Below are 71,329 nucleotides of genomic sequence, written 5' to 3' on the forward strand. Positions count from 1 at the left end.
AACAGAGGTGGGGAATCAGATATGGGGAATCAGAGGTGGCGAATCAAAGGCGGTGAATCAGAGATGGGGAATCAGAGGCGGGGAATCAGAGGCAGGGAATCAGATGCGGGGAATCAGAGGCGGGGAATCAGAGCTGGCGAATCAGAGGCTGGAAATCAGAGGTGGGCAATCAGAGGCGGGGAATCAGATATGGGGAATCAGAGGCGGGGAATCAGAGGCGGTGAAACAGAGGCGGGGAATCAGATATGGGGAATCGGATACAGGGAATCAGAGGCGGGGAATCAGAGCTGGGGAATCAGAGGCGGGGAATCAGAGTTGGGGCATCACAGGTGGGGAATTAGATATAGGGAAACAGAGGCGGGGAATCAGAGGCGGGGAAACAGAGGCGGGGAATCAGATATGGGGAATCAGAGGTTGGGAATCAGAGGCAGGGAATCAGATGTGCGGAATCAGAGATGGGGAATAAGAGGCAGGGAATCAGTATCAGAAGCGGGGAATCAGAGGCCGGGAATCAGAGGCCGGGAATCAGATGCTGGGAAAAAGAGGCCGGGAATCAGAGGTGGGGAATCAGATATGGGGAATCAGAGGTGGCGAATCAAAGGCGGTGAATCAGAGATGGGGAATCAGAGGCGGGGAATCAGAGGCAGGGAATCAGATGCGGGGAATCAGAGGCGGGGAATCAGAGCTGGCGAATCAGAGGCTGGGAATCAGAGGTGGGCAATCAGAGGCGGGGAATCAGATATGGGGAATCAGAGGCGGGGAATCAGAGGCAGGGAAACAGAGGCGGGGAATCAAATATAGGGAATCAGAGGTGGGGAATCAGAGGTTGTGAATCAGAGATGGGGAATCAAGGCGGGGAATCAGAGGCAGGGAATCAGACGCGGGGAATCAGAGGCGGGGATTCAGAGCTGGGGAATCAGAGGCGGGGAATCAGAGTTGGGGAATCAGAGGCAGGGAATCAGATATGGGGAATCAGAGGCGGGGATTCAGAGGCGGGGAAACAGAGGCAGGGAATCAGATGTGGGGAATCAGAGGTGGGGAATCAGGGGCAGGGAATCAGTGGCAGGGAATCAGAGGCGGGGAATCAGAGGCGGGGAATCAAAGGCAGGGAATCAGACACGGGGAATCAGAGGCGGGGAATCAGAGATGGGGAATCAGAGGCGGGGAATCAGAGGCAGGGAATCGGATGCCGGGAATCAGAGTCGGGGAATCAGAGCTGGGGAATCAGAGGCGGGGAATCAGAGTTGGGGAATCAGAGGCGGGGAATCATATATGGGGAAATAGAGGCGGGGAATCAGATATGGGGAATCAGAGGTGTGGAATCAGAGGTTGGGAATCAGAGGCAGGGAATCAGAGTCGGGGAAACAGAGGCTGGGAATCAGAGGCGGGGAAACAGAGGCGGGGAATCAGATATGGGGAATCGGATGCAGGGAATCTGAGGCGGGGAATCAGAGCTGGGGAATCAGAGGCGGGGAATCAGAGTTGGGGCATCAGAGGTGGGGAATTAGATATAGGGAAACAGAGGCGGGGAATCAGAGGCGGGGAAACAGAGGCGGGGAATCAGATATGGGGAATCAGAGGTGGGGAATCAGTGGCAGGGAATCAGATGTGCGGAATCAGAGATGGGGAATCAGAGGCAGGGAATCAGAAGCGGGGAATCAGAGGCCGGGAATCAGAGGCCGGGAATCAGATGCTGGGAATAAGAGGCCGGGAATCAGAGGAGGGGAATCAGAGTCCAGGAATCAGAGATGGGGATTCAGAGGCGGGGAATGAGATATGGAGAATCAGAGGCGGGGAATCAGAGGCGGGGAAACAGAGGTGGGGAATCAGATATGGGGAATCAGAGGTGGCGAATCAAAGGCGGTGAATCAGAGATGGGGAATCAGAGGCGGGGAATCAGAGGCAGGGAATCAGATGCGGGGAATCAGAGGCGGGGAATCAGAGCTGGCGAATCAGAGGCTGGAAATCAGAGGTGGGCAATCAGAGGCGGGGAATCAGATATGGGGAATCAGAGGCGGGGAATCAGAGGCGGGGAAACAGAGGCGGGGAATCAAATATAGGGAATCAGAGGTGGGGAATCAGAGGTTGTGAATCAGAGATGGGGAATCAAGGCGGGGAATCAGAGGCAGGGAATCAGACACGGGGAATCAGAGGCGGGGATTCAGAGCTGGGGAATCAGAGGCGGGGAATCAGAGGCTTGGAATCAGATGCAGGGTATCAGATGCGGGGAATCAGAGGCGGGGAATCAGAGCTGGGGAATCAGAGGTGGGGAATCAGATTTGGGGAATCAGAGGTGGGGACTTAGATATTGGGAAACAGAGGCGGGGAATCAGAGGTGGGGAAACAGAGGCGGGGAATCAGATATGGGGAATCAGAGGTGGGGAATCAGAGGCAGGGAATCAGATGTGCGGAATCAGAGATGGGGAATCAGAGGCAGGGAATCAGAATCAGAAGAAGGGAATCAGAGGCCGGGAATCAGAGGCCGGAATCAGATGCTGGGAATCAGAGGCCTGGAATCAGAGGCGGGGAATCAGAGGCAGGGAATCAGATGCGGGGAATCAGAGGCTGGGAATCAGAGCTGGGGAATCAGAGGCGGGGTATTAGAGTTGGGGAATCAGAGGCGGGGAATCAGATATGGGGAAACAGAGGTGGGGAATCAGAGGCGGGGAAACAGAGGCAGGGAATCAGATATGGGGAATCAGAGGTGGGGCATCAGAGGTTGTGAATCACAGATGGGGAATCAGAGGCGGGGAATCAGAGGCAGGGAATCAGACGCGGGGAATCAGAGGCGGGGATTCAGAGCTGGGGAATCAGAAGCGGGGAATCAGAGTTGGGGAATCAGAGGCGGGGAATCAGATATGGGGAATCAGAGGCAGGGAATCGGAGGCGGGGAATCAGAGGCAGGGAATCAGACGCGTGGAATCTGAGGCGGGGAATCTGAGCTGGGGTATCAGATATGGGGAATCAGAGGCGGGGAATCAGAGGCGGGGAAACAGAGGCAGGGAATTGGATGTGCGGAATCAGAGAGGGGGAATCAGAGGTGGGGAATCAGAGGCGGTGAATCAGAGATGGGGAATCAGAGGCGGGGAATCAGAGGCAGGAAATCAGGCACGGGGATTCAGAGGCTGGGAATCAGACGGGGGGAATCAAAGGCGGGGAATCAGAGCTGGGGAATCTGAGGCAGGGAATCAGAGTTGGGGATTCAGAGGCGGGGAATCAGATATGGGGAAACAGAGGCGGGGAATCAGAGGCAGGCAAACAGAGGCGGGGAATTAGATATGGGGAATCAGAGGTAGGGAATCAGAGGTGGTGAATCAGTGATGGGGAATCACAGGCGGGGAATCAGAGGCAGGGAATAGAACGCGGGGAATCAGAGGCAGGGAATCAGAGCTGGGGAATCAGAGGAGGGGATTCATAGTTGGGAATCAGAGGCGGGAATCAGATATGGGGAAACAGAGGCGGGGAATCAGAGGCGGTGAAACAGAGGCGGGGAATCAGATATGGGGAATCGGATACAGGGAATCAGAGGCGGGGAATCAGAGCTGGGGAATCAGAGGCGGGGAATCAGAGTTGGGGCATCAGAGGTGGGGAATTAGATATAGGGAAACAGAGGCGGGGAATCAGAGGCGGGGAAACAGAGGCGGGGAATCAGATATGGGGAATCAGAGGTGGGGAATCAGAGGCAGGGAATCAGATGTGCGGAATCAGAGATGGGGAATAAGAGGCAGGGAATCAGTATCAGAAGCGGGGAATCAGAGGCCGGGAATCAGAGGCCGGGAATCAGATGCTGGGAATAAGAGGCCGGGAATCAGAGGTGGGGAATCAGATATGGGGAATCAGAGGTGGCGAATCAAAGGCGGTGAATCAGAGATGGGGAATCAGAGGCGGGGAATCAGAGGCAGGGAATCAGATGCGGGGAATCAGAGGCGGGGAATCAGAGCTGGCGAATCAGAGGCTGGGAATCAGAGGTGGGCAATCAGAGGCGGGGAATCAGATATGGGGAATCAGAGGCGGGGAATCAGAGGCGGGGAAACAGAGGCGGGGAATCAAATATAGGGAATCAGAGGTGGGGAATCAGAGGTTGTGAATCAGAGATGGGGAATCAAGGCGGGGAATCAGAGGCAGGGAATCAGACGCGGGGAATCAGAGGCGGGGATTCAGAGCTGGGGAATCAGAGGCGGGGAATCAGAGTTGGGGAATCAGAGGCAGGGAATCAGATATGGGGAATCAGAGGCGGGGATTCAGAGGCGGGGAAACAGAGGCGGGGAATCAGATGTGGGGAATCAGAGGTGGGGAATCAGGGGCAGGGAATCAGTGGCAGGGAATCAGAGGCGGGGAATCAGAGGCGGGGAATCAAAGGCAGGGAATCAGACACGGGGAATCAGAGGCGGGGAATCAGAGATGGGGAATCAGAGGCGGGGAATCAGAGGCAGGGAATCGGATGCCGGGAATCAGAGTCGGGGAATCAGAGCTGGGGAATCAGAGGCGGGGAATCAGAGTTGGGGAATCAGAGGCGGGGAATCAGATATGGGGAAATAGAGGCGGGGAATCAGATATGGGGAATCAGAGGTGTGGAATCAGAGGTTGGGAATCAGAGGCAGGGAATCAGAGTCGGGGAAACAGAGGCGGGGAATCAGATATGGGGAATCAGAGGTGGCGAATCAAAGGCGGTGAAACAGACATGGGGAATCAGGGCAGGGAATCAGAGGCAGGGAATCAAACACGGGGAATCAGAGCTGGGTAATCAGAGGCGGGGAATCAGAGTTGGGAATCAGAGGCGGGGAATCAGAGGCGGGGAAACAGAGGCGGGGAATCAGATATGGGAAATCAGAGGTGGGGAATCCGAGGTTGGGAATCAGAGGCAGGGAATCAGAGGCGGAAAATCAGAGCCGGGGAATCAGAGGCCGGGAATCAGATATGGGGAAACTGAGGCGGGGAATCCGAGGCGGGGAAACAGAGGCGGGGAATCAGATATGGGGAATCAGAGGTGGGGAATCAGAGTTTGGGAATCAGAGGCAGGGAATCAGAGGCTTGGAATCAGATGCAGGGAATCAGATGCGGGGCATCAGAGGCGGGGAATCAGAGCTGGGGAATCAGAGGTGGGGAATCAGAATTGGGGAATCAGAGGTGGGGACTTAGATATTGGGAAACAGAGGCGGGGAATCAGAGGCGGGGAAACAGAGGCGGGGAATCAGATATGGGGAATCAGAGGTGGGGCATCAGAGGTTGTGAATCACAGAAGGGGAATCAGAGGCGGGGAATCAGAGGCAGGGAATCAGACGCGGGGAATCAGAGGCGGGGATTCAGGGCTGGGGAATCAGAAGCGTGGAATCAGAGTTGGGGAATCAGAGGCGGGGAATCCGAGGCGGGGAAACAGAGGCGGGGAATCAGATATGGGGAATCAGAGGTGGGGAATCAGAGTTTGGGAATCAGAGGCAGGGAATCAGAGGCTTGGAATCAGATGCAGGGAATCAGATGCGGGGCATCAGAGGCGGGGAATCAGAGCTGGGGAATCAGAGGTGGGGAATCAGAATTGGGGAATCAGAGGTGGGGACTTAGATATTGGGAAACAGAGGCGGGGAATCAGAGGCGGGGAAACAGAGGCGGGGAATCAGATATGGGGAATCAGAGGTGGGGCATCAGAGGTTGTGAATCACAGATGGGGAATCAGAGGCGGGGAATCAGAGGCAGGGAATCAGACGCGGGGAATCAGAGGCGGGGATTCAGGGCTGGGGAATCAGAAGCGCGGAATCAGAGTTGGGGAATCAGAGGCTGGGAATCAGAGGCGGGGAATCAGAGCTGGCGAATCAGAGGCTGGGAATCAGAGGTGGGCAATCAGAGGCGGGGAATCAGATATGGGGAATCAGAGGCGGGGAATCAGAGGCGGGGAAACAGAGGCGGGGAATCAAATATAGGGAATCAGAGGTGGGGAATCAGAGGTTGTGAATCAGAGATGGGGAATCAAGGCGGGGAATCAGAGGCAGGGAATCAGACGCGGGGAATCAGAGGCGGGGATTCAGAGCTGGGGAATCAGAGGCGGGGAATCAGAGGCTTGGAATCAGATGCAGGGTATCAGATGCGGGGAATCAGAGGCGGGGAATCAGAGCTGGGGAATCAGAGGTGGGGAATCAGATTTGGGGAATCAGAGGTGGGGACTTAGATATTGGGAAACAGAGGCGGGGAATCAGAGGCGGGGAAACAGAGGCGGGGAATCAGATATGGGGAATCAGAGGTGGGGAATCAGAGGCAGGGAATCAGATGTGCGGAATCAGAGATGGGGAATCAGAGGCAGGGAATCAGAATCAGAAGAAGGGAATCAGAGGCCGGGAATCAGAGGCCGGAATCAGATGCTGGGAATCAGAGGCCTGGAATCAGAGGCGGGGAATCAGAGGCAGGGAATCAGATGCGGGGAATCAGAGGCGGGGAATCAGATCTGGGGAATCAGAGGCGGGGTATTAGAGTTGGGGAATCAGAGGCGGGGAATCAGATATGGGGAAACAGAGGTGGGGAATCAGAGGCGGGGAAACAGAGGCAGGGAATCAGATATGGGGAATCAGAGGTGGGGCATCAGAGGTTGTGAATCACAGATGGGGAATCAGAGGCGGGGAATCAGAGGCAGGGAATCAGACGCGGGGAATCAGAGGCGGGGATTCAGAGCTGGGGAATCAGAAGCGGGGAATCAGTGTTGGGGAATCAGAGGCGGGGAATCAGATATGGGGAATCAGAGGCAGGGAATCGGAGGCGGGGAATCAGAGGCAGGGAATCAGACGCGTGGAATCTGAGGCGGGGAATCTGAGCTGGGGAATCAGAGGTGGGGAATCAGAGTTGGGGAAACAGAGGCAGGGAATTGGATGTGCGGAATCAGAGAGGGGGAATCAGAGGTGGGGAATCAGAGGCGGTGAATCAGAGATGGGGAATCAGAGGCGGGGAATCAGAGGCAGGAAATCAGACACGGGGATTCAGAGGCTGGGAATCAGACGAGGGGAATCAAAGGCGGGGAATCAGAGCTGGGGAATCTGAGGCAGGGAATCAGAGTTGGGGATTCAGAGGCGGGGAATCAGATATGGGGAAACAGAGGCGGGGAATCAGAGGCAGGCAAACAGAGGCGGGGAATTAGATATGGGGAATCAGAGGTAGGGAATCAGAGGTGGTGAATCAGTGATGGGGAATCACAGGCGGGGAATCAGAGGCAGGGAATAGAACGCGGGGAATCAGAGGCAGGGAATCAGAGCTGGGGAATCAGAGGAGGGGATTCATAGTTGGGAATCAGAGGCGGGAATCAGATATGGGGAAACAGAGGCGGGGAATCAGAGGCGGTGAAACAGAGGCGGGGAATCAGATATGGGGAATCGGATACAGGGAATCAGAGGCGGGGAATCAGAGCTGGGGAATCAGAGGCGGGGAATCAGAGTTGGGGCATCAGAGGTGGGGATTTAGATATAGGGAAACAGAGGCGGGGAATCAGAGGCGGGGAAACAGAGGCGGGGAATCAGATATGGGGAATCAGAGGTGGGGAATCAGAGGCAGGGAATCAGATGTGCGGAATCAGAGATGGGGAATCAGAGGCAGGGAATCAGAAGCGGGGAATCAGAGGCCGGGAATCAGAGGCCGGGAATCAGATGCTGGGAATAAGAGGCCGGGAATCAGAGGAGGGGAATCAGAGTCCAGGAATCAGAGATGGGGATTCAGAGGCGGGGAATGAGATATGGAGAATCAGAGGCGGGGAATCAGAGGCGGGGAAACAGAGGTGGGGAATCAGATATGGGGAATCAGAGGTGGCGAATCAAAGGCGGTGAATCAGAGATGGGGAATCAGAGGCGGGGAATCTGAGGCAGGGAATCAGATGCGGGGAATCAGAGGCGGGGAATCAGAGCTGGCGAATCAGAGGCTGGAAATCAGAGGTGGGCAATCAGAGGCGGGGAATCAGATATGGGGAATCAGAGGCGGGGAATCAGAGGCGGGGAAACAGAGGCGGGGAATCAAATATAGGGAATCAGAGGTGGGGAATCAGAGGTTGTGAATCAGAGATGGGGAATCAAGGCGGGGAATCAGAGGCAGGGAATCAGACACGGGGAATCAGAGGCGGGGATTCAGAGCTGGGGAATCAGAGGCGGGGAATCAGAGGCTTGGAATCAGATGCAGGGTATCAGATGCGGGGAATCAGAGGCGGGGAATCAGAGCTGGGGAATCAGAGGTGGGGAATCAGATTTGGGGAATCAGAGGTGGGGACTTAGATATTGGGAAACAGAGGCGGGGAATCAGAGGCGGGGAAACAGAGGCGGGGAATCAGATATGGGGAATCAGAGGTGGGGAATCAGAGGCAGGGAATCAGATGTGCGGAATCAGAGATGGGGAATCAGAGGCAGGGAATCAGAATCAGAAGAAGGGAATCAGAGGCCGGGAATCAGAGGCCGGAATCAGATGCTGGGAATCAGAGGCCTGGAATCAGAGGCGGGGAATCAGAGGCAGGGAATCAGATGCGGGGAATCAGAGGCGGTGAATCAGAGCTGGGGAATCAGAGGCGGGGTATTAGAGTTGGGGAATCAGAGGCGGGGAATCAGATATGGGGAAACAGAGGTGGGGAATCAGAGGCGGGGAAACAGAGGCAGGGAATCAGATATGGGGAATCAGAGGTGGGGCATCAGAGGTTGTGAATCACAGATGGGGAATCAGAGGCGGGGAATCAGAGGCAGGGAATCAGACGCGGGGAATCAGAGGCGGGGATTCAGAGCTGTGGAATCAGAAGCGGGGAATCAGAGTTGGGGAATCAGAGGCGGGGAATCAGATATGGGGAATCAGAGGCAGGGAATCGGAGGCGGGGAATCAGAGGCAGGGAATCAGACGCGTGGAATCTGAGGCGGGGAATCAGAGCTGGGGAATCAGAGGTGGGGAATCAGAGTTGGGGAAACAGAGGCAGGGAATTGGATGTGCGGAATCAGAGAGGGGGAATCAGAGGTGGGAAATCAGAGGCGGTGAATCAGAGATGGGGAATCAGAGGCGGGGAATCAGAGGCAGGAAATCAGACACGGGGATTCAGAGGCTGGGAATCAGACGGGGGGAATCAAAGGCGGGGAATCAGAGCTGGGGAATCTGAGGCAGGGAATCAGAGTTGGGGATTCAGAGGCGGGGAATCAGATATGGGGAAACAGAGGCAGGGAATCAGAGGCGGGCAAACAGAGGCGGGGAATTAGATATGGGGAATCAGAGGTAGGGAATCAGAGGTGGTGAATCAGTGATGGGGAATCACAGGCGGGGAATCAGAGGCAGGGAATAGAACGCGGGGAATCAGAGGCGGGGATTCAGAGCTGGGGAATCAGAGGCGGGGAATCAGAGTTGGGGATCAGAGGCAGGGAATCAGATATGGGGAATCAGAGGCGGGGATTCAGAGGCGGGGAAACAGAGGCGGGGAATCAGATGTGGGGAATCAGAGGTGGGGAATCAGGGGCAGGGAATCAGTGGCAGGGAATCAGAGGCGGGGAATCAGAGGCGGGGAATCAAAGGCAGGGAATCAGACACGGGGAATCAGAGGAGGGGAATCAGAGATGGGGAATCAGAGGCGGGGAATCAGAGGCAGGGAATCGGATGCCGGGAATCAGAGTCGGGGAATCAGAGCTGGGGAATCAGAGGCGGGGAATCAGAGTTGGGGAATCAGAGGCGGGGAATCAGATATGGGGAAACAGAGGCGGGGAATCAGAGGCGGGCAAACAGAGGCGGGGAATTAGATATGGGGAATCAGAGGTAGGTAATCAGAGGTGGTGAATCAGTGATGGGGAATCACAGGCGGGGATTCAGAGGCAGGGAATAGAACGCGGGGAATCAGAGGCAGGGAATCAGAGCTGGGGAATCAGAGGCGGGGAATCAGAGTTGGGGCATCAGAGGTGGGGATTTAGATATAGGGAAACAGAGGCGGGGAATCAGAGGCGGGGAAACAGAGGCGGGGAATCAGATATGGGGAATCAGAGGTGGGGAATCAGAGGCAGGGAATCAGATGTGCGGAATCAGAGATGGGGAATCAGAGGCAGGGAATCAGAAGCGGGGAATCAGAGGCCGGGAATCAGAGGCCGGGAATCAGATGCTGGGAATAAGAGGCCGGGAATCAGAGGAGGGGAATCAGAGTCCAGGAATCAGAGATGGGGATTCAGAGGCGGGGAATGAGATATGGAGAATCAGAGGCGGGGAATCAGAGGCGGGGAAACAGAGGTGGGGAATCAGATATGGGGAATCAGAGGTGGCGAATCAAAGGCGGTGAATCAGAGATGGGGAATCAGAGGCGGGGAATCAGAGGCAGGGAATCAGATGCGGGGAATCAGAGGCGGCGAATCAGAGCTGGCGAATCAGAGGCTGGAAATCAGAGGTGGGCAATCAGAGGCGGGGAATCAGATATGGGGAATCAGAGGCGGGGAATCAGAGGCGGGGAAACAGAGGCGGGGAATCAAATATAGGGAATCAGAGGTGGGGAATCAGAGGTTGTGAATCAGAGATGGGGAATCAAGGCGGGGAATCAGAGGCAGGGAATCAGACACGGGGAATCAGAGGCGGGGATTCAGAGCTGGGGAATCAGAGGTGGGGAATCAGATTTGGGGAATCAGAGGTGGGGACTTAGATATTGGGAAACAGAGGCGGGGAATCAGAGGCGGGGAAACAGAGGCGGGGAATCAGATATGGGGAATCAGAGGTGGGGAATCAGAGGCAGGGAATCAGATGTGCGGAATCAGAGATGGGGAATCAGAGGCAGGGAATCAGAATCAGAAGAAGGGAATCAGAGGCCGGGAATCAGAGGCCGGAATCAGATGCTGGGAATCAGAGGCCTGGAATCAGAGGCGGGGAATCAGAGGCAGGGAATCAGATGCGGGGAATCAGAGGCGGGGAATCAGAGCTGGGGAATCAGAGGCGGGGTATTAGAGTTGGGGAATCAGAGGCGGGGAATCAGATATGGGGAAACAGAGGTGGGGAATCAGAGGCAGGGAAACAGAGGCAGGGAATCAGATATGGGGAATCAGAGGTGGGGCATCAGAGGTTGTGAATCACAGATGGGGAATCAGAGGCGGGGAATCAGAGGCAGGGAATCAGACGCGGGGAATCAGAGGCGGGGATTCAGAGCTGGGGAATCAGAAGCGGGGAATCAGAGTTGGGGAATCAGAGGCGGGGAATCAGATATGGGGAATCAGAGGCAGGGAATCGGAGGCGGGGAATCAGAGGCAGGGAATCAGATGCGTGGAATCTGAGGCGGGGAATCAGAGCTGGGGAATCAGAGGTGGGGAATCAGAGTTGGGGAAACAGAGGCAGGGAATTGGATGTGCGGAATCAGAGAGGGGGAATCAGAGGTGGGGAATCAGAGGCGGTGAATCAGAGATGGGGAATCAGAGGCGGGGAATCAGAGGCAGGAAATCAGACACGGGGATTCAGAGGCTGGGAATCACACGGGGGGAATCAAAGGCGGGGAATCAGAGCTGGGGAATCTGAGGCAGGGAATCAGAGTTGGGGATTCAGAGGCGGGGAATCAGATATGGGGAAACAGAGGCAGGGAATCAGAGGCGGGCAAACAGAGGCGGGGAATTAGATATGGGGAATCAGAGGTAGGGAATCAGAGGTGGTGAATCAGTGATGGGGAATCACAGGCGGGGAATCAGAGGCAGGGAATAGAACGCGGGGAATCAGAGGCAGGGAATCAGAGCTGGGGAATCAGAGGAGGGGATTCATAGTTGGGAATCAGAGGCGGGAATCAGATATGGGGAAACAGAGGCGGGGAATCAGAGGCGGTGAAACAGAGGCGGGGAATCAGATATGCGGAATCGGATACAGGGAATCAGAGGCGGGGAATCAGAGCTGGGGAATCAGAGGCGGGGAATCAGAGTTGGGGCATCAGAGGTGGGGAATTAGATATAGGGAAACAGAGGCGGGGCATCAGAGGCGGGGAAACAGAGGCGGGGAATCAGATATGGGGAATCAGAGGTTGGGAATCAGAGGCAGGGAATCAGATGTGCGGAATCAGAGATGGGGAATAAGAGGCAGGGAATCAGTATCAGAAGCGGGGAATCAGAGGCCGGGAATCAGAGGCCGGGAATCAGATGCTGGGAAAAAGAGGCCGGGAATCAGAGGTGGGGAATCAGATATGGGGAATCAGAGGTGGCGAATCAAAGGCGGTGAATCAGAGATGGGGAATCAGAGGCGGGGAATCAGAGGCAGGGAATCAGATGCGGGGAATCAGAGGCGGGGAATCAGAGCTGGCGAATCAGAGGCTGGGAATCAGAGGTGGGCAATCAGAGGCGGGGAATCAGATATGGGGAATCAGAGGCGGGGAATCAGAGGCGGGGAAACAGAGGCGGGGAATCAAATATAGGGAATCAGAGGTGGGGAATCAGAGGTTGTGAATCAGAGATGGGGAATCAAGGCGGGGAATCAGAGGCAGGGAATCAGACGCGGGGAATCAGAGGCGGGGATTCAGAGCTGGGGAATCAGAGGCGGGGAATCAGAGTTGGGGAATCAGAGGCAGGGAATCAGATATGGGGAATCAGAGGCGGGGATTCAGAGGCGGGGAAACAGAGGCGGGGAATCAGATGTGGGGAATCAGAGGTGGGGAATCAGGGGCAGGGAATCAGTTGCAGGGAATCAGAGGCGGGGAATCAGAGGCGGGGAATCAAAGGCAGGGAATCAGACACGGGGAATCAGAGGCGGGGAATCAGAGATGGGGAATCAGAGGCGGGGAATCAGAGGCAGGGAATCGGATGCCGGGAATCAGAGTCGGGGAATCAGAGCTGGGGAATCAGAGGCGGGGAATCAGAGTTGGGGAATCAGAGGCGGGGAATCAGATATGGGGAAATAGAGGCGGGGAATCAGATATGGGGAATCAGAGGTGTGGAATCAGAGGTTGGGAATCAGAGGCAGGGAATCAGAGTCGGGGAAACAGAGGCTGGGAATCAGAGGCGGGGAAACAGAGGCGGGGAATCAGATATGGGGAATCGGATGCAGGGAATCTGAGGCGGGGAATCAGAGCTGGGGAATCAGAGGCGGGGAATCAGAGTTGGGGCATCAGAGGTGGGGAATTAGATATAGGGAAACAGAGGCGGGGAATCAGAGGCGGGGAAACAGAGGCGGGGAATCAGATATGGGGAATCAGAGGTGGGGAATCAGAGGCAGGGAATCAGATGTGCGGAATCAGAGATGGGGAATCAGAGGCAGGGAATCAGAAGCGGGGAATCAGAGGCCGGGAATCAGAGGCCGGGAATCAGATGCTGGGAATAAGAGGCCGGGAATCAGAGGAGGGGAATCAGAGTCCAGGAATCAGAGATGGGGATTCAGAGGCGGGGAATGAGATATGGAGAATCAGAGGCGGGGAATCAGAGGCGGGGAAACAGAGGTGGGGAATCAGATATGGGGAATCAGAGGTGGCGAATCAAAGGCGGTGAATCAGAGATGGGGAATCAGAGGCGGGGAATCAGAGGCAGGGAATCAGATGCTGGGAATCAGAGGCGGGGAATCAGAGCTGGCGAATCAGAGGCTGGAAATCAGAGGTGGGCAATCAGAGGCGGGGAATCAGATATGGGGAATCAGAGGCGGGGAATCAGAGGCGGGGAAACAGAGGCGGGGAATCAAATATAGGGAATCAGAGGTGGGGAATCAGAGGTTGTGAATCAGAGATGGGGAATCAAGGCGGGGAATCAGAGGCAGGGAATCAGACACGGGGAATCAGAGGCGGGGATTCAGAGCTGGGGAATCAGAGGCGGGGAATCAGAGGCTTGGAATCAGATGCAGGGTATCAGATGCGGGGAATCACAGGCGGGGAATCAGAGCTGGGGAATCAGAGGTGGGGAATCAGATTTGGGGAATCAGAGGTGGGGACTTAGATATTGGGAAACAGAGGCGGGGAATCAGAGGCGGGGAAACAGAGGCGGGGAATCAGATATGGGGAATCAGAGGTGGGGAATCAGAGGCAGGGAATCAGATGTGCGGAATCAGAGATGGGGAATCAGAGGCAGGGAATCAGAATCAGAAGAAGGGAATCAGAGGCCGGGAATCAGAGGCCGGAATCAGATGCTGGGAATCAGAGGCCTGGAATCATAGGCGGGGAATCAGAGGCAGGGAATCAGATGCGGGGAATCAGAGGCGGGGAATCAGAGCTGGGGAATCAGAGGCGGGGTATTAGAGTTGGGGAATCAGAGGCGGGGAATCAGATATGGGGAAACAGAGGTGGGGAATCAGAGGCGGGGAAACAGAGGCAGGGAATCAGATATGGGGAATCAGAGGTGGGGCATCAGAGGTTGTGAATCACAGATGGGGAATCAGAGGCGGGGAATCAGAGGCAGGGAATCAGATGCGGGGAATCAGAGGCGGGGATTCAGAGCTGGGGAATCAGAAGCGGGGAATCAGAGTTGGGGAATCAGAGGCGGGGAATCAGATATGGGGAATCAGAGGCAGGGAATCGGAGGCGGGGAATCAGAGGCAGGGAATCAGACGCGTGGAATCTGAGGCGGGGAATCTGAGCTGGGGAATCAGAGGTGGGGAATCAGAGTTGGGGAAACAGAGGCAGGGAATTGGATGTGCGGAATCAGAGAGGGGGAATCAGAGGTGGGGAATCAGAGGCGGTGAATCAGAGATGGGGAATCAGAGGCGGGGAATCAGAGGCAGGAAATCAGACACGGGGATTCAGAGGCTGGGAATCAGACGGGGGGAATCAAAGGCGGGGAATCAGAGCTGGGGAATCTGAGGCAGGGAATCAGAGTTGGGGATTCAGAGGCGGGGAATCAGATATGGGGAAACAGAGGCGGGGAATCAGAGGCAGGCAAACAGAGGCGGGGAATTAGATATGGGGAATCAGAGGTAGGGAATCAGAGGTGGTGAATCAGTGATGGGGAATCACAGGCGGGGAATCAGAGGCAGGGAATAGAACGCGGGGAATCAGAGGCATGGAATCAGAGCTGGGGAATCAGAGGAGGGGATTCATAGTTGGGAATCAGAGGCGGGAATCAGATATGGAGAAACAGAGGCGGGGAATCAGAGGCGGTGAAACAGAGGCGGGGAATCAGATATGGGGAATCGGATACAGGGAATCAGAGGCGGGGAATCAGAGCTGGGGAATCAGAGGCGGGGAATCAGAGTTGGGGCATCAGAGGTGGGGAATTAGATATAGGGAAACAGAGGCGGGGAATCAGAGGCGGGGAAACAGAGGCGGGGAATCAGATATGGGGAATCAGAGGTGGGGAATCAGAGGCAGGGAATCAGATGTGCGGAATCAGAGATGGGGAATAAGAGGCAGGGAATCAGTATCAGAAGCGGGGAATCAGAGGCCGGGAATCAGAGGCCGGGAATCAGATGCTGGGAATAAGAGGCCGGGAATCAGAGGTGGGGAATCAGATATGGGGAATCAGAGGTGGCGAATCAAAGGCGGTGAATCAGAGATGGGGAATCAGAGGCGGGGAATCAGAGGCAGGGAATCAGATGCGGGGAATCAGAGGCGGGGAATCAGAGCTGGCGAATCAGAGGCTGGGAATCAGAGGTGGGCAATCAGAGGCGGGGAATCAGATATGGGGAATCAGAGGCGGGGAATCAGAGGCGGGGAAACAGAGGCGGGGAATCAAATATAGGGAATCAGAGGTGGGGAATCAGAGGTTGTGAATCAGAGATGGGGAATCAAGGCGGGGAATCAGAGGCAGGGAATCAGACGCGGGGAATCAGAGGCGGGGATTCAGAGCTGGGGAATCAGAGGCGGGGAATCAGAGTTGGGGAATCAGAGGCAGGGAATCAGATATGGGGAATCAGAGGCGGGGATTCAGAGGCGGGGAAACAGAGGCGGGGAATCAGATTTGGGGAATCAGAGGTGGGGAATCAGGGGCAGGGAATCAGTGGCAGGGAATCAGAGGCGGGGAATCAGAGGCGGGGAATCAAAGGCAGGGAATCAGACACGGGGAATCAGAGGCGGGGAATCAGAGATGGGGAATCAGAGGCGGGGAATCAGAGGCAGGGAATCGGATGCCGGGAATCAGAGTCGGGGAATCAGAGCTGGGGAATCAGAGGCGGGGAATCAGAGTTGGGGAATCAGAGGCGGGGAATCAGATATGGGGAAATAGAGGCGGGGAATCAGATATGGGGAATCAGAGGTGTGGAATCAGAGGTTGGGAATCAGAGGCAGGGAATCAGAGTCGGGGAAACAGAGGCGGGGAATCAGATATGGGGAATCAGAGGTGGCGAATCAAAGGCGGTGAAACAGACATGGGGAATCAGGGCAGGGAATCAGAGGCAGGGAATCAAACACGGGGAATCAGAGCTGGGGAATCAGAGGCGGGGAATCAGAGTTGGGAATCAGAGGCGGGGAATCAGAGGCGGGGAAACAGAGGCGGGGAATCAGATATGGGAAATCAGAGGTGGGGAATCCGAGGTTGGGAATCAGAGGCAGGGAATCAGAGGCGGAAAATCAGAGGCGGGGAATCAGAGGAAGGGAATCAGATGTGCGGAATCGGAGATGGGGAATCAGAGGCAGGGAATCAGAGGCGGGGAATCAGAGGCGGGGAATGACATATGGAGAATCAGAGGCGGGAAATCAGAGGCTGGGAAACAGAGGAGGGGAATCAGATATGGGGAATCAGAGGTGGCGAATCAAAGGCGGTGAATCAGAGATGGGGAATCAGAGGCGGGGAATCAGAGGCAGGGAATCAGATGCGGGGAATCAGAGGCGGGGAATCAGAGCTGGCGAATCAGAGGCGGGGAATCAGAGGTGGGCAATCAGAGGCGGGGAATCAGATATGGGGAATCAGAGGCGGGGAATCAGAGGCGGGGAAACAGAGGCGGTGAATCAAATATAGGGAATCAGAGGTGGGGAATCAGAGGTTGTGAATCAGAGATGGGGAATCAAGGCGGGGAATCAGAGGCAGGGAATCAGACACGGGGAATCAGAGGCGGGGATTCAGAGCTGGGGAATCAGAGGCGGGGAATCAGAGTTCGGGAATCAGAGGCAGGGAATCAGATATGGGGAATCAGAGGCGGGGAATTAGAGGCGGGGAAACTGAGGCGGGGAATCAGATATGGGGAATCAGAGGTGGGGAATCAGGGGCAGGGAATCAGTGGCAGGGAATCAGAGGCGGGGAATCAGAGGCGGGGAATCAGAGGCAGGGAATCAGACACGGGGAATCAGAGGCGGGGAATCAGAGATGGGGAATCAGAGGCGGGGAATCAGAGGCAGAGAATCGGACGCCGGGAATCAGAGTCGGGGAATCAGAGCTGGGGAATCAGAGGCGGGGAATCAGAGTTGGGGAATCAGAGGCGGGGATTCAGATATGGGGAAATAGAGGCGGGGAATCAGATATGGGGAATAAGAGGTGTGGAATCAGAGGTTGGGAATCAGAGGAAGGGAATCAGAGTCGGGGAAACAGAGGCGGGGAATCAGATATGTGGAATCAGAGGTGGCGAATCAAAGGCGGTGAAACAGAGATGGGGAATCAGGGCAGGGAATCAGAGGCAGGGAATCAAACACGGGGAATCAGAGCTGGGGAATCAGAGGCGGGGAATCAGAGTTGGGAATCAGAGGCGGGGAATCAGAGGCGGGGAAACAGAGGCGGGGAATCAGATATGGGGAATCAGAGGTGGGGAATCAGAGGTTGGGAATCAGAGGCAGGGAATCAGAGGCGGGGAATCAGAGGCGGGGAATCAGAGGAAGGGAATCAGATGTGCGGAATCGGAGATGGGGAATCAGAGGCAGGGAATCAGAGGCGGGGAATCAGAGGCGGGGAATCAGAGGCCGGGAATCAGATATGGGGAAACTGAGGCGGGGAATCCGAGGCGGGGAAACAGAGGCGGGGAATCAGATATGGGGAATCAGAGGTGGGGAATCAGAGTTTGGGAATCAGAGGCAGGGAATCAGAGGCTTGGAATCAGATGCAGGGAATCAGATGCGGGGCATCAGAGGCGGGGAATCAGAGCTGGGGAATCAGAGGTGGGGAATCAGATTTGGGGAATCAGAGGTGGGGACTTAGATATTGGGAAACAGAGGCGGGGAATCAGAGGCGGGGAAACAGAGGCGGGGAGTCATATATGGGGAATCAGAGGTGGGGAATCAGAGGCAGGGAATCAGATGTGCGGAATCAGAGATGGGGAATCAGAGGCAGGGAATCAGAATCAGAAGCAGGGAATCAGAGGCCGGGAATCAGAGGCCGGAATCAGATGATGGGAATCAGAGGCCTGGAATCAGAGGCGGGGAATCAGAGGCAGGGAATCAGATGCGGGGAATCAGAGGCGGGGAATCAGAGCTGGGGAATCAGAGGCGGGGTATTAGAGTTGGGGAATCAGAGGCGGGGAATCAGATATGGGGAAACAGAGGTAAGGAATCAGAGGCGGGGAAACAGAGGCAGGGAATCAGATATGGGGAATCAGAGGTGGGGAATCAGAGGTGGGGAAACATAGGCAGGGAATCGGATGTGCGGAATCAGAGATGGGGAATCAGAGGCCGGGAATCAGAGGTGGTGAATCAGAGATGGGGAATCAGAGGCGGGGAAACAGAGGCGGGGAATCAGATATGGGGAATCAGAGGTGGGGCATCAGAGGTTGTGAATCACAGATGGGGAATCAGAGGCGGGGAATCAGAGGCAGGGAATCAGACGCAGGGAATCAGAGGCGGGGATTCAGGGCTGGGGAATCAGAAGCGGGGAATCAGAGTTGGGGAATCAGAGGCGGGGAATCAGATATGGGGAATCAGAGGCAGGGAATCAGAGGCGGGGAATCAGAGGCAGGGAATCAGACGCGGGGAATGTGAGGCGGGGAATCAGAGCTGGGGAATCAGAGGTGGGGAATCAGAGTTGGGGAATCAGAGGCAGGGAATTGGATGTGCGGAATCAGAGATGGGGAATCAGAGGTGGGGAATCAGAGGCGGTGAATCAGAGATGGGGAATCAGAGGCGGGGAATCAGAGGCAGGAAATCAGACACGGGGATTCAGAGGCTGGGAATCAGAGTTGGGGATTCAGAGGCGGGGAATCAGATATGGGGAAACAGAGGCGGGGAATCAGAGGCGGGCAAACAGAGGCGGGGAATTAGATATGGGGAATCAGAGGTAGGGAATCAGAGGTGGTGAATCAGTGATGGGGAATCACAGGCGGGGAATCAGAGGCAGGGAATAGAACGCGGGGAATCAGAGGCAGGGAATCAGAGCTGGGGAATCAGAGGCGGGGAATCATAGTTGGGAATCAGAGGCGGGAATCAGATATGGGGAAACAGAGGCTGGGAATCAGAGGCGGGGAAACAGAGGCGGGGAATCAGATATGGGGAATCGGATGCAGGGAATCAGAGGCGGGGAATCAGAGCTGGGGAATCAGAGGCGGGGAATCAGAGTTGGGGCATCAGAGGTGGGGAATTAGATATAGGGAAACAGAGGCGGGGAATCAGAGGCGGGGAAACAGAGGCGGGGAATCAGATATGGGGAATCAGAGGTGGGGAATCAGAGGCAGGGAATCAGATGTGCGGAATCAGAGATGGGGAATCAGAGGCAGGGAATCAGAAGCGGGGAATCAGAGGCCGGGAATCAGAGGCCGGGAATCAGATGCTGGGAATAAGAGGCCGGGAATCAGAGGAGGGGAATCAGAGTCCAGGAATCAGAGATGGGGATTCAGAGGCGGGGAATGAGATATGGAGAATCAGAGGCGGGGAATCAGAGGCGGGGAAACAGAGGTGGGGAATCAGATATGGGGAATCAGAGGTGGCGAATCAAAGGCGGTGAATCAGAGATGGGGAATCAGAGGTGGGGAATCAGAGGCAGGGAATCAGATGCGGGGAATCAGAGGCGGGGAATCAGAGCTGGCGAATCAGAGGCTGGAAATCAGAGGTGGGCAATCAGAGGCGGGGAATCAGATATGGGGAATCAGAGGCGGGGAATCAGAGGCGGGGAAACAGAGGCGGGGAGTCAAATATAGGGAATCAGAGGTTGGGAATCAGAGGTTGTGAATCAGAGATGGGGAATCAAGGCGGGGAATCAGAGGAAGGGAATCAGACACGGGGAATCAGAGGCGGGGATTCAGAGCTGGGGAATCAGAGGCGGGGAATCAGAGTTGGGGAATCAGAGGCAGGGAATCAGATATGGGGAATCAGAGGCGGGGAATCAGAGGCCGGGAATCAGATACGGGGAAACAGAGGCGGGGAATCAGATATGGGGAATCAGAGGTGGGGAATCAGAGGTTGGGAATCAGAGGCAGGGAATCAGAGGCTTGGAATCAGATGCAGGGTATCAGATGCGGGGAATCAGAGGCGGGGAATCAGAGCTGGGGAATCAGAGGTGGGGAATCAGATTTGGGGAATCAGAGGTGGGGACTTAGATATTGGGTAACAGAGGCGGGGAATCAGAGGCGGGGAAACAGAGGCGGGGAATCAGATATGGGGAATCAGAGGTGGGGAATCAGAGGCAGGGAATCAGATGTGCGGAATCAGAGATGGGGAATCAGAGGCAGGGAATCAGAATCAGAAGAAGGGAATCAGAGGCCGGGAATCAGAGGCCGGAATCAGATGCTGGGAATCAGAGGCCTGGAATCAGAGGCGGGGAATCAGAGGCAGGGAATCAGATGCGGGGAATCAGAGGCGGGGAATCAGAGCTGGGGAATCAGAGGCGGGGTATTAGAGTTGGGGAATCAGAGGCGGGGAATCAGATATGGGGAAACAGAGGTGGGGAATCAGAGGCGGGGAAACAGAGGCAGGGAATCAGATATGGGGAATCAGAGGTGGGGCATCAGAGGTTGTGAATCACAGATGGCGAATCAGAGGCGGGGAATCAGAGGCAGGGAATCAGACGCGGGGAATCAGAGGCGGGGATTCAGAGCTGGGGAATCAGAAGCGGGGAATCAGAGTTGGGGAATCAGAGGCGGGGAATCAGATATGGGGAATCAGAGGCAGGGAATCGGAGGCGGGGAATCAGAGGCAGGGAATCAGACGCGTGGAATCTGAGGCGGGGAATCAGAGCTGGGGAATCAGAGGTGGGGAATCAGAGTTGGGGAAACAGAGGCAGGGAATTGGTTGTGCGGAATCAGAGAGGGGGAATCAGAGGTGGGGAATCAGAGGCGGTGAATCAGAGATGGGGAATCAGAGGCGGGGAATCAGAGGCAGGAAATCAGACACGGGGATTCAGAGGCTGGGAATCAGACGGGGGGAATCAAAGGCGGGGAATCAGAGCTGGGGAATCTGAGGCAGGGAATCAGAGTTGGGGATTCAGAGGCGGGGAATCAGATATGGGGAAACAGAGGCGGGGAATCAGAGGCGGGCAAACAGAGGCGGGGAATTAGATATGGGGAATCAGAGGTAAGGAATCAGAGGTGGTGAATCAGTGATGGGGAATCACAGGCGGGGAATCAGAGGCAGGGAATAGAACGCGGGGAATCAGAGGCAGGGAATCAGAGCTGGGGAATCAGAGGAGGGGATTCATAGTTGGGAATCAGAGGCGGGAATCAGATATGGGGAATCGGATGCAGGGAATCAGAGGCGGGGAATCAGAGCTGGGGAATCAGAGGCGGGGAATCAGAGTTGGGGCATCAGAGGTGGGGAATTAGATATAGGGAAACAGAGGCGGGGAATCAGAGGCGGGGAAACAGAGGCGGGGAATCAGATATGGGGAATCAGAGGTGGGAAATCAGAGGCAGGGAATCAGATGTGCGGAATCAGAGATGGGGAATAAGAGGCAGGGAATCAGAATCAGAAGCGGGGAATCAGAGGCCGGGAATCAGAGGCCGGGAATCAGATGCTGGGAATAAGAGGCCGGGAATCAGAGGTGGGGAATCAGATATGGGGAATCAGAGGTGGCGAATCAAAGGCGGTGAATCAGAGATGGGGAATCAGAGGCGAGGAATCAGAGGCAGGGAATCAGATGCGGGGAATCAGAGGCGGGGAATCTGAGCTGGCGAATCAGAGGCTGGGAATCAGAGGTGGGCAATCAGAGGCGGGGAATCAGATATGGGGAATCAGAGGCGGGGAATCAGAGGCGGGGAAACAGAGGCGGGGAATCAAATATAGGGAATCAGAGGTGGGGAATCAGAGGTTGTGAATCAGAGATGGGGAATCAAGGCGGGGAATCAGAGGCAGGGAATCAGACGCGGGGAATCAGAGGCGGGGATTCAGAGCTGGGGAATCAGAGGCGGGGAATCAGAGTTGGGGATCAGAGGCAGGGAATCAGATATGGGGAATCAGAGGCGGGATTCAGAGGCGGGGAAACAGAGGCGGGGAATCAGATGTGGGGAATCAGAGGTGGGGAATCAGGGGCAGGGAATCAGTGGCAGGGAATCAGAGGCGGGGAATCAGAGGCGGGGAATCAAAGGCAGGGAATCAGACACGGGGAATCAGAGGCGGGGAATCAGAGATGGGGAATCAGAGGCGGGGAATCAGAGGCAGGGAATCGGATGCCGGGAATCAGAGTCGGGGAATCAGAGCTGGGGAATCAGAGGCGGGGAATCAGAGTTGGGGAATCAGAGGCGGGGAATCAGATATGGGGAAACAGAGGCGGGGTATCAGAGGCGGGCAAACAGAGGCGGGGAATTAGATATGGGGAATCAGAGGTAGGGAATCAGAGGTGGTGAATCAGTGATGGGGAATCACAGGCGGGGAATCAGAGGCAGGGAATAGAACGCGGGGAATCAGAGGCAGGGAATCAGAGCTGGGGAATCAGAGGCGGGGAATCATAGTTGGGAATCAGAGGCGGGAATCAGATATGGGGAAACAGAGGCTGGGAATCAGAGGCGGGGAAACAGAGGCGGGGAATCAGATATGGGGAATCGGATGCAGGGAATCAGAGGCGGGGAATCAGAGCTGGGGAATCAGAGGCGGGGAATCAGAGTTGGGGCATCAGAGGTGGGGAATTAGATATAGGGAAACAGAGGCGGGGAATCAGAGGCGGGGAAACAGAGGCGGGGAATCAGATATGGGGAATCAGAGGTGGGGAATCAGAGGCAGGGAATCAGATGTGCGGAATCAGAGATGGGGAATCAGAGGCAGGGAATCAGAAGCGGGGAATCAGAGGCCGGGAATCAGAGGCCGGGAATCAGATGCTGGGAATAAGAGGCCGGGAATCAGAGGAGGGGAATCAGAGTCCAGGAATCAGAGATGGGGATTCAGAGGCGGGGAATGAGATATGGAGAATCAGAGGCGGGGAATCAGAGGCGGGGAAACAGAGGTGGGGAATCAGATATGGGGAATCAGAGGTGGCGAATCAAAGGCGGTGAATCAGAGATGGGGAATCAGAGGCGGGGAATCAGAGGCAGGGAATCAGATGCGGGGAATCAGAGGCGGGGAATCAGAGCTGGCGAATCAGAGGCTGGAAATCAGAGGTGGGCAATCAGAGGCGGGGAATCAGATATGGGGAATCAGAGGCGGGGAATCAGAGGCGTGGAAACAGAGGCGGGGAATCAAATATAGGGAATCAGAGGTAGGGAATCAGAGGTTGTGAATCAGAGATGGGGAATCAAGGCGGGGAATCAGAGGCAGGGAATCAGACATGGGGAATCAGAGGCGGGGATTCAGAGCTGGGGAATCAGAGGCGGGGAATCAGAGTTGGGGAATCAGAGGCAGGGAATCAGATATGGGGAATCAGAGGCGGGGAATCAGAGGCCGGGAATCAGATATGGGGAAACAGAGGCGGGGAATCCGAAGCGGGGAAACAGAGGCGGGGAATCAGATATGGGGAATCAGAGGTGGGGAATCAGAAGTTGGGAATCAGAGGCAGGGAATCAGAGGCTTGGAATCAGATGCAGGGTATCAGATGCGGGGAATCAGAGGCGGGGAATCAGAGCTGGGGAATCAGAGGTGGAGAATCAGATTTGGAGAATCAGAGGTGGGGACTTAGATATTGGGAAACAGAGGCGGGGAATCAGAGGCGGGGAAACAGAGGCGGGGAATCAGATATGGGGAATCAGAGGTGGGGAATCAGAGGCAGGGAATCAGATGTGCGGAATCAGAGATGTGGAATCAGAGGCAGGGAATCAGAATCAGAAGAAGGGAATCAGAGGCCGGGAATCAGAGGCCGGAATCAGATGCTGGGAATCAGAGGCCTGGAATCAGAGGCGGGGAATCAGAGGCAGGGAATCAGATGCGGGGAATCAGAGGCGGGGAATCAGAGCTGGGGAATCAGAGGCGGGGTATTAGAGTTGGGGAATCAGAGGCGGGGAATCAGATATGGGGAAACAGAGGTGGGGAATCAGAGGCGGGGAAACAGAGGCAGGGAATCAGATATGGGGAATCAGAGGTGGGGCATCAGAGGTTGTGAATCACAGATGGGGAATCAGAGGCGGGGAATCAGAGGCAGGGAATCAGACGCGGGGAATCAGAGGCGGGGATTCAGAGCTGGGGAATCAGAAGCGGGGAATCAGAGTTGGGGAATCAGAGGCGGGGAATCAGATATGGGGAATCAGAGGCAGGGAATCGGAGGCGGGGAATCAGAGGCAGGGAATCAGACGCGTGGAATCTGAGGCGGGGAATCAGAGCTGGGGAATCAGAGGTGGGGAATCAGAGTTGGGGAAACAGAGGCAGGGAATTGGATGTGCGGAATCAGAGAGGGGGAATCAGAGGTGGGGAATCAGAGGCGGTGAATCAGAGATGGGGAATCAGAGGCGGGGAATCAGAGGCAGGAAATCAGACACGGGGATTCAGAGGCTGGGAATCAGACGGGGGGAATCAAAGGCGGGGAATCAGAGCTGGGGAATCTGAGGCAGGGAATCAGAGTTGGGGATTCAGAGGCGGGGAATCAGATATGGGGAAACAGAGGCGGGGAATCAGAGGCGGGCAAACAGAGGCGGGGAATTAGATATGGGGAATCCGAGGTAGGGAATCAGAGGTGGTGAATCAGTGATGGGGAATCACAGGCGGGGAATCAGAGGCAGGGAATAGAACGCGGGGAATCAGAGGCAGGGAATCAGAGCTGGGGCATCAGAGGAGGGGATTCATAGTTGGGAATCAGAGGCGGGAATCAGATATGGGGAAACAGAGGCGGGGAATCAGAGGCGGTGAAACAGAGGCGGGGAATCAGATATGGGGAATCGGATGCAGGGAATCAGAGGCGGGGAATCAGAGCTGGGGAATCAGAGGCGGGGAATCAGAGTTGGGGCATCAGAGGTGGGGAATTAGATATAGGGAAACAGAGGCGGGGAATCAGAGGCGGGGAAACAGAGGCGGGGAATCAGATATGGGGAATCAGAGGTGGGGAATCAGAGGCAGGGAATCAGATGTGCGGAATCAGAGATGGGGAATAAGAGGCAGGGAATCAGAATCAGAAGCGGGGAATCAGAGGCCGGGATCAGAGGCCGGGAATCAGATGCTGGGAATAAGAGGCCGGGAATCAGAGGTGGGGAATCAGATATGGGGAATCAGAGGTGGCGAATCAAAGGCGGTGAATCAGAGATGGGGAATCAGAGGCGAGGAATCAGAGGCAGGGAATCAGATGCGGGGAATCAGAGGCGGGGAATCAGAGCTGGCGAATCAGAGGCTGGGAATCAGAGGTGGGCAATCAGAGGCGGGGATTCAGATATGGGGAATCAGAGGCGGGGAATCAGAGGCGGGGAAACAGAGGCGGGGAATCAAATATAGGGAATCAGAGGCGGGGAATCAGAGGCGGGGAAACAGAGGCGGGGAATCAGATATGGGGAATCAGAGGTGGGGCATCAGAGGTTGTGAATCACAGATGGGGAATCAGAGGCGGGGAATCAGAGGCAGGGAATCAGACGCGGGGAATCAGAGGCGGGGATTCAGAGCTGGGGAATCAGAAGCGGGGAATCAGAGTTGGGGAATCAGAGGCGGGGAATCAGATATGGGGTATCAGAGGCAGGGAATCGGAGGCGGGGAATCAGAGGCAGGGAATCAGACGCGTGGAATCTGAGGCGGGGAATCAGAGCTGGGGAATCAGAGGTGGGGAATCAGAGTTGGGGAAACAGAGGCAGGGAATTGGATGTGCGGAATCAGAGAGGGGGAATCAGAGGTGGGGAATCAGAGGCGGTGAATCAGAGATGGGGAATCAGAGGCGGGGAATCAGAGGCAGGAAATCAGACACGGGGATTCAGAGGCTGGGAATCAGACGGGGGGAATCAAAGGCGGGGAATCAGAGCTGGGGAATCTGAGGCAGGGAATCAGAGTTGGGGATTCAGAGGCGGGGAATCAGATATGGGGAAACAGAGGCGGGGAATCAGAGGCGGGCAAACAGAGGCGGGGAATTAGATATGGGGAATCCGAGGTAGGGAATCAGAGGTGGTGAATCAGTGATGGGGAATCACAGGCGGGGAATCAGAGGCAGGGAATAGAACGCGGGGAATCAGAGGCAGGGAATCAGAGCTGGGGCATCAGAGGAGGGGATTCATAGTTGGGAATCAGAGGCGGGAATCAGATATGGGGAAACAGAGGCGGGGAATCAGAGGCGGTGAAACAGAGGCGGGGAATCAGATATGGGGAATCGGATGCAGGGAATCAGAGGCGGGGAATCAGAGCTGGGGAATCAGAGGCGGGGAATCAGAGTTGGGGCATCAGAGGTGGGGAATTAGATATAGGGAAACAGAGGCGGGGAATCAGAGGCGGGGAAACAGAGGCGGGGAATCAGATATGGGGAATCAGAGGTGGGGAATCAGAGGCAGGGAATCAGATGTGCGGAATCAGAGATGGGGAATAAGAGGCAGGGAATCAGAATCAGAAGCGGGGAATCAGAGGCCGGGATCAGAGGCCGGGAATCAGATGCTGGGAATAAGAGGCCGGGAATCAGAGGTGGGGAATCAGATATGGGGAATCAGAGGTGGCGAATCAAAGGCGGTGAATCAGAGATGGGGAATCAGAGGCGAGGAATCAGAGGCAGGGAATCAGATGCGGGGAATCAGAGGCGGGGAATCAGAGCTGGCGAATCAGAGGCTGGGAATCAGAGGTGGGCAATCAGAGGCGGGGAATCAGATATGGGGAATCAGAGGCGGGGAATCAGAGGCGGGGAAACAGAGGCGGGGAATCAAATATAGGGAATCAGAGGCGGGGAATCAGAGGCGGGGAAACAGAGGCGGGGAATCAGATATGGGGAATCAGAGGTGGGGCATCAGAGGTTGTGAATCACAGATGGGGAATCAGAGGCGGGGAATCAGAGGCAGGGAATCAGACGCGGGGAATCAGAGGCGGGGATTCAGAGCTGGGGAATCAGAGGCGGGGAATCAGAGTTGGGGATCAGAGGCAGGGAATCAGATATGGGGAATCAGAGGCGGGGATTCAGAGGCGGGGAAACAGAGGCGGGGAATCAGATGTGGGGAATCAGAGGTGGGGAATCAGGGGCAGGGAATCAGTGGCAGGGAATCAGAGGCGGGGAATCAGAGGCGGGGAATCAAAGGCAGGGAATCAGACACGGGGAATCAGAGGTGGGGAATCAGAGATGGGGAATCAGAGGCGGGGAATCAGAGGCAGGGAATCGGATGCCGGGAATCAGAGTCGGGGAATCAGAGCTGGGGAATCAGAGGCGGGGAATCAGAGTTGGGGAATCAGAGGCGGGGAATCAGATATGGGGAAATAGAGGCGGGGAATCAGATATGGGGAATCAGAGGTGTGGAATCAGAGGTTGGGAATCAGAGGCAGGGAATCAGAGTCGGGGAAACAGAGGCGGGGAATCAGATATGGGGAATCAGAGGTGGCGAATCAAAGGCGGTGAAACAGAGATGGGGAATCAGGGCAGGGAATCAGAGGCAGGGAATCAAACACGGGGAATCATAGCTGGGGAATCAGAGGCGGGGAATCAGAGTTGGGAATCAGAGGCGGGGAATCAGAGGCGGGGAAACAGAGGCGGGGAATCAGATATGGGGAATCAGAGGTGGGGAATCCGAGGTTGGGAATCAGAGGCAGGGAATCAGAGGCGGAAAATCAGAGGCGGGGAATCAGAGGAAGGGAATCAGGTGTGCGGAATCGGAGATGGGGAATCAGAGGCAGGGAATCAGAGGCGGGGAATCAGAGGCGGGGAATCAGAGGCCGGGAATCAGATATGGGGAAACAGAGGCGGGGAATCCGAGGCGGGGAAACAGAGGCGGGGAATCAGATATGGGGAATCAGAGGTGGGGAATCAGAGGTTGGGAATCAGAGGCAGGGAATCAGAGGCTTGGAATCAGATGCAGGGAATCAGATGCGGGGAATCAGAGGCGGGGAATCAGAGCTGGGGAATCAGAGGTGGGGAATCAGATTTGGGGAATCAGAGGCGGGGACTTAGATATTGGGAAACAGAGGTGGGGAATCAGAGGCGGGGAAACCCAGGCGGGGAATCAGATATGGGGAATCAGAGGTGGGGAATCAGAGGCAAGGAATCAGATGTGCGGAATCAGAGATGGGGAATCAGAGGCAGGGAATCAGAATCAGAAGCAGGGAATCAGAGGCCGGGAATCAGAGGCCGGAATCAGATGCTGGGAATCAGAGGCCTGGAATCAGAGGCGGGGAATCAGAGGCAGGGAATCAGATGCGGGGAATCAGAGGCGGGGAATCAGAGCTGGGGAATCAGAGGCGGGGTATTAGAGTTGGGGAATCAGAGGCGGGGAATCAGATATGGGGAAACAGAGGTGGGGAATCAGAGGCGGGGAAACAGAGGCAGGGAATCAGATATGGGGAATCAGAGGCGGGGAATCAGAGGTGGGGAATCATAGGCAGGGAATCGGATGTGCGGAATCAGAGATGGGGAATCAGAGGCTGGGAATCAGAGGTGGTGAATCAGAGATGGGGAATCAGAGGCGGGGAATCAGAGGCAGGGAATCAGACGCGGGGAATCAGAGGTGGGCAATCAGAGGCGGGGAATCAGATATGGGGAATCAGAGGCGGGGAATCAGAGGCGGGGAAACAGAGGCGGGGAATCAGATATGGGGAATCAGAGGTGGGGCATCAGAGGTTGTGAATCACAGATGGGGAATCAGAGGCGGGGAATCAGAGGCAGGGAATCAGACGCGGGGAATCAGAGGCGGGGATTCAGAGCTGGGGAATCAGAGGCTGGGAATCAGAGTTGGGGAATCAGAGGCGGGGAATCAGATATGGGGAATCAGAGGCAGGGAATCAGAGGCGGGAAAACAGAGGCGGGGAATCAGATATGGGGAATCAGAGGCGGGGAATCAGAGGCAGGGAATCAGACACGGGGAATCAGAGGCGGGGAATCAGAGATGGGGAATCAGAGGCGGGGAATCAGAGGCAGGGAATCGGATGCCGGGAATCAGAGGCGGGAAATCAGAGCTGGGGAATCAGAGGCGGGGAATCAGAGTTGGGGAATCAGAGGCGGCGAAGCAGATATGGGGAAATAGAGGCGGGGAATCAGATATGGGGAATCAGAGGCGGGGAATCAGATATGGGGAATCAGAGGCTGGGAATCAGAGGGGGGGAAACAGAGGCGGGGAATAAGATATGGGGAATCAGAGGTGGGGAATCAGGGGCGGGGAATCAGTGGCAGGGAATCAGAGGTGGGGAATCAGAGGCGGGGAATCAAAGGAAGGGAATCAGACACGGGGAATCAGAGGTGGGGAATCAGTGATGGGGAATCAGAGGCGGGGAATCACTGGCAGGGAATCAGACGCGGGGAATCAGAGGCGGGGAATCAGAGCTGGGGAATCAGAGGTGGGGAATCAGAGTCGGGGAATCATAGGCAGGGAATCGGTTGTGCGGAATCAGAGAATGGGAATCAGATGTGGGGAATCAGAGGAAGTGAATCAGAGGCGGGGAAACAGAGGCGGGGAATCAAATATAGGGAATCAGAGGTGGGGAATCAGAGGTTGTGAATCAGAGATGGGGAATCAAGGCGGGGAATCAGATGTGCGGAATCAGAGATGGGGAATCAGAGGCAGGGAATCAGAAGCGGGGAATCAGAGGCCGGGAATCAGAGGCCGGGAATCAGATGCTGGGAATAAGAGGCCGGGAATCAGAGGAGGGGAATCAGAGTCCAGGAATCAGAGATGGGGATTCAGAGGCGGGGAATGAGATATGGAGAATCAGAGGCGGGGAATCAGTGGCGGGGAAACAGAGGTGGGGAATCAGATATGGGGAATCAGAGGTGGCGAATCAAAGGCGGTGAATCAGAGATGGGGAATCAGAGGCGGGGAATCAGAGGCAGGGAATCAGATGCGGGGAATCAGAGGCGGGGAATCAGAGCTGGCGAATCAGAGGCTGGAAATCAGAGGTGGGCAATCAGAGGCGGGGAATCAGATATGGGGAATCAGAGGCGGGGAATCAGAGGCGGGGAAACAGAGGCGGGGAATCAATTATAGGGAATCAGAGGTAGGGAATCAGAGGTTGTGAATCAGAGATGGGGAATCAAGGCGGGGAATCAGAGGCAGGGAATCAGACACGGGGAATCAGAGGCGGGGATTCAGAGCTGGGGAATCAGAGGCGGGGAATCAGAGTTGGGGAATCAGAGGCAGGGAATCAGATATGGGGAATCAGAGGCGGGGAATCAGAGGCCGGGAATCAGATATGGGGAAACAGAGGCGGGGAATCCGAAGCGGGGAAACAGAGGCGGGGAATCAGATATGGGGAATCGGATGCAGGGAATCAGAGGCGGGGAATCAGAGCTGGGGAATCAGAGGCGGGGAATCAGAGTTGGGGCATCAGAGGTGGGGAATTAGATATAGGGAAACAGAGGCGGGGAATCAGAGGCGGGGAAACAGAGGCGGGGAATCAGATATGGGGAATCAGAGGTGGGGAATCAGAGGCAGGGAATCAGATGTGCGGAATCAGAGATGGGGAATAAGAGGCAGGGAATCAGAATCAGAAGCGGGGAATCAGAGGCCGGGATCAGAGGCCGGGAATCAGATGCTGGGAATAAGAGGCCGGGAATCAGAGGTGGGGAATCAGATATGGGGAATCAGAGGTGGCGAATCAAAGGCGGTGAATCAGAGATGGGGAATCAGAGGCGAGGAATCAGAGGCAGGGAATCAGATGCGGGGAATCAGAGGCGGGGAATCAGAGCTGGCGAATCAGAGGCTGGGAATCAGAGGTGGGCAATCAGAGGCGGGGAATCAGATATGGGGAATCAGAGGCGGGGAATCAGAGGCGGGGAAACAGAGGCGGGGAATCAAATATAGGGAATCAGAGGCGGGGAATCAGAGGCGGGGAAACAGAGGCGGGGAATCAGATATGGGGAATCAGAGGTGGGGCATCAGAGGTTGTGAATCACAGATGGGGAATCAGAGGCGGGGAATCAGAGGCAGGGAATCAGACGCGGGGAATCAGAGGCGGGGATTCAGAGCTGGGGAATCAGAGGCGGGGAATCAGAGTTGGGGATCAGAGGCAGGGAATCAGATATGGGGAATCAGAGGCGGGGATTCAGAGGCGGGGAAACAGAGGCGGGGAATCAGATGTGGGGAATCAGAGGTGGGGAATCAGGGGCAGGGAATCAGTGGCAGGGAATCAGAGGCGGGGAATCAGAGGCGGGGAATCAAAGGCAGGGAATCAGACACGGGGAATCAGAGGTGGGGAATCAGAGATGGGGAATCAGAGGCGGGGAATCAGAGGCAGGGAATCGGATGCCGGGAATCAGAGTCGGGGAATCAGAGCTGGGGAATCAGAGGCGGGGAATCAGAGTTGGGGAATCAGAGGCGGGGAATCAGATATGGGGAAATAGAGGCGGGGAATCAGATATGGGAAATCAGAGGTGTGGAATCAGAGGTTGGGAATCAGAGGCAGGGAATCAGAGTCGGGGAAACAGAGGCGGGGAATCAGATATGGGGAATCAGAGGTGGCGAATCAAAGGCGGTGAAACAGAGATGGGGAATCAGGGCAGGGAATCAGAGGCAGGGAATCAAACACGGGGAATCATAGCTGGGGAATCAGAGGCGGGGAATCAGAGTTGGGAATCAGAGGCGGGGAATCAGAGGCGGGGAAACAGAGGCGGGGAATCAGATATGGGGAATCAGAGGTGGGGAATCCGAGGTTGGGAATCAGAGGCAGGGAATCAGAGGCGGAAAATCAGAGGCGGGGAATCAGAGGAAGGGAATCAGATGTGCGGAATCGGAGATGGGGAATCAGAGGCAGGGAATCAGAGGCGGGGAATGAGAGGCGGGGAATCAGAGGCCGGGAATCAGATATGGGGAAACAGAGGCGGGGAATCCGAGGCGGGGAAACAGAGGCGGGGAATCAGATATGGGGAATCAGAGGTGGGGAATCAGAGGTTGGGAATCAGAGGCAGGGAATCAGAGGCTTGGAATCAGATGCAGGGAATCAGATGCGGGGAATCAGAGGCGGGGAATCAGAGCTGGGGAATCAGAGGTGGGGAATCAGATTTGGGGAATCAGAGGCGGGGACTTAGATATTGGGAAACAGAGGTGGGGAATCAGAGGCGGGGAAACCCAGGCGGGGAATCAGATATGGGGAATCAGAGGTGGGGAATCAGAGGCAAGGAATCAGATGTGCGGAATCAGAGATGGGGAATCAGAGGCAGGGAATCAGAATCAGAAGCAGGGAATCAGAGGCCGGGAATCAGAGGCCGGAATCAGATGCTGGGAATCAGAGGCCTGGAATCAGAGGCGGGGAATCAGAGGCAGGGAATCAGATGCGGGGAATCAGAGGCGGGGAATCAGAGCTGGGGAATCAGAGGCGGGGTATTAGAGTTGGGGAATCAGAGGCGGGGAATCAGATATGGGGAAACAGAGGTGGGGAATCAGAGGCGGGGAAACAGAGGCAGGGAATCAGATATGGGGAATCAGAGGCGGGGAATCAGAGGTGGGGAATCATAGGCAGGGAATCGGATGTGCGGAATCAGAGATGGGGAATCAGAGGCTGGGAATCAGAGGTGGTGAATCAGAGATGGGGAATCAGAGGCGGGGAATCAGAGGCAGGGAATCAGACGCGGGGAATCAGAGGTGGGCAATCAGAGGCGGGGAATCAGATATGGGGAATCAGAGGCGGGGAATCAGAGGCGGGGAAACAGAGGCGGGGAATCAGATATGGGGAATCAGAGGTGGGGCATCAGAGGTTGTGAATCACAGATGGGGAATCAGAGGCGGGGAATCAGAGGCAGGGAATCAGACGCGGGGAATCAGAGGCGGGGATTCAGAGCTGGGGAATCAGAGGCTGGGAATCAGAGTTGGGGAATCAGAGGCGGGGAATCAGATATGGGGAATCAGAGGCAGGGAATCAGAGGCGGGAAAACAGAGGCGGGGAATCAGATATGGGGAATCAGAGGCGGGGAATCAGAGGCAGGGAATCAGACACGGGGAATCAGAGGCGGGGAATCAGAGATGGGGAATCAGAGGCGGGGAATCAGAGGCAGGGAATCGGATGCCGGGAATCAGAGGCGGGAAATCAGAGCTGGGGAATCAGAGGCGGGGAATCAGAGTTGGGGAATCAGAGGCGGCGAAGCAGATATGGGGAAATAGAGGCGGGGAATCAGATATGGGGAATCAGAGGCGGGGAATCAGATATGGGGAATCAGAGGCTGGGAATCAGAGGGGGGGAAACAGAGGCGGGGAATAAGATATGGGGAATCAGAGGTGGGGAATCAGGGGCGGGGAATCAGTGGCAGGGAATCAGAGGTGGGGAATCAGAGGCGGGGAATCAAAGGAAGGGAATCAGACACGGGGAATCAGAGGTGGGGAATCAGTGATGGGGAATAAGAGGCGGGGAATCACTGGCAGGGAATCAGACGCGGGGAATCAGAGGCGGGGAATCAGAGCTGGGGAATCAGAGGTGGGGAATCAGAGTCGGGGAATCATAGGCAGGGAATCGGTTGTGCGGAATCAGAGAATGGGAATCAGATGTGGGGAATCAGAGGAAGTGAATCAGAGGCGGGGAAACAGAGGCGGGGAATCAAATATAGGGAATCAGAGGTGGGGAATCAGAGGTTGTGAATCAGAGATGGGGAATCAAGGCGGGGAATCAGATGTGCGGAATCAGAGATGGGGAATCAGAGGCAGGGAATCAGAAGCGGGGAATCAGAGGCCGGGAATCAGAGGCCGGGAATCAGATGCTGGGAATAAGAGGCCGGGAATCAGAGGAGGGGAATCAGAGTCCAGGAATCAGAGATGGGGATTCAGAGGCGGGGAATGAGATATGGAGAATCAGAGGCGGGGAATCAGTGGCGGGGAAACAGAGGTGGGGAATCAGATATGGGGAATCAGAGGTGGCGAATCAAAGGCGGTGAATCAGAGATGGGGAATCAGAGGCGGGGAATCAGAGGCAGGGAATCAGATGCGGGGAATCAGAGGCGGGGAATCAGAGCTGGCGAATCAGAGGCTGGAAATCAGAGGTGGGCAATCAGAGGCGGGGAATCAGATATGGGGAATCAGAGGCGGGGAATCAGAGGCGGGGAAACAGAGGCGGGGAATCAATTATAGGGAATCAGAGGTAGGGAATCAGAGGTTGTGAATCAGAGATGGGGAATCAAGGCGGGGAATCAGAGGCAGGGAATCAGACACGGGGAATCAGAGGCGGGGATTCAGAGCTGGGGAATCAGAGGCGGGGAATCAGAGTTGGGGAATCAGAGGCAGGGAATCAGATATGGGGAATCAGAGGCGGGGAATCAGAGGCCGGGAATCAGATATGGGGAAACAGAGGCGGGGAATCCGAAGCGGGGAAACAGAGGCGGGGAATCAGATATGGGGAATCAGAGGTGGGGAATCAGAAGTTGGGAATCAGAGGCAGGGAATCAGAGGCTTGGAATCAGATGCAGGGTATCAGATGCGGGGAATCAGAGGCGGGGAATCAGAGCTGGGGAATCAGAGGTGGAAAATCAGATTTGGGGAATCAGAGGTGGGGACTTAGATATTGGGAAACAGAGGCGGGGAATCAGAGGCGGGGAAACAGAGGCGGGGAATCAGATATGGGGAATCAGAGGTGGGGAATCAGAGGCAGGGAATCAGATGTGCGGAATCAGAGATGGGGAATCAGAGGCAGGGAATCAGAATCAGAAGAAGGGAATCAGAGGCCGGGAATCAGAGGCCGGAATCAGATGCTGGGAATCAGAGGCCTGGAATCAGAGGCGGGGAATCAGAGGCAGGGAATCAGATGCGGGGAATCAGAGGCGGGGAATCAGAGCTGGGGAATCAGAGGCGGGGTATTAGAGTTGGGGAATCAGAGGCGGGGAATCAGATATGGGGAAACAGAGGTGGGGAATCAGAGGCGGGGAAACAGAGGCAGGGAATCAGATATGGGGAATCAGAGGTGGGGCATCAGAGGTTGTGAATCACAGATGGGGAATCAGAGGCGGGGAATCAGAGGCAGGGAATCAGACGCGGGGAATCAGAGGCGGGGATTCAGAGCTGGGGAATCAGAAGCGGGGAATCAGAGTTGGGGAATCAGAGGCGGGGAATCAGATATGGGGAATCAGAGGCAGGGAATCGGAGGCGGGGAACCAGAGGCAGGGAATCAGACGCATGGAATCTGAGGCGGGGAATCAGAGCTGGGGAATCAGAGGTGGGGAATCAGAGTTGGGGAAACAGAGGCAGGGAATTGGATGTGCGGAATCAGAGAGGGGGAATCAGAGGTGGGGAATCAGAGGCGGTGAATCAGAGATGGGGAATCAGAGGCGGGGAATCAGAGGCAGGAAATCAGACACGGGGATTCAGAGGCTGGGAATCAGACGGGGGGGAATCAAAGGCGGGGAATCAGAGCTGGGGAATCTGAGGCAGGGAATCAGAGTTGGGGATTCAGAGGCGGGGAATCAGATATGGGGAAACAGAGGCGGGGAATCAGAGGCGGGCAAACAGAGGCGGGGAATTAGATATGGGGAATCCGAGGTAGGGAATCAGAGGTGGTGAATCAGTGATGGGGAATCACAGGCGGGGAATCAGAGGCAGGGAATAGAACGCGGGGAATCAGAGGCAGGGAATCAGAGCTGGGGCATCAGAGGAGGGGATTCATAGTTGGGAATCAGAGGCGGGAATCAGATATGGGGAAACAGAGGCGGGGAATCAGAGACGGTGAAACAGAGGCGGGGAATCAGATATGGGGAATCGGATGCAGGGAATCAGAGGCGGGGAATCAGAGCTGGGGAATCAGAGGCGGGGAATCAGAGTTGGGGCATCAGAGGTGGGGAATTAGATATAGGGAAACAGAGGCGGGGAATCAGAGGCGGGGAAACAGAGGCGGGGAATCAGATATGGGGAATCAGAGGTGGGGAATCAGAGGCAGGGAATCAGATGTGCGGAATCAGAGATGGGGAATAAGAGGCAGGGAATCAGAATCAGAAGCGGGGAATCAGAGGCCGGGATCAGAGGCCGGGAATCAGATGCTGGGAATAAGAGGCCGGGAATCAGAGGTGGGGAATCAGATATGGGGAATCAGAGGTGGCGAATCAAAGGCGGTGAATCAGAGATGGGGAATCAGAGGCGAGGAATCAGAGGCAGGGAATCAGATGCGGGGAATCAGAGGCGGGGAATCAGAGCTGGCGAATCAGAGGCTGGGAATCAGAGGTGGGCAATCAGAGGCGGGGAATCAGATATGGGGAATCAGAGGCGGGGAATCAGAGGCGGGGAAACAGAGGCGGGGAATCAAATATAGGGAATCAGAGGTGGGGAATCAGAGGTTGTGAATCAGAGATGGGGAATCAAGGCGGGGAATCAGAGGCAGGGAATCAGACGCGGGGAATCAGAGGCGGGGATTCAGAGCTGGGGAATCAGAGGCGGGGAATCAGAGTTGGGGATCAGAGGCAGGGAATCAGATATGGGGAATCAGAGGCGGGGATTCAGAGGCGGGGAAACAGAGGCGGGGAATCAGATGTGGGGAATCAGAGGTGGGGAATCAGGGGCAGGGAATCAGTGGCAGGGAATCAGAGGCGGGGAATCAGAGGCGGGGAATCAAAGGCAGGGAATCAGACACGGGGAATCAGAGGCGGGGAATCAGAGATGGGGAATCAGAGGCGGGGAATCAGAGGCAGGGAATCGGATGCCGGGAATCAGAGTCGGGGAATCAGAGCTGGGGAATCAGAGGCGGGGAATCAGAGTTGGGGAATCAGAGGCGGGGAATCAGATATGGGGAAATAGAGGCGGGGAATCAGATATGGGGAATCAGAGGTGTGGAATCAGAGGTTGGGAATCAGAGGCAGGGAATCAGAGTCGGGGAAACAGAGGCGGGGAATCAGATATGGGGAATCAGAGGTGGCGAATCAAAGGCGGTGAAACAGAGATGGGGAATCAGGGCAGGGAATCAGAGGCAGGGAATCAAACACGGGGAATCAGAGCTGGGGAATCAGAGGCGGGGAATCAGAGTTGGGAATCAGAGGCGGGGAATCAGAGGCGGGGAAACAGAGGCGGGGAATCAGATATGGGGAATCAGAGGTGGGGAATCCGAGGTTGGGAATCAGAGGCAGGGAATCAGAGGCGGAAAATCAGAGGCGGGGAATCAGAGGAAGGGAATCAGATGTGCGGAATCGGAGATGGGGAATCAGAGGCAGGGAATCAGAGGCGGGGAATCAGAGGCGGGGAATCAGAGGCCGGGAATCAGATATGGGGAAACAGAGGCGGGGAATCCGAGGCGGGGAAACAGAGGCGGGGAATCAGATATGGGGAATCAGAGGTGGGGAATCAGAGGTTGGGAATCAGAGGCAGGGAATCAGAGGCTTGGAATCAGATGCAGGGAATCAGATGCGGGGAATCAGAGGCGGGGAATCAGAGCTGGGGAATCAGAGGTGGGGAATCAGATTTGGGGAATCAGAGGCGGGGACTTAGATATTGGGAAACAGAGGTGGGGAATCAGAGGCGGGGAAACCCAGGCGGGGAATCAGATATGGGGAATCAGAGGTGGGGAATCAGAGGCAAGGAATCAGATGTGCGGAATCAGAGATGGGGAATCAGAGGCAGGGAATCAGAATCAGAAGCAGGGAATCAGAGGCCGGGAATCAGAGGCCGGAATCAGATGCTGGGAATCAGAGGCCTGGAATCAGAGGCGGGGAATCAGAGGCAGGGAATCAGATGCGGGGAATCAGAGGCGGGGAATCAGAGCTGGGGAATCAGAGGCGGGGTATTAGAGTTGGGGAATCAGAGGCGGGGAATCAGATATGGGGAAACAGAGGTGGGGAATCAGAGGCGGGGAAACAGAGGCAGGGAATCAGATATGGGGAATCAGAGGCGGGGAATCAAAGGTGGGGAATCATAGGCAGGGAATCGGATGTGCGGAATCAGAGATGGGGAATCAGAGGCTGGGAATCAGAGGTGGTGAATCAGAGATGGGGAATCAGAGGCGGGGAATCAGAGGCAGGGAATCAGACGCGGGGAATCAGAGGTGGGCAATCAGAGGCGGGGAATCAGATATGGGGAATCAGAGGCGGGGAATCAGAGGCGGGGAAACAGAGGCGGGGAATCAGATATGGGGAATCAGAGGTGGGGCATCAGAGGTTGTGAATCACAGATGGGGAATCAGAGGCGGGGAATCAGAGGCAGGGAATCAGACGCGGGGAATCAGAGGCGGGGATTCAGAGCTGGGGAATCAGAGGCTGGGAATCAGAGTTGGGGAATCAGAGGCGGGGAATCAGATATGGGGAATCAGAGGCAGGGAATCAGAGGCGGGAAAACAGAGGCGGGGAATCAGATATGGGGAATCAGAGGCGGGGAATCAGAGGCAGGGAATCAGACACGGGGAATCAGAGGCGGGGAATCAGAGATGGGGAATCAGAGGCGGGGAATCAGAGGCAGGGAATCGGATGCCGGGAATCAGAGGCGGGAAATCAGAGCTGGGGAATCAGAGGCGGGGAATCAGAGTTGGGGAATCAGAGGCGGCGAAGCAGATATGGGGAAATAGAGGCGGGGAATCAGATATGGGGAATCAGAGGCGGGGAATCAGATATGGGGAATCAGAGGCTGGGAATCAGAGGGGGGGAAACAGAGGCGGGGAATAAGATATGGGGAATCAGAGGTGGGGAATCAGGGGCGGGGAATCAGTGGCAGGGAATCAGAGGTGTGGAATCAGAGGCGGGGAATCAAAGGAAGGGAATCAGACACGGGGAATCAGAGGTGGGGAATCAGTGATGGGGAATCAGAGGCGGGGAATCACTGGCAGGGAATCAGACGCGGGGAATCAGAGGCGGGGAATCAGAGCTGGGGAATCAGAGGTGGGGAATCAGAGTCGGGGAATCATAGGCAGGGAATCGGTTGTGCGGAATCAGAGAATGGGAATCAGATGTGGGGAATCAGAGGAAGTGAATCAGAGGCGGGGAAACAGAGGCGGGGAATCAAATATAGGGAATCAGAGGTGGGGAATCAGAGGTTGTGAATCAGAGATGGGGAATCAAGGCGGGGAATCAGATGTGCGGAATCAGAGATGGGGAATCAGAGGCAGGGAATCAGAAGCGGGGAATCAGAGGCCGGGAATCAGAGGCCGGGAATCAGATGCTGGGAATAAGAGGCCGGGAATCAGAGGAGGGGAATCAGAGTCCAGGAATCAGAGATGGGGATTCAGAGGCGGGGAATGAGATATGGAGAATCAGAGGCGGGGAATCAGAGGCGGGGAAACAGAGGTGGGGAATCAGATATGGGGAATCAGAGGTGGCGAATCAAAGGCGGTGAATCAGAGATGGGGAATCAGAGGCGGGGAATCAGAGGCAGGGAATCAGATGCGGGGAATCAGAGGCGGGGAATCAGAGCTGGCGAATCAGAGGCTGGAAATCAGAGGTGGGCAATCAGAGGCGGGGAATCAGATATGGGGAATCAGAGGCGGGGAATCAGAGGAGGGGAAACAGAGGCGGGGAATCAAATATAGGGAATCAGAGGTAGGGAATCAGAGGCGGGGAATCAAAGGCAGGGAATCAGACACGGGGAATCAGAGGCGGGGAATCAGAGATGGGGAATCAGAGGCGGGGAATCAAAGGCAGGGAATCAGACACGGGGAATCAGAGGCGGGGAATCAGAGATGGGGAATCAGAGGCGGGGAATCAGAGGCAGGGAATCGGATGCCGGGAATCAGAGTCGGGGAATCAGAGCTGGGGAATCAGAGGCGGGGAATCAGAGTTGGGGAATCAGAGGCGGGGAATCAGATATGGGGAAATAGAGGCGGGGAATCAGATATGGGGAATCAGAGGTGTGGAATCAGAGGTTGGGAATCAGAGGCAGGGAATCAGAGTCGGGGAAACAGAGGCGGGGAATCAGATATGGGGAATCAGAGGTGGCGAATCAAAGGCGGTGAAACAGAGATGGGGAATCAGGGCAGGGAATCAGAGGCAGGGAATCAAACACGGGGAATCAGAGCTGGGGAATCAGAGGCGGGGAATCAGAGTTGGGAATCAGAGGCGGGGAATCAGAGGCGGGGAAACAGAGGCGGGGAATCAGATATGGGGAATCAGAGGTGGGGAATCCGAGGTTGGGAATCAGAGGCAGGGAATCAGAGGCGGAAAATCAGAGGCGGGGAATCAGAGGAAGGGAATCAGATGTGCGGAATCGGAGATGGGGAATCAGAGGCAGGGAATCAGAGGCGGGGAATGAGAGGCGGGGAATCAGAGGCCGGGAATCAGATATGGGGAAACAGAGGCGGGGAATCCGAGGCGGGGAAACAGAGGCGGGGAATCAGATATGGGGAATCAGAGGTGGGGAATCAGAGGTTGGGAATCAGAGGCAGGGAATCAGAGGCTTGGAATCAGATGCAGGGAATCAGATGCGGGGAATCAGAGGCGGGGAATGAGAGCTGGGGAATCAGAGGTGGGGAATCAGATTTGGGGAATCAGAGGCGGGGACTTAGATATTGGGAAACAGAGGTGGGGAATCAGAGGCGGGGAAACCCAGGCGGGGAATCAGATATGGGGAATCAGAGGTGGGGAATCAGAGGCAAGGAATCAGATGTGCGGAATCAGAGATGGGGAATCAGAGGCAGGGAATCAGAATCAGAAGCAGGGAATCAGAGGCCGGGAATCAGAGGCCGGAATCAGATGCTGGGAATCAGAGGCCTGGAATCAGAGGCGGGGAATCAGAGGCAGGGAATCAGATGCGGGGAATCAGAGGCGGGGAATCAGAGCTGGGGAATCAGAGGCGGGGTATTAGAGTTGGGGAATCAGAGGCGGGGAATCAGATATGGGGAAACAGAGGTGGGGAATCAGAGGCGGGGAAACAGAGGCAGGGAATCAGATATGGGGAATCAGAGGCGGGGAATCAGAGGTGGGGAATCATAGGCAGGGAATCGGATGTGCGGAATCAGAGATGGGGAATCAGAGGCTGGGAATCAGAGGTGGTGAATCAGAGATGGGGAATCAGAGGCGGGGAATCAGAGGCAGGGAATCAGACGCGGGGAATCAGAGGTGGGCAATCAGAGGCGGGGAATCAGATATGGGGAATCAGAGGCGGGGAATCAGAGGCGGGGAAACAGAGGCGGGGAATCAGATATGGGGAATCAGAGGTGGGGCATCAGAGGTTGTGAATCACAGATGGGGAATCAGAGGCGGGGAATCAGAGGCAGGGAATCAGACGCGGGGAATCAGAGGCGGGGATTCAGAGCTGGGGAATCAGAGGCTGGGAATCAGAGTTGGGGAATCAGAGGCGGGGAATCAGATATGGGGAATCAGAGGCAGGGAATCAGAGGCGGGAAAACAGAGGCGGGGAATCAGATATGGGGAATCAGAGGCGGGGAATCAGAGGCAGGGAATCAGACACGGGGAATCAGAGGCGGGGAATCAGAGATGGGGAATCAGAGGCGGGGAATCAGAGGCAGGGAATCGGATGCCGGGAATCAGAGGCGGGAAATCAGAGCTGGGGAATCAGAGGCGGGGAATCAGAGTTGGGGAATCAGAGGCGGCGAAGCAGATATGGGGAAATAGAGGCGGGGAATCAGATATGGGGAATCAGAGGCGGGGAATCAGATATGGGGAATCAGAGGCTGGGAATCAGAGGGGGGGAAACAGAGGCGGGGAATAAGATATGGGGAATCAGAGGTGGGGAATCAGGGGCGGGGAATCAGTGGCAGGGAATCAGAGGTGGGGAATCAGAGGCGGGGAATCAAAGGAAGGGAATCAGACACGGGGAATCAGAGGTGGGGAATCAGTGATGGGGAATCAGAGGCGGGGAATCACTGGCAGGGAATCAGACGCGGGGAATCAGAGGCGGGGAATCAGAGCTGGGGAATCAGTGGTGGGGAATCAGAGTCGGGGAATCATAGGCAGGGAATCGGTTGTGCGGAATCAGAGAATGGGAATCAGATGTGGGGAATCAGAGGAAGTGAATCAGAGGCGGGGAAACAGAGGCGGGGAATCAAATATAGGGAATCAGAGGTGGGGAATCAGAGGTTGTGAATCAGAGATGGGGAATCAAGGCGGGGAATCAGATGTGCGGAATCAGAGATGGGGAATCAGAGGCAGGGAATCAGAAGCGGGGAATCAGAGGCCGGGAATCAGAGGCCGGGAATCAGATGCTGGGAATAAGAGGCCGGGAATCAGAGGAGGGGAATCAGAGTCCAGGAATCAGAGATGGGGATTCAGAGGCGGGGAATGAGATATGGAGAATCAGAGGCGGGGAATCAGAGGCGGGGAAACAGAGGTGGGGAATCAGATATGGGGAATCAGAGGTGGCGAATCAAAGGCGGTGAATCAGAGATGGGGAATCAGAGGCGGGGAATCAGAGGCAGGGAATCAGATGCGGGGAATCAGAGGCGGGGAATCAGAGCTGGCGAATCAGAGGCTGGAAATCAGAGGTGGGCAATCAGAGGCGGGGAATCAGATATGGGGAATCAGAGGCGGGGAATCAGAGGCGGGGAAACAGAGGCGGGGAATCAAATATAGGGAATCAGAGGTAGGGAATCAGAGGTTGTGAATCAGAGATGGGGAATCAAGGCGGGGAATCAGAGGCAGGGAATCAGACACGGGGAATCAGAGGCGGGGATTCAGAGCTGGGGAATCAGAGGCGGGGAATCAGAGTTGGGGAATCAGAGGCATGGAATCAGATATGGGGAATCAGAGGCGGGGAATCAGAGGCCGGGAATCAGATATGGGGAAACAGAGGCGGGGAATCCGAAGCGGGGAAACAGAGGCGGGGAATCAGATATGGGGAATCAGAGGTGGGGAATCAGAAGTTGGGAATCAGAGGCAGGGAATCAGAGGCTTGGAATCAGATGCAGGGTATCAGATGCGGGGAATCAGAGGCGGGGAATCAGAGCTGGGGAATCAGAGGTGGAGAATCAGATTTGGGGAATCAGAGGTGGGGACTTAGATATTGGGAAACAGAGGCGGGGAATCAGAGGCGGGGAAACAGAGGCGGGGAATCAGATATGGGGAATCAGAATTGGTGAATCAGGGGCAGGGAATCAGTGGCAGGGAATCAGAGGCGGGGAATCAGAGGCGGGGAATCAGAGGCAGGGAATCAGACACGGGGAATCAGAGGCGGGGAATCAGAGATGCGGAATCAGAGGCGGGGAATCAGAGGCAGGGAATCGGACTCCGGGAATCAGAGTCGGGGAATCAGAGCTGGGGAATCAGAGGCGGGGAATCAGAGTTGGGGAATCAGAGGCGGGGAATCAGATATGGGGAAATAGAGGCGGGGAATCAGATATGGGGAATCAGAGGTGTGGAATCAGAGGTTGGGAATCAGAGGCAGGGAATCAGAGTCGGGGAAACAGAGGCGGGGAGTCAGATATGGGGAATCAGAGGTGGCGAATCAAAGGCGGTGAAAGAGAGATGGGGAATCAGGGCAGGGAATCAGAGGCAGGGAATCAAACACGGGGAATCAGAGCTGGGGAATCAGAGGCGGCGAATCAGAGTTGGGAATCAGAGGCGGGGAATCAGAGGCGGGGAAACAGAGGCGGGGAATCAGATATGGGGAATCAGAGGTGGGGAATCCGAGGTTGGGAATCAGACGCGGGGAATCAGAGGCGGGGATTCAGAGCTGGGGAATCAGAGGCTGGGAATCAGAGTTGGGGAATCAGAGGCGGGGAATCAGATATGGGGAATCAGAGGCAGGGAATCAGAGGCGGGAAAACAGAGGCGGGGAATCAGATATGGTGAATCAGAGGTGGGGCATCAGAGGTTGTGAATCACAGATGGGGAATCAGAGGCGGGGAATAAGAGGCAGGGAATCAGACGCGGGGAATCAGAGGCGGGGATTCAGAGCTGGGGAATCAGAGGCTGGGAATCAGAGTTGGGGAATCAGAGGCGGGGAATCAGATATGGGGAATCAGAGGCAGGGAATCAGAGGCGGGAAAACAGAGGCGGGGAATCAGATATGGGGAATCAGAGGCGGGGAATCAGAGGCAGGGAATCAGACACGGGGAATCAGAGGCGGGGAATCAGAGATGGGGAATCAGAGGCGGGGAATCAGAGGCAGGGAATCGGATGCCGGGAATCAGAGGCGGGAAATCAGAGCTGGGGAATCAGAGGCGGGGAATCAGAGTTGGGGAATCAGAGGCGGCGAAGCAGATATGGGGAAATAGAGGCGGGGAATCAGATATGGGGAATCAGAGGCGGGGAATCAGATATGGGGAATCAGAGGCTGGGAATCAGAGGGGGGGAAACAGAGGCGGGAATAAGATATGGGGAATCAGAGGTGGGGAATCAGGGGCGGGGAATCAGTGGCAGGGAATCAGAGGTGGGGAATCAGAGGCGGGGAATCAAAGGAAGGGAATCAGACACGGGGAATCAGAGGTGGGGAATCAGTGATGGGGAATCAGAGGCGGGGAATCACTGGCAGGGAATCAGACGCGGGGAATCAGAGGCGGGGAATCAGAGCTGGGGAATCAGTGGTGGGGAATCAGAGTCGGGGAATCATAGGCAGGGAATCGGTTGTGCGGAATCAGAGAATGGGAATCAGATGTGGGGAATCAGAGGAAGTGAATCAGAGGCGGGGAAACAGAGGCGGGGAATCAAATATAGGGAATCAGAGGTGGGGAATCAGAGGTTGTGAATCAGAGATGGGGAATCAAGGCGGGGAATCAGATGTGCGGAATCAGAGATGGGGAATCAGAGGCAGGGAATCAGAAGCGGGGAATCAGAGGCCGGGAATCAGAGGCCGGGAATCAGATGCTGGGAATAAGAGGCCGGGAATCAGAGGAGGGGAATCAGAGTCCAGGAATCAGAGATGGGGATTCAGAGGCGGGGAATGAGATATGGAGAATCAGAGGCGGGGAATCAGAGGCGGGGAAACAGAGGTGGGGAATCAGATATGGGGAATCAGAGGTGGCGAATCAAAGGCGGTGAATCAGAGATGGGGAATCAGAGGCGGGGAATCAGAGGCGGGGAAACAGAGGCGGGGAATCAAATATAGGGAATCAGAGGTAGGGAATCAGAGGTTGTGAATCAGAGATGGGGAATCAAGGCGGGGAATCAGAGGCAGGGAATCAGACACGGGGAATCAGAGGCGGGGATTCAGAGCTGGGGAATCAGAGGCGGGGAATCAGAGTTGGGGAATCAGAGGCATGGAATCAGATATGGGGAATCAGAGGCGGGGAATCAGAGGCCGGGAATCAGATATGGGGAAACAGAGGCGGGGAATCCGAAGCGGGGAAACAGAGGCGGGGAATCAGATATGGGGAATCAGAGGTGGGGAATCAGAAGTTGGGAATCAGAGGCAGGGAATCAGAGGCTTGGAATCAGATGCAGGGTATCAGATGCGGGGAATCAGAGGCGGGGAATCAGAGCTGGGGAATCAGAGGTGGAGAATCAGATTTGGGGAATCAGAGGTGGGGACTTAGATATTGGGAAACAGAGGCGGGGAATCAGAGGCGGGGAAACAGAGGCGGGGAATCAGATATGGGGAATCAGAATTGGTGAATCAGGGGCAGGGAATCAGTGGCAGGGAATCAGAGGCGGGGAATCAGAGGCGGGGAATCAGAGGCAGGGAATCAGACACGGGGAATCAGAGGCGGGGAATCAGAGATGCGGAATCAGAGGCGGGGAATCAGAGGCAGGGAATCGGACTCCGGGAATCAGAGTCGGGGAATCAGAGCTGGGGAATCAGAGGCGGGGAATCAGAGTTGGGGAATCAGAGGCGGGGAATCAGATATGGGGAAATAGAGGCGGGGAATCAGATATGGGGAATCAGAGGTGTGGAATCAGAGGTTGGGAATCAGAGGCAGGGAATCAGAGTCGGGGAAACAGAGGCGGGGAGTCAGATATGGGGAATCAGAGGTGGCGAATCAAAGGCGGTGAAAGAGAGATGGGGAATCAGGGCAGGGAATCAGAGGCAGGGAATCAAACACGGGGAATCAGAGCTGGGGAATCAGAGGCGGCGAATCAGAGTTGGGAATCAGAGGCGGGGAATCAGAGGCGGGGAAACAGAGGCGGGGAATCAGATATGGGGAATCAGAGGTGGGGAATCCGAGGTTGGGAATCAGAGGCAGGGAATCAGAGGCGGGGAATCAGAGGCGGGGAATCAGAGGAAGGGAATCAGATGTGCGGAATCGGAGATGGGGAATCAGAGGCAGGGAATCAGAGGCGGGGAATCAGAGGCGGGGAATCAGAGGCCGGGAATCAGATATGGGGAAACAGAGGCGGGGAATCCGAGGTGGTGAAACAGAGGCGGGGAATCAGATATGGGGAATCAGAGGTGGGGAATCAGAGGTTGGGAATCAGAGGCAGGGAATCAGAGGCTTGGAATCAGATGCAGGGAATCAGATGCGGGAAATCAGAGGCGGGGAATCAGAGCTGGGGAATCAGAGGTGGGGAATCAGATTTGGGGAATCAGAGGCGGGGACTTAGATATTGGGAAACAGAGGCGGGGAATCAGAGGCGGGGAAACCCAGGCGCGGAATCAGATATGGGGAATCAGAGGTGGGGAATCAGAGGCAAGGAATCAGATGTGCGGAATCAGAGATGGGGAATCAGAGGCAGGGAATCAGAATCAGAAGCAGGGAATCAGAGGCCGGGAATTAGAGGCCGGAATCAGATGCTGGGAATCAGAGGCCTGGAATCAGAGGCGGGGAATCAGAGGCAGGGAATCAGATGCGGGGAATCAGAGGCGGGGAATCAGAGCTGGGGAATCAGAGGCGGGGTATTAGAGTTGGGGAATCAGAGGCGGGGAATCAGATATGGGGAAACAGAGGTGGTGAATCAGGGGCGGGGAAACAGAGGCAGGGAATCAGATATGGGGAATCAGAGGCGGGGAATCAGAGGTGGGGAATCATAGGCAAGGAATCGGATGTGCGGAATCAGAGATGGGGAATCAGAGGCTGGGAATCAGAGGTGGTGAATCAGAGATGGGGAATCAGAGGCGGGGAATCAGAGGCAGGGAATCAGACGCGGGGAATCAGAGGTGGGCAATCAGAGGCGGGGAATCAGATATGGGGAATCAGAGGCGGGGAATCAGAGGCGGGGAAACAGAGGCAGGGAATCAGATATGGGGAATCAGAGGTGGGGCATCAGAGTTTGTGAATCTCAGATGGGGAATCAGAGGCGGGGAATCAGAGGCAGGGAATCAGACGCGGGGAATCAGAGGCGGGGATTCAGAGCTGGGGAATCAGAGGTGGGGAATCAGAGTTGGGGAATCAGAGGCGGGGAATCAGATATGGGTAATCAGAGGCAGGGAATCAGAGGCGGGAAAACAGAGGCGGGGAATCAGATATGGGGAATCAGAGGTGGGGAATCAGAGGCAGGCAATCAGACACGGGGAATCAGAGGCGGGGAATCAGAGATGGGGAATCAGAGGCGGGGAATCAGGGGCAGGGAATCCGATGCCGGGAATCAGAGGCGGGAAATCAGAGCTGGGGAATCTGAAGCGGGGAATCAGAGGCAAGGAATCAGATGTGCGGAATCAGAGATGGGGAATCAGAGGCAGGGAATCAGAATCAGAAGCAGGGAATCAGAGGCCGGGAATCAGAGGAGCATCAGAGGAGCATCAGAGGAGCATCAGAGGAGCATCAGAGGAGCATCAGAGGAGCATCAGAGGAGCATCAGAGGAGCATCAGAGGAGCATCAGAGGAGCATCAGAGGAGCATCAGAGGAGCATCAGAGGAGCATCAGAGGAGCCTCAGAGGAGCATCAGAGGAGTATCAGAGGAGCATCAGATGAGCATCAGAGGAGCATCAGAGGAGCATCAGAGGAGCATCAGAGGAGCATCAGAGGAGCATCAGAGGAGCATCAGAGGAGCATCACAGGAGCATCAGTGGAGCATCATTGGAGCATCATTGGAGCATCAGAGGATCATCAGAGGAGCATCAGAGGAGCAACAGAGGAGCATCAGAGGAGCATCAGAGGAGCATCAGAGGAGCATCAGAGGAGCATCAGCGGAGCATCAGAGGAGAATCAGAGGAGCATCAGAGCAGCATCACAGAGGCATCAGAGGAGCATCAGAGGAGCATCAGAGGAGCATCAGAGGAGCATCAGAGGAGCCTCAGAGGAGCATCAGAGGAGTATCAGAGGAGTATCAGATGAGCATCAGAGCAGCATCAGAGGAGCATCAGAGGAGCATCAGAGGAGCATCAGAGGAGCATCAGAGGAGCATCAGAGGTGCATCAGAGGAGCATCAGAGGAGCATCAGAGGAGCATCAGAGGAGCATCTGAGGAGCATCATTGGAGCATCAGAGGAGCATCAGAGGAGCATCAGAGGAGCAACAGAGGAGCCTCAGAGGAGCATCAGAGGAGCATCAGAGGAGCATCAGAGGAGCATCAGAGGTGCATCAGAGGAGCATCTGAGGAGCATCAGAGGAGCATCACAGGAGCATCAGAGGAGCATCAGAGGAGCATCAGAGGAGCATCAGAGGAGCATCAGAGGAGCCTCAGAGGAGCATCAGAGGAGTATCAGAGGAGCATCAGATGAGCATCAGAGGAGCATCAGAGGAGCATCAGAGGAGCATCAGAGGAGCATCAGAGGAGCATCAGAGGAGCATCAGAGGAGCATCAGAGGAGCATCACAGGAGCATCAGTGGAGCATCATTGGAGCATCATTGGAGCATCAGAGGAGCATCAGAGGAGCATCAGAGGAGCAACAGAGGAGCATCAGAGGAGCATCAGAGGAGCATCAGAGGAGCATCAGAGGAGCATCAGAGGTGCATCAGAGGAGCATCTGAGGAGCATCAGAGGAGCATCATAGGAGCATCAGAGGAGCATCAGAGGTGCATCAGAGGAGCATCTGAGAAGCATCAGTGGAGCATCAGAGGAGCATCAGAGGAGCATCAGAGGTGCATCAGAGGAGCATCGAGCAGGAGCAGGAGCATCAGAGTTGCAGGAGCAGGAGCCGGAGCAGGAGCCGGAGCAGGAGCCGGAGCAGGAGCAGGAGCAGGAGCAGGAGCAGGAGCAGGAGCAGGAGCAGGAGCAGGAGCAGGAGCAGGAGCAGGAGCTGGAGCATCAGAGGAGCATCAGAGGAGCATCAGAGGAGCATCAGAGGAGCATCAGAGGAGCATCAGAGGAGCATCAGAGGAGCATCAGAGGAGGATCAGAGGAGCATCAGAGGAGCATCAGAGGAGCATCAGAGGAGCATCAGAGGAGCATCAGAGGAGCATCAGAGGAGCATCAGAGGAGCATCATAGGAGCATCAGAGGAGCATCAGAGGAGCATCAGAGGAGCATCAGAGGAGCATCAGAGGAGGATCAGAGGAGCATCAGAGGAGCATCAGAGGAGCCTCAGAGGAGCATCAGAGGAGCATCAGAGGAGCATCAGAGGAGCATCAGAGGAACATCAGAGGAACAGCAGAGGAGCATCACAGGAGCATCAGAGGAGCATCACAGGAGCATCAGAGGAGCATCAGAGGAGCATCAGAGGAGCATCAGAAGAGAATCAGAGGAGCCTCAGAGGTGCCTCAGAGGAGCATCAGAGGAGCATCAGAGGAGCATCAGAGGAGCATCAGAGGAGCATCAGAGGAGCATCAGAGGAGCATCAGAGGAGGATCAGAGGAGCATCAGAGGAGCATCAGAGGAGCATCAGAGGAGGATCACAGGAGCATAAGAGGAGCATCACAGGAGCATCACAGGAGCATCAGAGGAGCTTCAGAGGAGCATCAGAGGAGCATCAGAGGAGCATCAGAGGAGCATCAGAAGAGCCTCAGAGGAGCATCAGAGGAGCATCAGAGGAGCATCAGAGGAGCATCAGAGGAGCAGCAGAGGAGGATCAGAGGAGCATCAGAGGAGAATCAGAGGAGCATCAGAGGAGCATCAGAGGAGCATCAGAGGAGCATCAGAGGAGCATCAGAGGAGCATCAGAGTAGCATCAGAGGAGCATCAGAGGAGCATCAGAGGAGCATCAGAGGAGCATCAGAGGAGCATCAGAGGAGGATCAGAGGAGCATAAGAGGAGCATCAGAGGAGCATCAGAGGAGCATCAGAGGAGAATCAGAGGAGCATCAGATGAGCATCAGAGGAGCAGCAGAGGAGCATCAGAGGAGCATCACAGGAGCATCAGAGGAGCATCAGAGGAGCATCAGAGGAGCATCAGAGGTGGATCAGAGGAGCATCAGAGGAGCATCAGAGGAGCATCAGAGGAGCATCAGAGGAGAATCAGAGGAGCATCAGATGAGCATCAGAGGAGCAGCAGAGGAGCATCAGAGGAGCATCACAGGAGCATCAGAGGAGCATCAGAGGAGTATCAGAGGAGCATCAGAGGAGCATCAGAGGAGCATCAGAGGAGCATCAGAGGAGCATCAGAGGAGCCTCAGAGGAGCATCAGAGGAGCATCAGAGGAGCATCAGAGGAGCATCAGAGGAGGATCAGAGGAGCATCAGAGGAGCATCAGAGGAGCATCAGAGGAGCATCAGAGGAGCATCAGAGGAGAATCAGATCAGCATCAGAGGAGCAGCAGAGGAGCATCAGAGGAGCATCACAGGAGCATCAGAGGAGCATCAGAGGAGCATCAGAGGAGCATCACAGGAGCATCAGAGGAGCATCAGAGGAGCATCAGAGGAGCATCAGAGGAGCATCAGAGGAGCCTCAGAGGAGCATCAGAGGAGCATCAGAGGAGCATCAAAGGAACATCAGAGGTGGATCAGAGGAGCATCAAAGGAGCATCAGAGGAGCAGGAGCAGGAGCAGGAGCAGGAGCAGGAGCAGGAGCATCAGTGGTCATCAGAGGAGCATCAGAGGAGCAGGAGCAGGAGCAGGAGCATCAGAGGAGCATCAGAGGAGCATCAGAGGAGCGTCAGAGGAGCATCAGAGGAGCATCAGAGGAGCATCAGAGGAGCATCAGAGGAGCATCAGAGGAGGATCAGAGGAGCATCAGAGGAGCATCAGAGGAGCATCAGAGGAGCATCAGAGGAGCATCAGAGGAGCATCAGAGGAGCATCAGAGGAGCATCAGAGGAGGATCAGAGGAGCATCAGAGGAGCATCAGAGGAGCATCAGAGGAGCATCACAGGAGCATCAGAGGAGCATCTGAGGAGCATCAGAGGAGTATCAGAGGAGCATCAGAGGAGCATCTGAGGAGCATCAGAGGAGTATCAGAGGAGCATCAGAGGAGCATCAGAGGTGCATCAGAGGAGCATCAGAGGAGCATCAGAGGAGCATCAGAGGAGCATCAGAGGAGCATCTGAGGAGCATCAGAGGAGTATCAGAGGAGCATCAGAGGAGCATCAGAGGAGCATCAGAGGAGCATCAGAGGAGTATCAGAGGAGCATCAGAGGAGCATCAGAGGTGCATCAGAGGTGCAGGAGCAGGAGCAGGAGCAGGAGCAGGAGCAGGAGCAGGAACAGGAGCAGGAGCAGGAGCAGGAGCAGGAGCAGGAGCAGGAGCAGGAGCAGGAGCAGGAGCAGGAGCAGGAGCAGGAGCAGGAGCAGGAGCAGGAGCAGGAGCAGGAGCATCAGAGGAGCATCAGAGGAGCATCAGAGGAGCCTCAGAGGAGCATCAGAGGAGCATCAGAGGAGCATCAGAGGAGCATCAGAGGAGCAGCACAGGAGCATCAGAGGAGGATCACAGGAGCATCAGAGGAGCATCAGAGGAGCATCAGAGGAGCATCAGAGGAGCATCAGAGGAGCATCAGAGGAGCCTCAGAGGAGCATCAGAGGAGTATCAGAGGAGCATCAGATGAGCATCAGAGGAGCATCAGAGGAGCATCAGAGGAGGATCAGAGGAGCATCAGAGGAGCATCAGAGGAGCATCAGAGGAGCATCAGAGGAGCATCAGAGGAGCATCAGAGGAGCATCAGAGGAGCATCAGAGGAGCCTCAGAGGAGCATCAGAGGAGCATCAGAGGAGCATCAGAGGAGCATCAGAGGAGCATCAGAGGAGCATCAGAGGAGCCTCAGAGGAGCCTCAGAGGAGCCTCAGAGGAGCATCAGAGGAGCATCAGAGGAGCATCAGAGGAGCATCAGAGGAGCATCAGAGGAGCATCAGTGGAGCATCAGAGGTGCATCAGAGGAGCATCAGGGGAGCATCAGAGGAGCAACAGAGGAGCATCAGAGGAGCATCAGAGGAGCATCAGAGGAGCATCAGAGGAGCATCAGTGGAGCATCAGAGGAGCATCAGAGGAACATCAGAGGAGCATCAGAGGAGCATCAGAGGAGCATCAGAGGAGCAGGAGCAGGAGCAGGAGCAGGAGCAGGAGTAGGAGCAGGAGCAGGAGCAGGAGCAGGAGCAGGAGCAGGAGCATCAGAGGAGCATCAGATGAGCAGGAGCAGGAGCAGGAGCAGGAGCAGGAGCATGAGCAGGAGCAGGAGCAGGAGCAGGAGCAGGAGCATCAGAGGAGCATAGGCGGAGCATCAGAGGAGCATCAGAGGAGCATCAGAGGAGCCTCAGAGGAGCATCAGAGGAGCATCAGAGGAGCATCAAAGGAGCATCAGAGGAGGATCAGAGGAGCATCAGAGAAGCATCAGAGGAGCAGGAGCAGGAGCAGGAGCAGGAGCAGGAGCAGGAGCATCAGTGGTCATCAGAGGAGCATCAGAGGAGCAGGAGCAGGAGCAGGAGCATCAGAGGAGCATCAGAGGAGCATCAGAGGAGCGTCAGAGGAGCATCAGAGGAGCATCAGAGGAGCATCAGAGGAGCATCAGAGGAGCATCAGAGGAGCATCAGTGGAGCATCAGAGGAGCATCAGTGGAGCATCAGAGGAGGATCAGAGGAGCATCAGAGGAGCATCAGAGGAGCATCAGAGGAGCATCAGAGGAGATTAAGAGGAGCATCAGTAAAGCATCAGAGGAGGATCAGAGGAGCATCAGAGGAGCATCAGAGGAGCATCAGAGGAGCATCAGAGGAGCATCAGAGGAGCATCAGAGGAGCATCAGAGGAGGATCAGAGGAGCATCAGAGGAGCATCAGAGGAGCATCAGAGGAGCATCAGAGGAGCATCAGAGGAGCATCAGAGGAGCATCAGAGGAGGATCAGAGGAGCATCAGAGGAGCATCAGAGGAGCATCAGAGGAGCATCAGAGGAGCATCAGAGGAGCATCTGAGGAGCATCAGAGGAGTATCAGAGGAGCATCAGAGGAGCATCTGAGGAGCATCAGAGGAGTATCAGAGGAGCATCAGAGGAGCATCAGAGGTGCATCAGAGGAGCATCAGAGGAGCATCAGAGGAGCATCAGAGGAGCATCAGAGGAGCATCAGAGGAGCATCTGAGGAGCATCAGAGGAGTATCAGAGGAGCATCAGAGGAGCATCAGAGGAGCATCAGAGGAGCATCAGAGGAGTATCAGAGGAGCATCAGAGGAGCATCAGAGGTGCATCAGAGGTGCAGGAGCAGGGGCAGGAGCAGGAGCAGGAGCAGGAGCAGGAACAGGAGCAGGAGCAGGAGCAGGAGCAGGAGCAGGAGCAGGAGCAGGAGCAGGAGCAGGAGCAGGAGCAGGAGCAGGAGCAGGAGCAGGAGCAGGAGCAGGAGCAGGAGCAGGAGCAGGAGCAGGAGCATCAGAGGAGCATCAGAGGAGCATCAGAGGAGCCTCAGAGGAGCATCAGAGGAGCATCAGAGGAGCATCAGAGGAGCATCAGAGGAGCAGCACAGGAGCATCAGAGGAGGATCACAGGAGCATCAGAGGAGCATCAGAGGAGCATCAGAGGAGCATCAGAGGAGCATCAGAGGAGCCTCAGAGGAGCATCAGAGGAGTATCAGAGGAGCATCAGATGAGCATCAGAGGAGCATCAGAGGAGCATCAGAGGAGGATCAGAGGAGCATCAGAGGAGCATCAGAGGAGCATCAGAGGAGCATCAGAGGTGCATCAGAGGAGCATCAGAGGAGCATCAGAGGAGCCTCAGAGGAGCATCAGAGGAGCATCAGAGGAGCATCAGAGGAGCATCAGAGGAGCATCAGAGGAGCATCAGAGGAGCCTCAGAGGAGCCTCAGAGGAGCCTCAGAGGAGCATCAGAGGAGCATCAGAGGAGCATCAGAGGAGCATCAGAGGAGCATCAGTGGAGCATCAGAGGAGCATCAGAGGAGCATCAGGGGAGCATCAGAGGAGCAACAGAGGAGCATCAGAGGAGCATCAGAGGAGCATCAGAGGAGCATCAGAGGAGCATCAGAGGAGCATCAGTGGAGCATCAGAGGAGCATCAGAGGAACATCAGAGGAGCATCAGAGGAGCATCAGAGGAGCATCAGAGGAGCAGGAGCAGGAGCAGGAGCAGGAGCAGGAGCAGGAGCAGGAGCAGGAGCAGGAGCAGGAGCAGGAGCATCAGAGGAGCATCAGATGAGCAGGAGCAGGAGCAGGAGCAGGAGCAGGAGCATGAGCAGGAGCAGGAGCAGGAGCAGGAGCAGGAGCATCAGAGGAGCATAGGAGGAGCATCAGAGGAGCATCAGAGGAGCATCAGAGGAGCATCAGAGGAGCATCAGAGGAGCATCAGAGGAGGATCAGAGGAGCATCAGAGGAGCATCAGAGGAGCATCAGAGGAGCATCAGAGGAGCATCAGAGGAGCATCAGAGGAGCATCAGAGGAGCATCAGAGGAGCATCATAGGAGCATCAGAGGAGCATCAGAGGAGCATCAGAGGAGCATCAGAGGAGCATCAGAGGAGGATCAGAGGAGCATCAGAGGAGCATCAGAGGAGCCTCAGAGGAGCATCAGAGGAGCATCAGAGGAGCATCAGAGGAGCATCAGAGGAACATCAGAGGAACAGCAGAGGAGCATCACAGGAGCATCAGAGGAGCATCAGAGGAGCATCAGAGGAGCATCAGAGGAGCATCAAAGGAGCATCAGAGGAGCATCAGAGGAGCATCAGAGGAGCATCAGAGGAGCATCATAGGAGCATCAGAGGAGCATCAGAGGAGCATTAGAGGAGCATCAGAGGAGCATCAGAGGAGGATCAGAGGAGCATCAGAGGAGCATCAGAGGAGCCTCAGAGGAGCATCAGAGGAGCATCAGAGGAGCATCAGAGGAGCATCAGAGGAACATCAGAGGAACAGCAGAGGAGCATCACAGGAGCATCAGAGGAGCATCACAGGAGCATCAGAGGAGCATCAGAGGAGCATCAGAGGAGCATCAGAAGAGAATCAGAGGAGCCTCAGAGGTGCCTCAGAGGAGCATCAGAGGAGCATCAGAGGAGCATCAGAGGAGCATCAGAGGAGCATCAGAGGAGCATCAGAGGAGCATCAGAGGAGGATCAGAGGAGCATCAGAGGAGCATCAGAGGAGCATCACAGGAGGATCACAGGAGCATCAGAGGAGCATCACAGGAGCATCAGAGGAGCATCAGAGGAGCATCAGAGGAGCATCAGAGGAGCATCAGAGGAGCATCAGAGGAGCATCAGAGGAGCCTCAGAGGAGCATCAGAGGAGCATCAGAGGAGCATCAGAGGAGCATCAGAGGAGCATCAGAGGAGCATCAGTGGAGCATCAGAGGAGCATCAGAGGAACATCAGAGGAGCATCAGAGGAGCATCAGAGGAGCATCAGAGGAGCAGGAGCAGGAGCAGGAGCAGGAGCAGGAGCAGGAGCAGGAGCAGGATCAGGAGCAGGAGCATCAGAGGAGCATCAGATGAGCAGGAGCAGGAGCAGGAGCAGGAGCAGGAGCATGAGCAGGAGCAGGAGCAGGAGCAGGAGCAGGAGCATCAGAGGAGCATAGGAGGAGCATCAGAGGAGCATCAGAGGAGCATCAGAGGAGCATCAGAGGAGCATCAGAGGAGCATCAGAGGAGGATCAGAGGAGCATCAGAGGAGCATCAGAGGAGCATCAGAGGAGCATCAGAGGAGCATCAGAGGAGCATCAGAGGAGCATCAGAGGAGCATCAGAGGAGCATCATAGGAGCATCAGAGGAGCATCAGAGGAGCATCAGAGGAGCATCAGAGGAGCATCAGAGGAGGATCAGAGGAGCATCAGAGGAGCATCAGAGGAGCCTCAGAGGAGCATCAGAGGAGCATCAGAGGAGCATCAGAGGAGCATCAGAGGAACATCAGAGGAACAGCAGAGGAGCATCACAGGAGCATCAGAGGAGCATCAGAGGAGCATCAGAGGAGCATCAGAGGAGCATCAGAGGAGCATCAGAGGAGCATCAGAGGAGCATCAGAGGAGCATCAGAGGAGCATCAGAGGAGCATCAGAGGAGCATCAGAGGAGCATCAGAGGAGCATCAGAGGAGGATCAGAGGAGCATCAGAGGAGCATCAGAGGAGCCTCAGAGGAGCATCAGAGGAGCATCAGAGGAGCATCAGAGGAGCATCAGAGGAGCATCAGAGGAGCATCTGAGGAGCATCAGAGGAGTATCAGAGGAGCATCAGAGGAGCATCTGAGGAGCATCAGAGGAGTATCAGAGGAGCATCAGAGGAGCATCAGAGGTGCATCAGAGGAGCATCAGAGGAGCATCAGAGGAGCATCAGAGGAGCATCAGAGGAGCATCAGAGGAGCATCTGAGGAGCATCAGAGGAGTATCAGAGGAGCATCAGAGGAGCATCAGAGGAGCATCAGAGGAGCATCAGAGGAGTATCAGAGGAGCATCAGAGGAGCATCAGAGGTGCATCAGAGGTGCAGGAGCAGGGGCAGGAGCAGGAGCAGGAGCAGGAGCAGGAACAGGAGCAGGAGCAGGAGCAGGAGCAGGAGCAGGAGCAGGAGCAGGAGCAGGAGCAGGAGCAGGAGCAGGAGCAGGAGCAGGAGCAGGAGCAGGAGCAGGAGCAGGAGCAGGAGCAGGAGCAGGAGCATCAGAGGAGCATCAGAGGAGCATCAGAGGAGCCTCAGAGGAGCATCAGAGGAGCATCAGAGGAGCATCAGAGGAGCATCAGAGGAGCAGCACAGGAGCATCAGAGGAGGATCACAGGAGCATCAGAGGAGCATCAGAGGAGCATCAGAGGAGCATCAGAGGAGCATCAGAGGAGCCTCAGAGGAGCATCAGAGGAGTATCAGAGGAGCATCAGATGAGCATCAGAGGAGCATCAGAGGAGCATCAGAGGAGGATCAGAGGAGCATCAGAGGAGCATCAGAGGAGCATCAGAGGAGCATCAGAGGAGCATCAGAGGAGCATCAGAGGAGCATCAGAGGAGCCTCAGAGGAGCATCAGAGGAGCATCAGAGGAGCATCAGAGGAGCATCAGAGGAGCATCAGAGGAGCATCAGAGGAGCCTCAGAGGAGCCTCAGAGGAGCCTCAGAGGAGCATCAGAGGAGCATCAGAGGAGCATCAGAGGAGCATCAGAGGAGCATCAGTGGAGCATCAGAGGAGCATCAGAGGAGCATCAGGGGAGCATCAGAGGAGCAACAGAGGAGCATCAGAGGAGCATCAGAGGAGCATCAGAGGAGCATCAGAGGAGCATCAGAGGAGCATCAGTGGAGCATCAGAGGAGCATCAGAGGAACATCAGAGGAGCATCAGAGGAGCATCAGAGGAGCATCAGAGGAGCAGGAGCAGGAGCAGGAGCAGGAGCAGGAGCAGGAGCAGGAGCAGGAGCAGGAGCAGGAGCAGGAGCATCAGAGGAGCATCAGATGAGCAGGAGCAGGAGCAGGAGCAGGAGCAGGAGCATGAGCAGGAGCAGGAGCAGGAGCAGGAGCAGGAGCATCAGAGGAGCATAGGAGGAGCATCAGAGGAGCATCAGAGGAGCATCAGAGGAGCATCAGAGGAGCATCAGAGGAGCATCAGAGGAGGATCAGAGGAGCATCAGAGGAGCATCAGAGGAGCATCAGAGGAGCATCAGAGGAGCATCAGAGGAGCATCAGAGGAGCATCAGAGGAGCATCAGAGGAGCATCATAGGAGCATCAGAGGAGCATCAGAGGAGCATCAGAGGAGCATCAGAGGAGCATCAGAGGAGGATCAGAGGAGCATCAGAGGAGCATCAGAGGAGCCTCAGAGGAGCATCAGAGGAGCATCAGAGGAGCATCAGAGGAGCATCAGAGGAACATCAGAGGAACAGCAGAGGAGCATCACAGGAGCATCAGAGGAGCATCAGAGGAGCATCAGAGGAGCATCAGAGGAGCATCAGAGGAGCATCAGAGGAGCATCAGAGGAGCATCAGAGGAGCATCAGAGGAGCATCATAGGAGCATCAGAGGAGCATCAGAGGAGCATCAGAGGAGCATCAGAGGAGCATCAGAGGAGGATCAGAGGAGCATCAGAGGAGCATCAGAGGAGCCTCAGAGGAGCATCAGAGGAGCATCAGAGGAGCATCAGAGGAGCATCAGAGGAACATCAGAGGAACAGCAGAGGAGCATCACAGGAGCATCAGAGGAGCATCACAGGAGCATCAGAGGAGCATCAGAGGAGCATCAGAGGAGCATCAGAAGAGAATCAGAGGAGCCTCAGAGGTGCCTCAGAGGAGCATCAGAGGAGCATCAGAGGAGCATCAGAGGAGCATCAGAGGAGCATCAGAGGAGCATCAGAGGAGCATCAGAGGAGGATCAGAGGAGCATCAGAGGAGCATCAGAGGAGCATCAGAGGAGGATCACAGGAGCATCAGAGGAGCATCACAGGAGCATCAGAGGAGCATCAGAGGAGCATCAGAGGAGCATCAGAGGAGCATCAGAGGAGCATCAGAGGAGCATCAGAGGAGCCTCAGAGGAGCATCAGAGGAGCATCAGAGGAGCATCAGAGGAGCATCAGAGGAGCATCAGAGGAGCATCAGTGGAGCATCAGAGGAGCATCAGAGGAACATCAGAGGAGCATCAGAGGAGCATCAGAGGAGCATCAGAGGAGCAGGAGCAGGAGCAGGAGCAGGAGCAGGAGCAGGAGCAGGAGCAGGATCAGGAGCAGGAGCATCAGAGGAGCATCAGATGAGCAGGAGCAGGAGCAGGAGCAGGAGCAGGAGCATGAGCAGGAGCAGGAGCAGGAGCAGGAGCAGGAGCATCAGAGGAGCATAGGAGGAGCATCAGAGGAGCATCAGAGGAGCATCAGAGGAGCATCAGAGGAGCATCAGAGGAGCATCAGAGGAGGATCAGAGGAGCATCAGAGGAGCATCAGAGGAGCATCAGAGGAGCATCAGAGGAGCATCAGAGGAGCATCAGAGGAGCATCAGAGGAGCATCAGAGGAGCATCATAGGAGCATCAGAGGAGCATCAGAGGAGCATCAGAGGAGCATCAGAGGAGCATCAGAGGAGGATCAGAGGAGCATCAGAGGAGCATCAGAGGAGCCTCAGAGGAGCATCAGAGGAGCATCAGAGGAGCATCAGAGGAGCATCAGAGGAACATCAGAGGAACAGCAGAGGAGCATCACAGGAGCATCAGAGGAGCATCAGAGGAGCATCAGAGGAGCATCAGAGGAGCATCAGAGGAGCATCAGAGGAGCATCAGAGGAGCATCAGAGGAGCATCAGAGGAGCATCAGAGGAGCATCAGAGGAGCATCAGAGGAGCATCAGAGGAGCATCAGAGGAGGATCAGAGGAGCATCAGAGGAGCATCAGAGGAGCCTCAGAGGAGCATCAGAGGAGCATCAGAGGAGCATCAGAGGAGCATCAGAGGAACATCAGAGGAACAGCAGAGGAGCATCACAGGAGCATCAGAGGAGCATCACAGGAGCATCAGAGGAGCATCAGAGGAGCATCAGAGGAGCATCAGAAGAGAATCAGAGGAGCCTCAGAGGTGCCTCAGAGGAGCATCAGAGGAGCATCAGAGGAGCATCAGAGGAGCATCAGAGGAGCATCAGAGGAGCATCAGAGGAGGATCAGAGGAGCATCAGAGGAGCATCAGAGGAGCATCAGAGGAGGATCACAGGAGCATCAGAGGAGCATCACAGGAGCATCAGAGGAGCATCAGAGGAGCATCAGAGGAGCATCAGAGGAGCATCAGAGGAGCATCAGAGGAGCATCAGAGGAGCCTCAGAGGAGCATCAGAGGAGCATCAGAGGAGCATCAGAGGAGCATCAGAGGAGCATCAGAGGTGGATCAGAGGAGGATCAGAGGAGCATAAGAGGAGCATCAGAGGAGCATCAGAGGAGCATCAGAGGAGAATCAGAGGAGCATCACATGAGCATCAGAGGAGCAGCAGAGGAGCATCAGAGGAGCATCACAGGAGCATCAGAGGAGCATCAGAGGAGCATCAGAGGAGCATCAGAGGTGGATCAGAGGAGCATCAGAGGAGCATCAGAGGAGCATCAGAGGAGCATCAGAGGAGAATCAGAGGAGCAACAGATGAGCATCAGAGGAGCAGCAGAGGAGCATCAGAGGAGCATCACAGGAGCATCAGAGGAGCATCAGAGGAGTATCAGAGGAGCATCAGAGGAGCATCAGAGGAGCATCAGAGGAGCATCAGAGGAGCATCAGAGGAGCCTCAGAGGAGCATCAGAGGAGCATCAGAGGAGCATCAGAGGAGCATCAGAGGAGGATCAGAGGAGCATCAGAGGAGCATCAGAGGAGCATCAGATGAGCATCAGAGGAGCATCAGAGGAGAATCAGATCAGCATCAGAGGAGCAGCAGAGGAGCATCAGAGGAGCATCACAGGAGCATCAGAGGAGCATCAGAGGAGCATCAGAGGAGAATCACAGGAGCATCAGAGGAGCATCAGAGGAGCATCAGAGGAGAATCAGAGGAGCATCAGAGGAGCCTCAGAGGAGAATCAGAGGAGCATCAGAGGAGCATCAAAGGAGCATCAGAGGAGGATCAGAGGAGCATCAGAGGAGCATCAGAGGCGCAGGGGCATGAGCAGGAGCAGGAGCAGGAGCAGGAGCATCAGTGGTCATCAGAGGAGCATCAGAGGAGCAGGAGCAGGAGCAGGAGCATCAGAGGAGCGTCAGAGGAGCATCAGAGGAGCATCAGAGGAGCATCAGAGGAGCATCAGAGGAGCATCAGAGGAGCATCAGTGGAGCATCAGAGGAGCATCAGTGGAGCATCAGAGGAGGATCAGAGGAGCATCAGAGGAGCATCAGAGGAGCATCAGAGGAGCATCAGAGGAGCATCAGAGGAGCATCAGTGGAGCATCAGAGGAGGATCAGAGGAGCATCAGAGGAGCATCAGAGGAGCATCAGAGGAGCATCAGAGGAGCATCAGAGGAGCATCAGAGGAGCATCAGAGGAGCATCAGAGGAGGATCAGAGGAGCATCAGAGGAGCATCAGAGGAGCATCAGAGGAGCATCAGAGGAGCATCAGAGGAGCATCAGCGGAGCATCAGAGGAGAATCAGAGGAGCATCAGAGGAGCATCACAGAGGCATCAGAGGAGCATCAGAGGAGCATCAGAGGAGCATCAGAGGAGCATCAGAGGAGCATCAGAGGAGCATCAGCGGAGCATCAGAGGAGAATCAGAGGAGCATCAGAGGAGCATCAGAGGAGCATCAGAGGAGCATCAGAGGAGCCTCAGAGGAGCATCAGAGGAGTATCAGAGGAGCATCAGATGAGCATCAGAGGAACATCAGAGGAGCATCAGAGGAGCATCAGAGGAGCATCAGAGGAGCATCAGAGGAGCATCAGAGGAGCATCAGAGGAGCATCACAGGAGCATCAGTGGAGCATCATTGGAGCATCATTGGAGCATCAGAGGAGCATCAGAGGAGCATCAGAGGAGCAACAGAGGAGCATCAGAGGAGCATCAGAGGAGCATCAGAGGAGCATCAGAGGTGCATCAGAGGAGCATCTGAGGAGCATCAGAGGAGCATCATAGGAGCATCAGAGGAGCATCAGAGGTGCATCAGAGGAGCATCTGAGGAGCATCAGTGGAGCATCAGAGGAGCATCAGAAGAGCATCAGAGGTGCATCAGAGGAGCATCGAGCAGGAGCAGGAGCATCAGAGTTGCAGGAGCAGGAGCCGGAGCAGGAGCCGGAGCAGGAGCCGGAGCAGGAGCAGGAGCAGGAGCAGGAGCAGGAGCAGGAGCAGGAGCAGGGGCAGGAGCAGGAGCAGGAGCAGGAGCAGGAGCAGGAGCAGGAGCAGGAGCAGGAGCAGGAGCAGGAGCAGGAGCAGGAGCAGGAGCAGGAGCAGGAGCAGGAGCATCAGAGGAGCATCAGAGGAGCATCAGAGGAACATCAGAGGAGCATCAGAGGAGCATCAGAGGAGCATCAGAGGAGCATCAGAGGAGCATCAGAGGAGCATCAGAGGAGCATCAGAGGAGCATCAGAGGAGCATCAGAGGAGCATCAGAGGAGCATCAGAGGAGAATCAGAGGAGCATTACAGGAGCATCACAGGAGCATCAGAGGAGCCTCAGAGGAGCATCAGAGGAGCATCAGAGGAGCATCAAAGGAGCATCAGAGGAGGATCAGAGGAGCATCAGAGGAGCATCAGAGGAGCAGGGGCAGGAGCAGGAGCAGGAGCAGGAGCAGGAGCATCAGTGGTCATCAGAGGAGCATCAGAGGAGCAGGAGCAGGAGCAGGAGCATCAGAGGAGCGTCAGAGGAGCATCAGAGGAGCATCAGAGGAGCATCAGAGGAGCATCAGTGGAGCATCAGAGGAGCATCAGTGGAGCATCAGAGGAGGATCAGAGGAGCATCAGAGGAGCATCAGAGGAGCATCAGAGGAGCATCAGAGGAGCATCAGAGGAGCATCAGTGGAGCATCAGAGGAGGATCAGAGGAGCATCAGAGGAGCATCAGAGGAGCATCAGAGGAGCATCAGAGGAGCATCAGAGGAGCATCAGAGGAGCATCAGAGGAGCATCAGAGGAGGATCAGAGGAGCATCAGAGGAGCATCAGAGGAGCATCAGAGGAGCATCAGAGGAGCATCAGAGGAGCATCAGCGGAGCATCAGAGGAGAATCAGAGGAGCATCAGAGGAGCATCACAGAGGCATCAGAGGAGCATCAGAGGAGCATCAGAGGAGCATCAGAGGAGCATCAGAGGAGCATCAGAGGAGCATCAGCGGAGCATCAGAGGAGAATCAGAGGAGCATCAGAGGAGCATCACAGAGGCATCAGAGGAGCATCAGAGGAGCATCAGAGGAGCATCAGAGGAGCATCAGAGGAGCCTCAGAGGAGCATCAGAGGAGTATCAGAGGAGTATCAGATGAGCATCAGAGGAGCATCAGAGGAGCATCAGAGGAGCATCAGAGGAGCATCAGAGGAGCATCAGAGGAGCATTAGAGGTGCATCAGAGGAGCATCAGAGGAGCATCAGAGGAGCATCAGAGGAGCATCTGAGGAGCATCATTGGAGCATCAGAGGAGCATCAGAGGAGCATCAGAGGAGCAACAGAGGAGCATCAGAGGAGCATCAGAGGAGCATCAGAGGAGCATCAGAGGAGCATCAGAGGTGCATCAGAGGAGCATCTGAGGAGCATCAGAGGAGCATCACAGGAGCATCAGAGGAGCATCAGAGGAGCATCAGAGGAGCATCAGAGGAGCATCAGAGGAGCCTCAGAGGAGCATCAGAGGAGTATCAGAGGAGCATCAGATGAGCATCAGAGGAGCATCAGAGGAGCATCAGAGGAGCATCAGAGGAGCATCAGAGGAGCATCAGAGGAGCATCAGAGGAGCATCAGAGGAGCATCACAGGAGCATCAGTGTAGCATCATTGGAGCATCATTGGAGCATCAGAGGAGCATCAGAGGAGCATCAGAGGAGCAACAGAGGAGCATCAGAGGAGCATCAGAGGAGCATCAGAGGAGCATCAGAGGAGCATCAGAGGTGCATCAGAGGAGCATCTGAGGAGCATCAGAGGAGCATCATAGGAGCATCATAGGAGCATCAGAGGTGCATCAGAGGAGCATCTGAGGAGCATCAGTGGAGCATCAGAGGAGCATCAGAAGAGCATCAGAGGTGCATCAGAGGAGCATCGAGCAGGAGCAGGAGCATCAGAGTTGCAGGAGCAGGAGCCGGAGCAGGAGCCGGAGCAGGAGCCGGAGCAGGAGCAGGAGCAGGAGCAGGAGCAGGAGCAGGAGCAGGAGCAGGAGCAGGGGCAGGAGCAGGAGCAGGAGCAGGAGCAGGAGCAGGAGCAGGAGCAGGAGCAGGAGCAGGAGCAGGAGCAGGAGCAGGAGCAGGAGCAGGAGCAGGAGCATCAGAGGAGCATCAGAGGAGCATCAGAGGAACATCAGAGGAGCATCAGAGGAGCATCAGAGGAGCATCAGAGGAGCATCAGAGGAGCATCAGAGGAGCATCAGAGGAGCATCAGAGGAGCATCAGAGGAGCATCAGAGGAGCATCAGAGGAGCATCAGAGGAGAATCAGAGGAGCATTACAGGAGCATCACAGGAGCATCAGAGGAGCATCAGTGGAGCATCAGAGGAGGATCAGAGGATCATCAGAGGAGCATCAGAGGAGCATCAGAGGAGCATCAGCGGAGCATCAGAGGAGAATCAGAGGAGCATCAGAGGAGCATCACAGAGGCATCAGAGGAGCATCAGAGGAGCATCAGAGGAGCATCAGAGGAGCATCTAAGGAGCATCAGAGGAGTATCAGAGGAACATCAGAGGAGCATCAGGTGCATCAGAGGAGCATCAGAGGTGCAGGAGCAGGAGCAGCAGCAGGAGCAGGAACAGGAGCAGGAGCAGGAGCAGGAGCAGGAGCAGGAGCAGGAGCAGGAGCAGGAGCAGGAGCAGGAGCAGGAGCAGGAGCAGGAGCAGGAGCTGGAGCATCAGTGGAGCATCAGAGGAGCATCAGAGGAGCATCAGAGGAGCATCAGAGGAGCATCAGAGGAGCATCAGAGGAGGATCAGAGGAGCATCAGAGGAGCATCAGAGGAGCATCACAGGAGCATCAGAGGAGCATCAGAGGAGCATCAGAGGAGCATCAGAGGAGCATCATAGGAGCATCAGAGGAGCATCAGAGGAGCATCAGAGGAGCATCAGAGGAGCATCAGAGGAGGATCAGAGGAGCATCAGAGGAGCATCAGAGGAGCCTCAGAGGAGCATCAGAGGAGCATCAGAGGAACATCAGAGGAACAGCAGAGGAGCATCACAGGAGCATCAGAGGAGCATCACAGGAGCATCAGAGGAGCATCAGAGGAGCATCAGAGGAGCATCAGAAGAGAATCAGAGGAGCCTCAGAGGTGCCTCAGAGGAGCATCAGAGGAGCATCAGAGGAGCATCAGAGGAGCATCAGAGGAGCATCAGAGGAGCATCAGAGGAGCATCAGAGGAGGATCAGAGGAGCATCAGAGGAGCATCAGAGGAGCATCAGAGGAGGATCACAGGAGCATCACAGGAGCATCACAGGAGCATCAGAGGAGCATCAGAGGAGCATCAGAGGAGCATCAGAGGAGCATCAGAGGAGCATCAGAGGAGCATCAGATGAGCCTCAGAGGAGCATCAGAGGAGCATCAGAGGAGCATCAGAGGAGCATCAGAGGAGCATCAGAGGAGCAGCAGAGGAGGATCAGAGGAGCATCAGAGGAGCATCAGAGGAGCATCAGAGGAGCATCAGAGGAGCATCAGAGGAGCATCAGAGGAGCATCAGAGTAGCATCAGAGGAGCATCAGAGGAGCATCAGAGGAGCATCAGAGGAGCATCAGAGGAGCATCAGAGGAGGATCAGAGGAGCATAAGAGGAGCATCAGAGGAGCATCAGAGGAGCATCAGAGGAGAATCAGAGGAGCATCAGATGAGCATCAGAGGAGCAGCAGAGGAGCATCAGAGGAGCATCACAGGAGCATCAGAGGAGCATCAGAGGAGCAGCAGAGGAGCATCAGAGGTGGATCAGAGGAGCATCAGAGGAGCATCAGAGGAGCATCAGAGGAGCATCAGAGGAGAATCAGAGGAGCATCAGATGAGCATCAGAGGAGCAGCAGAGGAGCATCAGAGGAGCATCACAGGAGCATCAGAGGAGCATCAGAGGAGTATCAGAGGAGCATCAGAGGAGCATCAGAGGAGCATCAGAGGAGCATCAGAGGAGCATCAGAGGAGCCTCAGAGGAGCATCAGAGGAGCATCAGAGGAGCATCAGAGGAGCATCAGAGGAGGATCAGAGGAGCATCAGAGGAGCATCAGAGGAGCATCAGAGGAGCATCAGAGGAGCATCAAAGGAGAATCAGATCAGCATCAGAGGAGCAGCAGAGGAGCATCAGAGGAGCATCACAGGAGCATCAGAGGAGCATCAGAGGAGCATCAGAGGAGCATCACAGGAGCATAAGAGGAGCATCAGAGGAGCATCAGAGGAGCATCAGAGGAGCATCAGAGGAGCCTCAGAGGAGCATCAGAGGAGCATCAGAGGAGCATCAAAGGAGCATCAGAGGAGGATCAGAGGAGCATCAGAGGAGCATCAGAGGAGCAGGAGCAGGAGCAGGAGCAGGAGCAGGAGCAGGAGCATCAGTGGTCATCAGAGGAGCATCAGAGGAGCAGGAGCAGGAGCAGGAGCATCAGAGGAGCATCAGAGGAGCGTCAGAGGAGCGTCAGAGGAGCATCAGAGGAGCATCAGAGGAGCATCAGAGGAGCATCAGAGGAGCATCAGAGGAGCATCAGTGGAGCATCAGAGGAGCATCAGTGGAGCATCAGAGGAGGATCAGAGGAGCATCAGAGGAGCATCTGAGGAGCATCAGAGGAGCATCAGAGGAGCATCAGAGGAGCATCAGTGGAGCATCAGAGGAGGATCAGAGGAGCATCAGAGGAGCATCAGAGGAGCATCAGAGGAGCATCAGAGGAGCATCAGAGGAGCATCAGAGGAGCATCAGAGGAGGATCAGAGGAGCATCAGAGGAGCATCAGAGGAGCATCAGAGGAGCATCAGAGGAGCATCAGAGGAGCATCAGAGGAGCATCAGAGGAGCATCAGAGGAGGATCAGAGGAGCATCAGAGGAGCATCAGAGGAGCATCAGAGGAGCATCAGAGGAGCATCAGAGGAGCATCTGAGGAGCATCAGAGGAGTATCAGAGGAGCATCAGAGGAGCATCAGAGGTGCATCAGAGGAGCATCAGAGGAGCATCAGAGGAGCATCAGAGGAGCATCAGAGGAGCATCAGAGGAGCATCTGAGGAGCATCAGAGGAGTATCAGAGGAGCATCAGAGGAGCATCAGAGGAGCATCAGAGGAGCATCAGAGGAGTATCAGAGGAGCATCAGAGGAGCATCAGAGGTGCATCAGAGGTGCAGGAGCAGGAGCAGGAGCAGGAGCAGGAGCAGGAGCAGGAACAGGAGCAGGAGCAGGAGCAGGAGCAGGAGCAGGAGCAGGAGCAGGAGCAGGAGCAGGAGCAGGAGCAGGAGCAGGAGCAGGAGCAGGAGCAGGAGCAGGAGCAGGAGCAGGAGCAGGAGCATCAGAGGAGCATCAGAGGAGCATCAGAGGAGCCTCAGAGGAGCATCAGAGGAGCATCAGAGGAGCATCAGAGGAGCATCAGAGGAGCAGCACAGGAGCATCAGAGGAGGATCACAGGAGCATCAGAGGAGCATCAGAGGAGCATCAGCGGAGCATCAGAGGAGAATCAGAGGAGCATCAGAGGAGCATCACAGAGGCATCAGAGGAGCATCAGAGGAGCATCAGAGGAGCATCAGAGGAGCATCAGAGGAGCATCAGAGGAGCATCAGCGGAGCATCAGAGGAGAATCAGAGGAGCATCAGAGGAGCATCAGAGGAGCATCAGAGGAGCATCAGAGGAGCCTCAGAGGAGCATCAGAGGAGTATCAGAGGAGCATCAGATGAGCATCAGAGGAGCATCAGAGGAGCATCAGAGGAGCATCAGAGGAGCATCAGAGGAGCATCAGAGGAGCATCAGAGGAGCATCAGAGGAGCATCACAGGAGCATCAGTGGAGCATCATTGGAGCATCATTGGAGCATCAGAGGAGCATCAGAGGAGCATCAGAGGAGCAACAGAGGAGCATCAGAGGAGCATCAGAGGAGCATCAGAGGAGCATCAGAGGAGCATCAGAGGTGCATCAGAGGAGCATCTGAGGAGCATCAGAGGAGCATCATAGGAGCATCAGAGGAGCATCAGAGGAGCATCAGAGGAGCATCTGAGGAGCATCAGTGGAGCATCAGAGGAGCATCAGAAGAGCATCAGAGGTGCATCAGAGGAGCATCGAGCAGGAGCAGGAGCATCAGAGTTGCAGGAGCAGGAGCCGGAGCAGGAGCCGGAGCAGGAGCCGGAGCAGGAGCAGGAGCAGGAGCAGGAGCAGGAGCAGGAGCAGGAGCAGGGGCAGGAGCAGGAGCAGGAGCAGGAGCAGGAGCAGGAGCAGGAGCAGGAGCAGGAGCAGGAGCAGGAGCAGGAGCAGGAGCAGGAGCAGGAGCAGGAGCAGGAGCAGGAGCATCAGAGGAGCATCAGAGGAGCATCAGAGGAACATCAGAGGAGCATCAGAGGAGCATCAGAGGAGCATCAGAGGAGCATCAGAGGAGCATCAGAGGAGCATCAGAGGAGCATCAGAGGAGCATCAGAGGAGCATCAGAGGAGCATCAGAGGAGAATCAGAGGAGCATTACAGGAGCATCACAGGAGCATCAGAGGAGCCTCAGAGGAGCATCAGAGGAGCATCAGAGGAGCATCAAAGGAGCATCAGAGGAGGATCAGAGGAGCATCAGAGGAGCATCAGAGGAGCAGGGGCAGGAGCAGGAGCAGGAGCAGGAGCAGGAGCATCAGTGGTCATCAGAGGAGCATCAGAGGAGCAGGAGCAGGAGCAGGAGCATCAGAGGAGCGTCAGAGGAGCATCAGAGGAGCATCAGAGGAGCATCAGAGGAGCATCAGTGGAGCATCAGAGGAGCATCAGTGGAGCATCAGAGGAGGATCAGAGGAGCATCAGAGGAGCATCAGTGGAGCATCAGAGGAGCATCAGTGGAGCATCAGAGGAGGATCAGAGGAGCATCAGAGGAGCATCAGAGGAGCATCAGAGGAGCATCAGAGGAGCATCAGAGGAGCATCAGTGGAGCATCAGAGGAGGATCAGAGGAGCATCAGAGGAGCATCAGAGGAGCATCAGAGGAGCATCAGAGGAGCATCAGAGGAGCATCAGAGGAGCATCAGAGGAGCATCAGAGGAGGATCAGAGGAGCATCAGAGGAGCATCAGAGGAGCATCAGAGGAGCATCAGAGGAGCATCAGAGGAGCATCAGCGGAGCATCAGAGGAGAATCAGAGGAGCATCAGAGGAGCATCACAGAGGCATCAGAGGAGCATCAGAGGAGCATCAGAGGAGCATCAGAGGAGCATCAGAGGAGCATCAGAGGAGCATCAGCGGAGCATCAGAGGAGAATCAGAGGAGCATCAGAGGAGCATCACAGAGGCATCAGAGGAGCATCAGAGGAGCATCAGAGGAGCATCAGAGGAGCATCAGAGGAGCCTCAGAGGAGCATCAGAGGAGTATCAGAGGAGTATCAGATGAGCATCAGAGGAGCATCAGAGGAGCATCAGAGGAGCATCAGAGGAGCATCAGAGGAGCATCAGAGGAGCATTAGAGGTGCATCAGAGGAGCATCAGAGGAGCATCAGAGGAGCATCAGAGGAGCATCATTGGAGCATCAGAGGAGCATCAGAGGAGCATCAGAGGAGCATCAGAGGAGCAACAGAGGAGCATCAGAGGAGCATCAGAGGAGCATCAGAGGAGCATCAGAGGAGCATCAGAGGTGCATCAGAGGAGCATCTGAGGAGCATCAGAGGAGCATCACAGGAGCATCAGAGGAGCATCAGAGGAGCATCAGAGGAGCATCAGAGGAGCATCAGAGGAGCCTCAGAGGAGCATCAGAGGAGTATCAGAGGAGCATCAGATGAGCATCAGAGGAGCATCAGAGGAGCATCAGAGGAGCATCAGAGGAGCATCAGAGGAGCATCAGAGGAGCATCAGAGGAGCATCAGAGGAGCATCACAGGAGCATCAGTGGAGCATCATTGGAGCATCATTGGAGCATCAGAGGAGCATCAGAGGAGCATCAGAGGAGCAACAGAGGAGCATCAGAGGAGCATCAGAGGAGCATCAGAGGAGCATCAGAGGAGCATCAGAGGTGCATCAGAGGAGCATCTGAGGAGCATCAGAGGAGCATCATAGGAGCATCAGAGGAGCATCAGAGGTGCATCAGAGGAGCATCTGAGGAGCATCAGTGGAGCATCAGAGGAGCATCAGAAGAGCATCAGAGGTGCATCAGAGGAGCATCGAGCAGGAGCAGGAGCATCAGAGTTGCAGGAGCAGGAGCCGGAGCAGGAGCCGGAGCAGGAGCCGGAGCAGGAGCAGGAGCAGGAGCAGGAGCAGGAGCAGGAGCAGGAGCAGGGGCAGGAGCAGGAGCAGGAGCAGGAGCAGGAGCAGGAGCAGGAGCAGGAGCAGGAGCAGGAGCAGGAGCAGGAGCAGGAGCAGGAGCAGGAGCAGGAGCATCAGAGGAGCATCAGAGGAGCATCAGAGGAACATCAGAGGAGCATCAGAGGAGCATCAGAGGAGCATCAGAGGAGCATCAGAGGAGCATCAGAGGAGCATCAGAGGAGCATCAGAGGAGCATCAGAGGAGCATCAGAGGAGCATCAGAGGAGCATCAGAGGAGAATCAGAGGAGCATTACAGGAGCATCACAGGAGCATCAGAGGAGCATCAGTGGAGCATCAGAGGAGGATCAGAGGATCATCAGAGGAGCATCAGAGGAGCATCAGAGGAGCATCAGCGGAGCATCAGAGGAGAATCAGAGGAGCATCAGAGGAGCATCACAGAGGCATCAGAGGAGCATCAGAGGAGCATCAGAGGAGCATCAGAGGAGCATCTAAGGAGCATCAGAGGAGTATCAGAGGAACATCAGAGGAGCATCAGGTGCATCAGAGGAGCATCAGAGGTGCAGGAGCAGGAGCAGCAGCAGGAGCAGGAACAGGAGCAGGAGCAGGAGCAGGAGCAGGAGCAGGAGCAGGAGCAGGAGCAGGAGCAGGAGCAGGAGCAGGAGCAGGAGCAGGAGCAGGAGCAGGAGCTGGAGCATCAGTGGAGCATCAGAGGAGCATCAGAGGAGCATCAGAGGAGCATCAGAGGAGCATCAGAGGAGCATCAGAGGAGGATCAGAGGAGCATCAGAGGAGCATCAGAGGAGCATCACAGGAGCATCAGAGGAGCATCAGAGGAGCATCAGAGGAGCATCAGAGGAGCATCATAGGAGCATCAGAGGAGCATCAGAGGAGCATCAGAGGAGCATCAGAGGAGCATCAGAGGAGGATCAGAGGAGCATCAGAGGAGCATCAGAGGAGCCTCAGAGGAGCATCAGAGGAGCATCAGAGGAACATCAGAGGAACAGCAGAGGAGCATCACAGGAGCATCAGAGGAGCATCACAGGAGCATCAGAGGAGCATCAGAGGAGCATCAGAGGAGCATCAGAAGAGAATCAGAGGAGCCTCAGAGGTGCCTCAGAGGAGCATCAGAGGAGCATCAGAGGAGCATCAGAGGAGCATCAGAGGAGCATCAGAGGAGCATCAGAGGAGGATCAGAGGAGCATCAGAGGAGCATCAGAGGAGCATCAGAGGAGGATCACAGGAGCATCACAGGAGCATCACAGGAGCATCAGAGGAGCATCAGAGGAG

The sequence above is a fragment of the Narcine bancroftii genome, chromosome 2, assembly GCF_036971445.1.
Source record: "Narcine bancroftii isolate sNarBan1 chromosome 2, sNarBan1.hap1, whole genome shotgun sequence".
Lineage (NCBI taxonomy): Eukaryota > Metazoa > Chordata > Chondrichthyes > Torpediniformes > Narcinidae > Narcine > Narcine bancroftii.